Source organism: Beta vulgaris, chromosome 1 (genome assembly GCF_026745355.1).
Source record: "Beta vulgaris subsp. vulgaris cultivar EL10 chromosome 1, EL10.2, whole genome shotgun sequence".
NCBI lineage: Eukaryota > Viridiplantae > Streptophyta > Magnoliopsida > Caryophyllales > Amaranthaceae > Beta > Beta vulgaris.
The window spans coordinates 46,102,598-46,174,686 of NC_079202.1; the positions used below are offsets into that span (position 1 = coordinate 46,102,598).

Below are 72,089 nucleotides of genomic sequence, written 5' to 3' on the forward strand. Positions count from 1 at the left end.
GGGATTACTAGAAACAACTACTCAAACTCCAGTAGTAGTAGTACTTACTACTAGTAGAAGTAGTCCAACTAACTTCACCTAAACAACAACAACAACAAGAATGTCGTCGACTTGCATTCCTACTGCCGCCGTTGTTGTCGCCGAGAAGTCCACTTCCACTACCACTTCTTCACTCTCTCTCCTCCGCCGTCGCCGTTGCACTAATCATTCTCACTCTCTCTCCAATGTCGCTTTTTCTCTCTCCTCCAATCTCAAGCTTCGCGTTTTTACTCAGGTTTTTTTTCTTTTTTACTCTTTGGATCTGCTTCCTTTCGTTTTTGATTGGTTTGTTTTGTTTAAATCAATATTTTATTCTCAATTCTTGAATCCAATGACACAGATCAATTTTTTAAAATTCTCAATTAATGTAGTAGTTTGTTCAGAAAATGTCTATTTTATGGATTTGGTTACTATCACATTCTGGGTAGTTGTTAAACCTTGGAAATGTGAATGGGTTTGTTGTATATTAGTTGGGCCCATTTTCTAGCAATAGTGTTGAAGCTATGATGTATAGCGCATTATCTAAATAGCACATGTTTAACAATTAGCAAAGTCATGCTTTTTTTTTTATAGTGAAAACTATTGCTTAGATTTGTTATTTGAATGAGGAGATATAGTAGGATTGTTAATGGTGCATGTGATACTATACTTGGTTTAAACTTTCTTGCTTCAACTAAGCACTAAATACTAATAACCCCCTTGAAACCCGAGAATCAGATGATAGAGTTTCATGGATGTTTGCTTGTTTGGGAAGATAGCCACTAAGGGTGCGTTCTCTTCCCCTGATCACCAGTACATTGAACTTATTAGACTTGATTGGACCTGATCAACGCTAATTACTATACCTGATCAACCTAGAATGTTTGTTTTTAGGTGAAGAGAACGCACCCTAATAGCACTAGAATGATTCAAACTTATGCTTTTTTTTTTTTCCATTATTTGGGTCTTGATTAGATGAAGGCATTAAGCATCTTTTGCTGGTGTACATTGTAAACACCCTTTACTGTAGTGGTGTATTTGTAAGGCTCTGTTTGGTTGGGTGTAAAACATTTTCAATGTAAAATGATTTTCATAGAAAACAATTTACAATGGAAAATACATTCCAAAATTAGTTTTCCGTTGTTTGGTTCCATGTAAGAAAGATGATGACATGAAAGGGAAAGTAAGGAGGTAGTGAGATGAGTGTACAAGAGAGATAAGGAAAAGGAAGGAAAACAGTTTTCCCTTCATTTGAAAAGGAAAGTGGTTTTCCATCATAGGGAGAGCAATTTTACTATAAGGAAAAATGATTTTACACTCCTTTGCAAACCAAACAATGTAAAATTAAAAATAGAGGAATCCAGTTACCATGAAAATACTTTACGCTCTACCAAACGGACCCCAAGTATCGATGAGTATGCAAGCAAGCTTACAGGTGTAATGATATTTGAGGAGTTCAATCATGCTAGAGATAGGATTACTATTTGCTCCTAATTATCTATGGAAAATGTACTTGATGCTTTTTTAAATAAAGAGATTAGTTGAATATCTACTAAAAGGTTTGTGCGTCTCAAGCTCAATTATTTGGTCATGTAATGCTAAGAGGAAATGAGAAGCCAAAGAGTCCTATGTGATCTTGATTAGCTGTGAGGTCATAGGTCTATCTCAGTCAAACATATAGTTGCGCATTGGCATGTTGCCAATCTTGGCTATTAGGGTGTATCTGGTTTTGACAAAAAAAATTGAAAAGTTTTCTTAGGTTTTCATGTGTTTGATTGCTAAATCTGCGAAGATATTTGCAAAAGCATTTTCTTTACTGACAAATCATATAGTTGAAACAGAAGCTACATATGGTCCAAATCTGCTTTCGTGGCAACAGAAGTTACAGAGTGATATGGATTGTAACAGAAATTTGTTTCTCGATACTAGAAAGATTCATTGAAGGATATAATTTGGGATAGAAAGCTATAGATCTTTGATATGAAGGCAATTTGTTGTAGATTTTTGAAAAATGTGCAGAAACTCTGCAGTGGAAGCTTTGAATCTTTTCCCTTTGCCTTTATTAAATTTCTTTTCTCTCTCTTTGGGATTCAATTTCTCTCTTCAATTCTAAAATGTCTTTCCTTTTCCCCTGAATCTGCTATGTGATAATGCTTTTCTGTGCACAGGTGGCTTTTATAGACAGGAAAGTTATGCAATTGATATACTTCTATATGTTGCATGTTGTGACAGCTTGGGATTGATAATTTTTTTAGCATTCGAAACCTTTGTATGGAAGCTGGCTCCAACCAAAATCTGCAAAATTTTGTGTGAAGATTTTCTTTGAGTAAAAGCTTTCCTCCCAATCAATCTCAGTGTACAATAGTAGTCCTGCAGTGAAAAAGAACATGCTAAGTCATCATTTTTGCCTTTCTTGTCATTGCTCTTTATATGAGGTGTGTGAGCTTGATTGTAATTTCACTTTTAACAATGTGAAGGGCCTGGAAATCAGCAATTAGCCAAAAAAAGACTTAATATATAAGAGAAATTTGTAGGAAAGAGGGATTAAGTGAGAGAATGGTAGGCCTCGTAACTAACTTCTAAGAGCTTTTTATTTGGTGTTCCTTTACAGACTTCACGGCCTGTTTTCACACATGCTGTAGCAGCTAAGGCCCAGCTAAACAATGTAAGATTCTTGTAACTCTGATCTTTGAGCATAGTGCTTCTTAATTTGTAGATATTCTCCATTGGGATTCTTCAAACACATTGCTATATTAAAGGCTGGCTTAGGCGGATCTTCAAGTGGAGCTGCTCAATCTAAATCTGAAGCACCCTCAAAGGAGATAAAGAATGGCAAGCCGTCAAGTGAATCTGTCCCAACACCATTGGCATCAGAGGATTCAATTTCTGAATTCATCTCCCAAGTTGCAAATCTTGTCAAGTAATGGGCTTAATTTATGTTTCTCCTGGCCTCATGTAATCAAGGCACCTAAGTTTGACAAAATATGATTTGCTTTGTAGACTTGTTGATTCGAGAGATATTGTGGAGTTGCAGATGAAGCAATATGATTGTGAGCTTTTGATCCGTAAAAAGGAAGCCATAACACAAGTGTCACCTCCTCCAGTGTATATGATGCAATCACCTTCTGCACCACCACAAGCCAGCCCACCTGCTGTAGCAGCTCCTTCTGCACCTACACCTGCAACATCTCTGGCACCTGCCGCACCAGCTGCCAAACCAAACAAGTCATCAGTTCCACCCCTTAAGAGCCCTATGGCGGGGACATTCTATCGGAGCCCGGCACCAGGGGCTCCAGCATTTGTAAAGGTTAGTCTTTGTTTGTTGTTTCTGTTGTGATGACCTTGAATTTGAATATGTAAGTTCAATATTTTCAACCTTGTTTGCAAACTGCAACTGAAATTGTGCTTTGCTTTTTCCATTATATATGGAAGGTTGGGGACAAAGTGCAGAAAGGACAAGTTGTATGCATTATTGAAGCCATGAAGTTAATGAACGAAATTGAAGTAAGTTTCTTTTTTCATTGGCCGAAAGTAGTTTATGGAGATTTTGTTGGGATTCATTCCTACTTCCTATTGGATCTAATATTAGTTCTTTGCCATGTTTTTGAGCCTGCATGATGACTCATGAGAATTAGTTTCTGAGTTCTTGCTAGGTGGTTAGCTCAAAACTTTGAATAGTTGCACCTATTAAACTGAGCATTGATCCTTGAAGTATTTCAGAATTTTGACCATGTACGTTTTATTTATCTGTCCTTAAGTTTGCAGGTTCTGAAATCAATGGGAAATAGTCTGTCATATATTTTAGGTTGGCTCAATTTCTTTGATGTTGGATCTTATGTAATCTTTTATGACTTTAGGATCAGCCAACTGAATTTTGTTGGCGGATTCAGTATGAAAAAGGTGGTAAGAAAAGAAAGAAAGAATACAACATGCACACTGATCTGATTATGATGCACTACTTCACCTCAGACTTGTACATTTGTGTGGGTAGAACAAGTATTTTCTGTAGCTGGCTTCACCTCAACACTTCCTCACCTTATCAAAAGCTTAAGGTGCCCTTATCTATGTGTAGCTTGGTTTGGTAATAATGCCTTGAAGAAGTTCACCCTAGTTTAACCCAGGTCCCTTTAGTTGGGCATAGCAATTGGGCTAGTTGAGTTGTGGAAAGAGTAAAGACTTATTTATAGTTTCGATCTTGGCTAGGTTACTGCACATTTGCTATCGTTTCATATTCTAAAAGCAGTTTAAAGAATGAAGATCATCAATTCCACACCCACCCAAAAAAACCGTCCACATTCAATCAGATTGCTGCTAACTAAGTACTGCTGATTAAGTAACCTAGGGCTTAATATATTTTACAGTTTGCTCATAATATGCGTTATCACTGCCATTAAGAGATATGATGAGCTTTTACTCTGGATAGTTTGATGGCTGCCAATTCTAGTCAAAGGTCCAATCAAGTTTAACTTTCTGGACTATGATGATGAATTGCTATTGCTTTATGTCTATGGATCTTGCAACCTTGATTTACATGGTAGTATTAGATTTTAGTCTGATCAGAGGAGCTGTTGGTGACTAGGGATATTTCTCTGGGTGTTGCCTCTTTCCTCTTTTCCTAGCTCCCTGAAAGGAGTATGCTGGCATGTGTTGAGCTTATAGCTATTGCTCCTTGTTGTCTGACTTTTCTATTATTGAGCCCTTCACTTGTGGATCTTGTGAAATGGGCATACTCCATTCCAAATTATTGTTGACCTTTCTCTGTTTTCTGACCCATTAGTCTCAAATTTTCAAGATAATCAATTGCCTTGGGCCTTTTTGGTCAAACAGCATGGCATTGGCTCTGACTTGCTGTATTTTCCTTCTATTTTCATGTTATTTTAGAAATGTCTTTTTGCCACTTCACCATAAAGAAATCTTTCCCTGGGTGCATTCGGAGAACAATGATGGTTTTGGACTTTAGGGGCCTATTTCAAACAAAATCATGGCTGACTTAATCAGATTAATATTTTCCGGATATGGTGAGGTTTGGCCAATTATATACATTGTGGACTAGAGTTTAAAATCTTGCCAGATTGGCAAGCTTCTCCTTTTATATTAAACCGCTGATTCTGTGCTGATCAAATCCTGATCTAATTTCGGATTTGAATGAGTAGGCCATTCCTTCTTTAGTTCGTCAACTAAGTTGATGGTTGAAGTTTAAAACTTTTTTTTAAATGATAGAGGAGCCTAACCAGACCTCAACTCTCACGGCTATATATTTCCGTGCCAGGCACTTGGGAGTAAGGGTGAAAAAGTAGGTGATCCTCACCCTCAAGCATTCTTACTTGGCAAGATTTGAACACCTCACCATAGAAGATACTTTTTTTTCTTGGTGATTAATGTTTTGGAAAATGATATACATAGCCCTTAGGGCTATGTATAAAGTACTTAAAATGGAAATAAAATATTGAATCAAGTATTTATTACCTCAGTTGATGTGAAAATGTGTCTTGAATTCTTAAACTGTTTCCATTTAAAGAAATGTATTTAATGCTTATATGTAGCCCTAAAGGGCTACATATAACATTACCCTTAATGTTTATTACTTTTTTCTTCTAGTGGTAAATTGGAAATTTAGATCTTTCTTGATGGTCATCAAAACATGAGTCATTTGGTAGCGTCAGACACTTTTGTATTCATGAAATGAAGTGCTGTACGACATGAGCATCCCTATGCAGGTTGCACTTCTACTTTTTTTGTGTGACTTCATGAACAATTACGTTTATTTGCAATGCCATATTCATTTTAGATGAACATTCTATCATTTTTTTTTCCATCTAAAAAGACATTATAATATCTGGCCTACATACAAATTGTAAATTCTGATTAAAACTTGTTTTGTGTAGGCTGATCAATCAGGCACCGTCGTTGAAGTTGTCGCAGAAGACGGGAAACCCGTCAGCTTAGATTCTGTAAGTTTCCTTCTTGAATGTTGAGAATATCAACTTGGTTTTTGCTAGTAAAATCATCTTTGACTTGCTTTGTTGCTTCTTTGCAGCCGCTGTTTGTCATTCAGCCATAGAAATGATAACTGGCCGGGAGAATGTCTGATATGTTGGTTAAACTCCTTTAAACTTGTAGACAAAGATTATTCTAATTCAGATGAGGTGTTAGATGAAGTCGAAAAAGAATTTCTTATTTATTTATTTATTTTCAACCACTTGGATTTTTACACTGAGGAATAGTCAGTGTTTGTTTTCTCCCTTTTTCTTGTACCCTCTGCAAAAAAAAAAAGGAAAAAAAAAAGAGATTCTTAGTTTTGGTCTGACGTGAACATTTAGTAGGGCAATTTACTCCTATTTTTAGTTGTGCATCTCCATTTGGATCTTGAAATTGGCCTACTTTTACTATATTTTTTGAGTTGATTACCTTTTTCCTTTACCAATTGACATCATCTGTATTAAATCCCTGCATATAGCTTGAATGATGTATTTGGACGTTTTATTAGCAATTGTACTGTTTGTACTACTTCTACTTTTGACTTCTGCAATGCACGAGCTTTCGGTCGAGAAGCAATGACAAAGAGGTTAGTGATGATGGAGTTGGAGGACATGAATCGGAGTTGAATGTGTCATCATATTGATTATATCTTTGAATTTTCTTTTTGATTTGAGAAGGGAAAAGTTATCAAAGAAATAGAATGACATGTATTCTAAAAAGTTCGTATTTTATCGACGTTATTAATAGGAGTATATGCTCTCCCGAAGGTGTATTTTGGAATATTTCAAGATACATTGATGGAACAGTATGATCTCGCATGAGCTAGATCTCATGTTAACATGTTCTTTATTTTTGGTAAGTGGAAGTTAGTTCATTGTTGGTTAATAAGGCATCATAGTTTAGTCTTCAGTTGAGAAATGGTAACCAAATGTTAGGTGAAATATTGATCTACTTGTAGTACATTTCATTTTCAATTAAAATGAAGTGGATGTTGTACGAGCTTCTGTGGTGCTAAATTTGTGCCTAACTTGGGGAAGAATAACAATCACAAAAACCGCAGCACAACTGCTCTGGACAAATGGTTTGTGTATCTTTTGACCTTTCACGAGTGCAAAGATGTTGTCGTACCAAAAGGCTCTTTTGTGGAATAATTTTATGTCTTTTCGAACAATTGAATTCAAAGATGAGAAAACTTAGCAAGTAATCCAATATCCAACTCATCAAGGACCACTTTAGAAAGATTAAGAATTGTCTTAACCATTTTGAATGGCATAGTATGTCCACATTTTAAATATTGTTCATTTAGATATATTGTGAAAAAAGTATCATCTTAGACATTTATGACAAAATTGGAACGGCTACGCTAGAGTATGATCAAATACAAGTCAAATATAATTTCATCATAAAACCAGTTAGTATTAGGTGGCGTAGCTCAATAACTTCCTCATTCTTTTAGGGTGCGTTCTATTCAACTTATTGGCCTTGAACTTATTGGACCTTATCTGAACTGAACTTATTAAACCTGATTGGACCTGATTCAACTTATTGGACCTGATTGAACCTGATTGGAACTTATTGGACCTTATTGGAACTTATTGACCTTATTGAAACTTATTAGACCTTATTGGCCCTGATTGAAACTTATTAGACCTTATTGGACCTGATTGAAACTTATTAGACCTTATTGGACCTGATTGAAACTTATTTGACCTTATTAGACAAAAACATTGACCATGAATGACATAAATATTACCACTAACGTAAATACTACCCCTCAAAATTTTTTATGGAGTAATAATTATTATAATTCGTTCTTTAAAAAATAATGATTATTAATTATCTCTTATGATAATTAATTTAACAAAAAAATTTACTATTTATATATTTGCCTATACATAACTTTCACCACTAATATATCTAATAGTTTTGTTTTGATTTTATAAAACACTAGTACAAAATCAAAAATTAATTAACATTTATTGCTAACAAGTTAAAATTGGCACATATAAAAAATTCTCACTTCACTTTCATTAATGTGAAGGTAAGTAGATAGCATTAACTTCTTCTCCTTTCATTTATGTGAATGTACTAGAAGATAAAAAGAAAACAAAAAGAAAGAGAAAAAAAATGCTCAAAATCACCGTAGCTTTGAGGTTTCACTGTTTTGGAGACATTTTTCGTTTCCGATTGTTTTCTTGTTTGAGGTTTCACTGTTTTGGAGACATTTTTAGTCTCCGATTGTTTTCTTGCTACATAGCTTGCACAGGGATTTGGTTCTGCTTGATAATGAGTTAAACTGAATGAAAAAATTGGAAGTATGTTATGTCAAGAACCTCGTATGTTTTCTTGCAAAGCCAAATTATGAGGATTGTTTCGTTGTGTTGATTATTCATTTAAATCTTATGTTCCTTATTAACGTTTACATGATTTAGGGATTCCAGTTTCGCAAGTAGTTGAAACCATGGAACCAAGAGCTGATTTAAATTTGACTGACAAGACGAGAACAAAGAATATGGAGATAACTCGGGCGAAAATTGCAGATGAAATAGGTTGATGTTAGTAAGAAAACGTATTGATTGAAGAGGGTGATGTAGAAGATGAAGAAAGATACTCCGATGAAGAAAGATACTCCAGTGATGATAATGAAGCAATCGATTGATAACATTTATATCTTTCATTGTTATTAGTAACGAAAACATGTTATCTCTAGTCATTTAAAGACGAATTGCAAAATATTGTAATTATAATAATTATTATTAACCTTAATTATTTGACCATGATTATAATATTATTTAATAAAAATATGAATAATCAAATAATAGACAATAATACAAGTATAATACTATACATTGTGGTACTTTAATAAAAAATTCTAATAATAACTAATCAGCTAATAGTAATATGAATAATAAATAATAGACATAATACAAATAAATAATAAATAATAGACATAATACAAATAAATAATAAAATAATAGACATAATACAAATAAATAATAAAATAATAGACACTAATACAAGTATAATACTATATAATCATTGTGGTACTTTAATTAAAATTCTAATAATAACATAATCAGCTAATAGTGATATGAAATTATGAATAACAAAATAATGGACAATAATACAAATGTTTCTTAAACATTGACTATTTGGACCTTATTAGACCTTATTAGACTTGGTTGGAAATTATTAGACCTTATTAGACCTGATTGGAACTTATTGCACCTGATTGGAACTTATTGCACCTGATTGGAACTTATTGGACCTTATTGGAACTTATTTCCTTTATTAGACCTTATTGCAACTTATCTGAACTAATCTGAATTTATTGGACCTGAAACTTAATTTTTTAAGTTGAACAGAACGCACCCTTAATGTGAAACTCTCGCACGTGAACTGTCCTCTACTTCTCTTAAAAAAACTTAAAATGGGTTGACACCAATTGCAATTGACAATATCAGATTATCAATTAAAGAGAAAAGTTTGTTATCTATGTATTAGTTTAGTTAGAGTTTCTTCCCTGTATCAATTGACAATAATTGCAATATACAAGAAGCTTTGTATTATATCGCATTTAATCCTTCTCCTTTACCATGGGATAATTACATGTATGTACTGCTTCACAAAATATTCTAAGGCTCAATACATTTATTTTCAAAATCTCTGAAGAATAGGAAATCAGGACACTTTGGAGGAACCACCCCCCCCCCCCAAAAAAAAGGTCTACGAAATGTTTAATATATTGATGGTCCAAAACTAGTTGTACTAGACCAACAATGCAACTACTATGAAGTCGAAAAAATTACTTTTTAAGACTCATTATGGCCATGCAACAAAGTCTAAGCTTTAATGTCCTTCCAATTTTTCCTAATATAAATAGGGTATTTCACTTTCAATTTTCTTACTTTGTTTAGGTATTGAAGAAATGTCCTGATCATGTTAGGTGTTTAACAATTAGAAAATAGCAGTAGCTTTGACAAATTCAATTAGGATATAAAGCATAGTATTTGGTGGAGTAAGCTTAAATATAATAGTTAAGGGGTTTTCTATTACTTCGTCCACATCAAACTAAGGGGTATTAAGAGCTTTTTGAGAGAAATGTTTCACTTATTTTAATATGGAGGAAGTATATCAGTTCAACAAAGATAAGTTAAGTTCAACAAGAATAACTTATATAGCAAAAATATATAAGTTCAACAAAGATAGGTCAAGTTCAGCAAAAGTAAGCAAGTAATTTCAGCAAAAATAAGTTGAGGAGAACATAGTCTAAATTCATAATTACTAATGGTACTCAATTTATGTAGCAACCAAGTTTTAATGGCCCATGAGGGGTGTGTTTTACTCTTGTAATTGTGGGTTTATAACCTAGGTTTGAATCATTGCTTTGCAATATTGTTAGTTGCCTAGGGTAGATGGTATCTTTCTATTGTCTATTGCAAATTTGCAATATTTGAGTTGAACTTCGTGCTTGTAACTTTAGTGTTGTTCGATTGATTAGGGTTATTTTAGGTTGTACTTATTACCAACAAAATATTAAAACAGAATGGTTATTATTCTTAAAGCGATTAAATTTAAGGGTCAATTAAAGTGTCAAGGACAATTATATGTTACTTGGTCGAAGTCTAATAATCTACTACATAAGTCTTTTCAGTATTTGTTCTTCCTAATTATTGAGATATGTTAATTAATAAGTTAATTTCATAATGATTAACCCTGAAATAATTTTATAATCTGGTGTCTTGGTGAAACTAGTTTTAAACTTATTTCTTCATTTTCCTTCCTCATGAGACCCACACTCATTTTCCTTTTTTTTTGACATAAGCAAAACAGGAAACCTAACTTTTTGTTAAAGTAAGGTTATAATATTTATTACTATGTTTTAAAGGAAACCGTACATTAGTATATGGTGGTGATTATAAGATTATAAACTCCTATAATGAATTTGGCTATTGAACTTGCATTGGTCCTTTTGAGTTTATGTAATTATTTTTAGGAGAGTGGGAGTTTTTTGAAATTCTATTATAATGTATACGCAACAAAATTATCATCTAAATTTGATATTAAATCTGTTAAGATTATGTAACTAATTTATATATGACGTGTACAAAATTAGTTTATACTGAGCTCCATCTCTTGTAATAATTGATTGATTCATATGCGAATTAACATTAGTGGAAAACACCTAATATGTCATTTAGTAATATATGTGGTATTTGTTAACCGCATCCGAAAAGCAACCAAAAAATAGGAGGAAAAATTTGGCAAAAAAATCTGATACGATTCTGGTAAAACTGCCTCAGATTAAAATAATCGTTGCGGTTTTCGTTAACTTGATGCGCTTCGGGGACCGCATCAGATTTTACCCTTATTAAATTCTAAACTCGCGTCCCAGATCGAGCCCAATTATCTTGTGGCCCATTTCTCCCTAACCCGCGTCCCTCCCTTATAACCAGCGTAGCCCCGCGTCCCTCGCTTATAACCCCAGCCCTTACCCTAAACATCTCAAATTCTCTCTCCTATCTCCCTACTAAACGACGCCTTTTTCTCTTCTCCCTACTCCCTTCTCCTTCCCCAACGAACCACCACCACCATTTGCGTCCACCACGAACCACATCTTCGTCGCCTCTTCGTTGCTTCACCACCATCACTTCGCGAACCACGAAGATGAAGACGAACAGACGAAACAAAGACCATGAACCACCATCGCACAGATGAAGACGAAGAGACGAAACGAAGATGATGAATGTAATTTCGCATGTAATTTAGGGTTTAGATTTTTTATTTTGTTTATTTTATTTATATTTTTTTGATTTTTCAGTTTTAATTTATATTGTTCAACATTTTTAATTATTTAATTATAGTTTAGTATAGTTTATAGTTTTGCTCAATATTTTTCGATTATCAGATTTATTTTTTTATGTATGTATAGATTATGTATGTATAGATCAGTATAATTTATTTATTTAATATTTCGTTTTCAATCTATTTACGTTGCCAATTTTAATTTTTCCTTTTCAATTTGGCGCTGTTGTTATATCGTTTCCACTGTCAAATTTAGGTGTTATATCGTTTCGCTTTTGTAACTTCTTTTTTTTATTTTTCGAAAAACAACACAATATGATGCGGTCATTTTAAGAACCGCATCAGATTCTTACTATACTGATGCGGTTTTTAACCACATCAGATTTTTTTTGGTAGCTGATACGGGCCCATCTGATGCGGACCAAAATCGCATTTGTAAGCCCGATTTTGACCGCATCAGATGGGCTTTTTTCCACTAGTGTACATTTGTCTCTCTAAACTCTTCTTCTTTCTCTCTGGTTAATCATTAATTGATGTAAAACTCATCATGGTATCAGAGCTCATGGAATTCTGATAAATTTTCCGCAAATCTTTTGTTTTCTTCTTCGTTTATTCTTTCTCTATCTGATTGAATTATCTCAATTCAATGACGAATTCTTCTGAAACTCTAGTTAGCTCAGAAAATGTTGTTTCTAGCTATAATGATCCTTATTTCTTGTTGAATGGAAATAATACGCGGAATCATTCGATTACTAGTCATACTTTTACTGGCAACAATTTCATCAATTGGAATCGAGTTGTTCAAGTTGTGCTAATTGCGAGGAACAAACTAGGATTTTTTTATGGAACTTTGAAGAAACCAATGATTAATTCTCCATATTATCAGAAACGGATACGTAGTGATCATATGATTATGTCTTAGTTATCGAATCCAATGGAGAAATCGATTGCTGAGAATTTCTTGTTTGTAGACCCTACACATTAATTATGGACTGAAGTTGTTGAAAGGTATGGTCATACAAATATACCTCAATTATATAATATTCATTGCACTTTGATGAAAATTGAACAAGGAAATCAATCTATTACTGAGTATTATATATTAAAAGGTTTTCCTAATTGTTCTTGTGGTGCAATTACAAAATGTGGCTGTAATTTGCTCAAAAGAATATTAGAGGCTGATTAAAGAATGAAGCTTATTCAATTTGTTTCTGGTTTAAATCACTACAAAAAAGAGTCCATTTAGAGACGGACAAAATCCGTCCCTAAATAGGTCAAATCCGTCGTTATATGGGCTTAGAGACGGATTTAGAGACGGATATTGTCCCTCTCTAAAAACCTTGTCGCTAATTCGAGTTAGAGACGGATTTTGAAAACCGTCTCTAAAGTTTAGAGACGGATTTTGGAAATCCGTCTCTAAGCTTAGAGACGGATTTTGCAAATCCGTCTCTAACCTTAGAGACGGATTTGCAAATCCGTCTCTAACCTTAGAGACGGATTTCCAAAAATCCGTCTCTAAATTCGCTGAAAATATGAAAAATATATAAACGAAATTAATAACACGATAGTTCCTAATATTATCATGATTATATTTAATCACCTAATTACCTACCTAGTTCAAGTTGATCTCATTATCATTTTGGAATATCCCTTAAGTAAACCCGGTTCAGCGGTACAAGGGAAAGGATAAGAAGACTCCACAGTCGCAAGAATCGTTGTTCGTAGGAATCGAACTTGTGACCTCAAAGAAACGAGAAGAAGCTCCAACCAACTACACCAAATACAACTTGTATACTTCTGTACGTAATATTGGTAATATGTAGAAGAAATATCAGAGACGGATTCAAAAATCCGTCCCTAATTTAGAGACGGATTCAAAAATCCGTCCCTAATTTAGAGTCGGATTCAAAAATCCGTCCCTCATTTAGAGACGGATTTTAAATCCGTCCCTAATGTAGAGACGGATTTTCAAAATTCGTCCCTAAATTAAAGATGTGCAATAAAATAATCATATCTAAATTTAGAGACGGATTTTTTAAATCCGTCCCTAAGTTAGAGATGAATTTATAAAATTCGTCTCTAAATTAAAGAACTACAATAAAATATTTATATTTAAATTTAGAGACGGATTTTTTAAATCCATCTCTAAATTTAGAGACGGGTTTTTAAAATCCGTCCCTAAATTAGAGACGGATTTGTAAAATCCGTCTCTAACTTAGAGACGGATTTTTAAAATCCGTCCCTAAATTAAAGAAGCGCAATAAAATATTCATAATTAAATTTAGAGACGGATTTTTAGAATCCGTCTCTAAATTTATTTAGAGACGGATTTTAAAAATCCGTCTCTAATTTAGGGACGGATATTTAAAATCCGTCCCTAAAGTTAGAGACGAATTTTAAAATCCGTCTCTAAAGAAATTTAGAGACGGATTATCAGTATTCCGTCTCTAAATTAGAAACGGATATATATCCGTCGCCAAAAATCCGTTGCTATATGAACTTTTTTTTGTAGTGAATGAAGATTATGATCACGGATATTTAAAATCCGTCCCTAAAGTTAGAGACGGATTTTTAAAATCCGTCACTAAAGAAATTTAGAGACGGATTATCAGTATTCCGTCTCTAAATTAGAAACGGATATATATCCGTCGCCAAAAATCCGTTGCTATATGAACTTTTTTTGTAGTGAATGAAGATTATGATCTTTCTAAGCAAAACATATTAAGTAGTGATCCTTTACCTACTGTCAATCGAGCTTATCATATTCTTCAACAAGTTGAGAGACAAAAAATGAACAATTTGAATGTTGACAAAATCTGGAGAAATGAGTGTTTTGTTAGCAACTAAACCTTATTCTGAAAATTCTGGTCAAAAATCTTCTTCTGACAATAGAGATTTTAAGAGATTGAAGTCTGATATAATGTGTGACCACTATAAAACGAGAGGTCACACAATGGACATTTGCTTCAAACTTGTTGGATATCCTGGGTGGTATTCGAGTTTGAAAATAAAATCTCACACTAAAATGGCAGCACATGTTCAAGAAACTGGAATTTTAGGAAATTCTCCTCTGGATTTTGAGATAGCATTGGGGGAAAAAAAAGGGAGGGCTGCGTTGGAAGGGCTGCGCTTTCTTCATTACGCAGCCCTTCTATACAGTAGGGTTGCGCTTTTAAACAAAACGCAGCCCTTCGTTAAAGTAGGGCTGCGTTTTAATAGAAAAGCGCAGCCCTGCACATAGAAGGGTTGCGCTTGTTTAAAAAGCGCAGCCCTACTGTTACAGAAAGGATGCGCTTTTTTAAAAAGCGCAACCCTTCTATGGGCTTTTTTTTCTCAAAAGAATTAAGCCTCGATCTCTTTCTCTCATGCTTCTCTCTCACCCTCCCTCTTGTCTCTCTTCTCTCTCACCCTCCCTCTTATCTCTCACCCTCCCTCTTGTATCAGTAAAAATAGCGGGCAGCCTCAATGTTCCCTGCTCTGAAAAGAGCGGTAATCTTGGCATTACAATCATAGACATGTTGAGTTGAATACAAGTTACGTTGGTGCAGCGTATGACGAAGGCACGAGACTAGCCGGATTAAGCACTGCATTGCGCTGATAGAAGGTTGTCCAAAAGTGGCAGAAAAATAAGCGTTCATTTCTTAATAGCATTTAGCAACAAAAATGATGGGTTGATTGAACCATCATTTCATAGCATTTAGTAAGAATATTATAATAGTGTTTTCTGAGTCCCTGTAACTCTATATCAATTCTAGCGTTCATTTCTAATACTTCCCCCCCACCAATAATGTTCTTGTATTTTCAGATCTATAATTTTTCAGATCTATAATTTTTCGTTATATAATTTTTCAGATCTAAGTCCTGGCAACGACAACCAGAAGTTATAGATTTTTCGTTTTTCAGATCTATAATTTCTTAATCTTTGTTTTGATTAATGTTCTTGTATTTTCAAATCTATAATTTTTTCTCTTCTGTATTTTAGTTTTTGTTCCGTTTTTTTCATTTTCGTTTTTTTTTTCATTTTCGTTTAGTTTTTGTAGAATTCTTTTTTTTGATTTCGTGTTTTAGTTTTCCCGACCATATTTCCTATTCCCCTTTTGGATTTGGATGGTTTACTTTGAGGTTTAATGCAAATGTTAAAATTCAGAAAATGTGAGATTAATATATGAGTAAAAAAATGTCAAAAAAAATTTTTATTTTTTATTTTTTGTGGTAGGAAGGGTTGTGCTTTTACCTAAAAAGCGCAGCCCTTCGTTGTGAAGGGCTGCGTTTGAAAAGCGCAACCCTACTTAAAAAGCGAAGGGCTGCTATTGAAAGGGCTGCTGTCAAAAAGCGCAGCCCTAAGGACCTTTTTTAGCGCAGCCCTTCCTTATTTTTCCACTAGTATAGGTAGTACACAGGGCCGGTGATGAGGCTGTGCAACCAGCCCCACTGCACAGGGCCCCATTTCAACAGGGCCTCATATATTATTGCTTGCATTTATAAAACAAAGTACTTGCTTTGGCTTGCTGGTAATGCTACATGACTATTTGTTCTATGTCATGAGTTCGAATCCCACTCTATGCAAAATTCACAAAGTTTTTTTTTTCATCATTACTTTTAAAAATTCATTTGGGTTTTGTGGTTGCGTTATTACCTTCTTCTTTCCAATATACTAATTTCATATAAGTCATCTCTCTTCCTTATAAGCATATGTGTTTTCTTTTATGTAACATGTATAAATCATAATTCTACATAAAAGAAGAAAAGAAAATGTATTTGTCCTTCCAATATCCTTATTTCATATAGTTCATATCTCTTCCTTATAAACATATATTTTTTCCCCATACTTTTATGTAACATGCACATATCATAATTTTATATATTCATCTGTTTATTTCCTAAAATTGTTTGATTATTGGAGTTATTGTGATAATAAGTTTTTATTTTTTCACAATATGTATAAATCTATAAGGAAATTAGGGCCTAATTTTAAAATTAGCACAGGGCCCCCAAATTGTTTAGGACGGCCCTGGTAGTACATCTGGTGCTAATTCTTCTTCATCTGCCGATACTTCTGTGGATATTGTTGTTAACAACAATATGTTCAAGTAGTTTATCAGAACGATGCAACATAACTCCTCATCAATTTAGAGATACTACTCAAAATTATATATAACACTCATTTTTGCAGGTATAACTTCAGTATCTCATGTTGATTCTTTTTTAAACACTTTTGATTCTAGTTCCTGAATTATAGACACAAGAGCTACTGATCATATGGCATCTAATATTCTTTTATTTGCACCAATTCACTTACTCAAACATCCAACTAAAGTAGGGTTGACTAATGGTTCTCAAAAAATTGTTAAACATGCTGACACAGTTTATTTAACTCCCAAAATCACTTTGAGTAATGTTTTATACATTCCTGATTTTACACGGAACTTATTATGTGTTGGAAGATTACTTGATCAAAACAAATTAACTGCTCAATTTGATCAAGATAAATGTTTCTTTCAAGACCTTCTCACTAAACAAGTTCAAGGAGCTGGTCTGAGATGTGATTACTCTACAAATTTTATTTTGTGTCCAAGTTTGCTTCACTTTGTTCTATTTCATCTGTTCCTACTATTCTTAATGTTTCTCTTGTAAATACTAGTGTATGCAAAGCTTCTCTACATGTTGTTCATAGTAGATTAGGTCATCCTTCTGTGCATACATTATTCAAACATTTACCTATACCATGTGATGGCAATAAAATGGATAATATTAGTTGTGAATCTTGCATTTTTACTAAGCATCATAAGTTGCCTTTCTACTTGTCTTCTAATCTTTTGACATGTTGCATATTGATCTATGGGGACACTACAAAACTCCTTGTTTGAGTCGAGCTACTTATTTCTTGACCATACTTAATGATCGTACAAGAGTAATATGTACTCGTCTTCTTCATTCTAAGACTCAAGTATCAGGGATTATTTCTGGTTTTCTTGCTTATGTGAACACTCAGTTTGGCAGACTAGTTAAGACCATTAGGAGTGATAATGGCACAGAGATTATACAAGCTTCTTGTCATTCCTTATTTGTTGAAAAAGGAATTGTTCATTAAAGAAGTATCTCTGAAAATCCTCAACAGAATGGCAGGGTTGCACGCAAACATATACACTTATTAGAGACTGCTCAAGCTATTTAGTTTCATGCTCATTTACCAACCAAGTTTTGAGGAGATTGTTTGCTAGTTGCTACTTATTTGATAATTCTACCTAGTTTTGTCCCTAAGTGGAAGACTCTTATGAGATTTTGATGCAAAAATCTGCTTCTTATGAGCATTTAAGAACTATAGGTTGTTTGTGCTACCCAGCAATTAAAACCTCTAACAATTTTGCACCGAGAGCTAAAAGGTATATTTTACTTGATTATCCTTATGCTCATAAGGGTTATAAGCTTTTTGATTTGGGTTCTCACAAGATTATATTGAGCAGAGATGTTATTTCCATGGAAAATGATTTTCCTTTTCGACCTTCTTTTATTCCTACTTCTATACCTACACCTTCTTCATCTTCTCACACTCCTCTTACAATATTAGATGTTCCTTTTGATGGACTTTCCTCATCAATATCTAATTCTGATTCTTCGATCTTCTTCTCAAAACATACCACCTTTGAATCACTCTACTTCTTCTCCTCCTATTTTATCTCCTGCAGCCTCAACTAATGATCATTTTGATCATAATTCTCCTTTCGTATCACCTGATCATTCTGATAATAATTCAGTTCCACTCATAGCAACTAGACATTCCACTAGATCCACTAAACTTCTTGATAAATTTTAAGATTTAATAATCAATCTTCTTGCTCCTTCATCCACTTCTCATGATCAGTCTTCAAGTTCTTTGTCCTATAATGTCTCAACTGAACCATCTTTGGCTCATTTAGATTCTTCTTCTCTTCACAGTTGATCAAACATGCTTGCAACTGTTGAACCTTCTTGTATTAGGATAAGGAAGATCCTCGATGGATTGAGGCCATGGAAAAGAACTCACAGCTCTCGAGACTGATCAAACTTGGGATTTCACTTCTCTCCCTTCTGAGAAAACTGCTATAGGATGTAAGTGGGTTTATAACGTTAAGTTTAAACATGATGGCTCGGTTGAAAGATGTAAAGCTCGTCTAGTTGCTTGAGGTAACAAGCAAATTCATGGGAAATACTTTAAACATACCTTTAGACATGTTGCCATATTTACAATAGTAAGGGTTATTATATCCCTTGTTGCTGCGATGAACAAGCATCTTCAACAACTTGACATCAACAATGCTTTTTTATATGGCTATGTTGATGAAAAATAGTACATGCTTCCTCCTCCTGGTATACTCCAAAGCCTTACCAGGCCAAGTATTTAAATTAAAACGTTCATTATATGGACTTAGACAAGCTAGTAGACAATGGAATATTGAGCTCAGCAGATTTAATTTTTTATTAGTCCTGGATTTTTTCAATCAAAATAAGACTACTCTATGCTCACAAGAAAAGATGGAGATGATTTCACAGTGATAGTTGCTTATGTGGATGATTTGCTTGTTACTGGCAGTAATCTTCAACTAATTATTACGGAAGTTAAATAAGCTTTACACAAGGCATTTACTATCAAGGAACTTGGAAATCTTAAATATTTCCTCGAAATAGAGGTAACTAGATCTTGAACTGGTATTTTACTCAATCAAAGAAAATACAATTTAGATTTGCTTACTTCTACTAAGATGGAATATTGCACAATTGCTCCATTTCCTTTGCCTAAAGGTCTTAAATTAAGCACTGTTGAGGGTTGTTCTATCTGATCATGAGATGTTAGAAGAATATTGTTGGGAAGCTATTGGATCTTAATATGACAAAACCAGACATATCAGGGAGATCACTTACAGGTTATTGTATCTTAAGGGAACTCTTAATCATGGTTTGCTCTATGCTCAAATACTTCTCTTCTCTTAAAAGTGATACAGACTGGAGAACCTGTGCATATCAGGGAGATCACTTACAGGTTATTGTATTTTTCTTGGAGATTCATTGATATCTTGGAAAACCAAGAAGCAAAACGTTGTTTCTAAAAGCTCGACTGAAGAAGAATATAGGTCCATGAGTCAAACAACTAGTGAAGTAGTATGGATTGAAGGTTTATTACAAGATCTATTAGTTCATGTCTCCACTCCTATCACTTTGTTTTATGACAACAATCTAGCTAAGTATATTGCAGAGAACACTGTGTTTCAAGAACGAACAAAGCATATAAAGCTAGATTGTCATTACATCAGAGAACATGTGGATTGGAAGTTCATTTCTCCCAGTCATGTTTAATCTTCATTACAGCTTGCAGACATAATGATTAAACCTTTGTCAGCAAGATCACCACTCTTTCCCTTTCTATCAAGATTGGCTTGGTTACTCAACCTCAACCAAGTCCATCTTGAGAGGGACTGTTGAGATTATGCAACTAATTTATATATAATGTGTATAAAATTAGTTTGTTATATTTGTTAGAAGTTAATTTTAGCTAGTTGATGTATATAATATTAAGCTCCCTCTCTTGTAATAACTGATTGATTCATATGATAATTAAATTTCTCTCTCTAAACTCTTTCTTCTTTCTCTCTGGTTGATCATCAATTCATGATAAAACTCATCAATAATATCAAAAACAATTATTCTAAATTTAAGAAATAATGTATTGCATGTAAGTATTTTAAATATAAGAAGTATTATATCTAGAAATACGATTGATAGATATTTTCGAAATTCCGAAATGGTGAGAGGAGCCGTAAAATCTTGTTAGGTATAACGCAACCTCAATCAAAACAAGTTGAATTTAGTTAAGGAACTGATTAACCAAATTAGGACCCTCAACGTAAGTTCTTAATAAGATAATTGGCCAAATAAAAGTATATATAAATTTCAGCTAGTATATGAAACATGACAAGTAGGTAGAACAGTCAAGTCGTTCAACCAAAATTTTCTAGAATCATGTGAAATATCCATTTCCTTGATGTAATAAGGCGGAGGAAGGTGGCAAGAGATTCTGTCAACCTTTTGCATTTTATATAGATGGATATTACTTGTACTAGTTTTATATGCTATAGTTTTATATGATAATTTCTTAATTTGGTCAAAGCATTTCACCTTTTATATATAAAAAAAGGATTTACGATCCATTATTTATTTTGATGACGCATGGTTGTATATATAATACACTTCTATGCAGCTGAAAAATGACATAGTCCTATCAGAACTAAGAAATGTTGCAAAAGAGGTAAATCACATACCAACCTACCAAATTCATATTGATATTTCCATTAAATCCCGGCATGTGATGTTGAGCACTTACTAAGCAACCTATATATTAAAGCTCTAGCCCCTTCGCCCCTCTTTTTGTACTGCTTTTCTGCATTTAGTGGTGCGAATTTGATATTAGGCTAAGGCACCCATGACCCTGTGATTATATAATTATATATTATATTATCAAAATGCGTGGACAAAAAATATAGTCTATCACGTATCACCTCCCTCTCAAGCATTGACATAGTACGTAGTATATTATTCACACAACAATTTACCTGGTGCCCTTGAGGTTTTGAAAAATACTCGAAATACCCTTTATTACTAACGTTGTCAAACTTCGTTAGTGATTGAACCCAAATTAACCTAATTAAGTCAAATAACTCCTAATTAATCTAATTCACATTAATTAAATTGCAATTAACTCTAAATAAACACTAAATAATCTCCCTCCCTCTCACCCCCTCCCTAGCAACTACCACCTGCGAGCAACTACCCCACCACCCCTCCACCGACCCCTGCGCAAAACTCCCTGCCACCCCTCCCTCCCCCTGTGAACGACCCCCACCCCTCCACCATCTCCTTCTCCTCCCGTCTTCTCCACCGCCTTTTGATTTGCCGTCACCAACTAGACCACCATTGTTGGCCAACCCCCATTTTATCAACAACGCACTGCTGACTGCACCATTAATGTTGATTCGAACACTTTCAAAGCAGATCGCTCCATTTTTCATCTCTCCAATTCTTCATCACTGTAAAAAAAATTGTCCATTAATCAACTATCAACCCCATTGCTTTTTAGCCCATTAAATTCATCCAAACCCAGAAATGAGTTTTCATTAGTTTTAGGGAGATACATCCACGATAACAGACCAAGAAGCCCCCTTTGGAGGGGGAAGAAGTTGATTGGGAAAGAAGCCCTTTTTTTGTCATTTTAGGTGTCAAGAGGTTTAAAGACGATGAAGAAAAGCTTGATAAGTTCATCAAATTTCATGTGTTGAGGCTTACAGTGGATGAAGTGTAATGGTGTGGTTGAGATTTTAGCGGGGTTTGAAAAAAAAAACAGGAAACTGCAGAGGAATTCAGTGGGTGGTGATGGAGAGATAAATGAAATACCAGTGGAAATATTGGCAATTATCGAATCCTAAATTCTCACAAACCAGAGGGGTAAATGGTGAATAAAGTTTGTAACGAAAACTCAACGGTAGGGGCAAGTCATGTATTTTTCAAAACCTCAGGGGCACCAGGTGAATTGTTGAAAACACAAGGGTACCCTGTGAATTTTCGTAAAACTCAGGGGTACTCGGTGAAAATACTGTATTATTTATTTAGAACTTTCTTTTGCTACTCACAAATTAAAATGTATAGAAGTTTTGGAAGAGACCTCGAACCCATGACCACTTAATTACTTTATAAATCATCATCCAACCTAGGGGTGGCAATGAGTCGAGACAACTCGCGAGCTACTCGAGATCGACTCGATCAATACTCGGTGAAAGCTCGACTTGAGCGAGCTCTAATCGAACTCGATCTTGACTCGAGTGACCTCTAATCGAACTCGAGCTCGACTCGAGATGTTGGTCAGTCGAGTTGAGCAACTTAATACTCGACTCAAAAACTTGTGAGAAGCTCGAATATCCATTTATCAATAGCAAAATACCTAATTCAACATTTTTCTACCTTATTGTTGTTTTTTAACATGAGATAATTGCAAGCTACTCAAAATCTACTCGGTCAAAGCTCGACTCAGTTAATGCTCGACTTGGTCAAAGCTCGGAAAAAACTCGATCAAAACTCAACTTGAGTGAGCTCGAGTCAACTCAAACTCGACTCGAAATGATAACGAGCCGAGTCGAGCTAGCTCAAACTCGACTCGCATCATTGCCACCCCTAAATTCCAACCACCAGCTACATCTTCTATGTGTGACAAAATATCAACATTAATTAGTATATGTTTTTGCCTCATTGAGTTACAAATCAAACATAAAGTTCTTAATTACAAACCCTACTTTCAGTTGTGAGCCTTAAATTTCCATTATAAAACCCTAATTGAGAGTATTCAGCCTTAAAATTTCCAATTTTGATAATTTTGACACCATCTTAAATGTCAAAAATCATATGCAATATAGAATAATTTCGTTGGACTTCGACTTTATTCTTCAATTGAGAAAGAAATTTGACAGAGAAGTGAGTTTGTGTACACCATTGATAGTAATTAGTAACGACTAAAATTTCCATGTCATCATACACGTACATACATATATATAGTTTTCTATGCTTAGAATGCGCCCCTTAGAGTATATCCAATGGTTAGACTCTTCAAAGGGTTTATCAAATACTATATTAATTTCTCTCTCCTCCACATCACTCATACCCAATCTACTCAAAAACCTCTATTTTCTTACTCCCAATGGTTAGACCAATTTTTGTGGTCATCAAATTCTCTCTCCTACTATTTACCATACCCCATTATATTTTCTCTCTCCTTATCAATTTGATTCATCTCAATTCTTCACCATATTTATCATTTTGGAGTAATTATAATATTTATAATTTTTTTATTTGTATCATAACTAATTATTTATGTTAATCAAAATTATTTAAAAATCTTCTTCAAATTATATGAATGAAAAATTAAGTACAAGAAAATTATTTCATTTAATCAAACATTAATACATAGATGTTTTACTAGACATTACCGACTTTTCTTAAATAAAGATTGATACACCATATTTAAAAAATATAAATAACACAACACCTTAACTAGTTTGCTCGTTGTTTAGCCCGAATTTAAGCCAAATATTTTCTACGAGATCCAATTTGAGTCGTCTATGCATAGCTTGATCACGGACGCGATCCCTATTGTTCATGAATGTCTGCAAATTTCCGATGCGATTATCACTATTATGATATATAAAAGGTTCATCGGCGTTTTGTCGTCGGCTTGAGGATGGGCGAAAATCTTGGTCATAATCATGTGGATCAAAACGAAGGGAGTACGAATCTCGTTCATCTTCAGTTATCATGTTATGTATTATAATGCAAGCAAACATTATTTTTCCTAGCATATATTTATCACGAGCTAATGCTGGTTGACGAATTATTGCAAAACGAGCTTGTAATACTCCAAATGCACGCTCCACATCCTTTCGTTTGCTCTCTTGCTTTTGGGCAAAAAGGCTTTCCTTCTCATTCAATGGAAGAGATATTGTGGGAATAAACGCGGCCCATTGAGGATATATACCATCTGTTAGGTAATAACCCATGTCGTACTGGTGGCCGTTGATAACATAGTTTACTGGAGGTGCACGACCTTCAAATACATCGTTAAATATTGGAGATCTATCAAGAACATTTATATCATTGCACCTACCTGGTGTTCCAAAGAAAGCATGCCAGATCCACAAATCATATGACGCAATAGCTTCGAGAACTAAAGTTGGCTTACCAGCTCTTCCCGAATAGAGTCCTTTAAATTGTAGTGGACAATTTTTCCATCGCCAATGCATGCAATCAATAGAACCCATCATTCCCGGAAATCCTCTTTCCTCACCTGCATATAACAATCTCGTTAAATCTGTTTCATTAGGTCTTCTTAAGTATTCGTCACCAAACTCGGCAACCACACCCTCAACAAAATGTTGTAGTGAATCTCTAGCAAGAGAGCCACTTATTTTAAGATAATCGTCCACTGAATCTGCTGATGTGGCATATGCTAACAACCTTATAGCCGCAGTGCACTTTAGCAATGCTGATGCACCAAGTCTCCCTGTGGCATCTGGCCTTTGTTGGAAGAACGTGTTCTTATTAATCAGCACGTCTACTATACGAAGGAAAACATGTTTTTGCATGCGAAATCGGCGGCGAAATAATCGTGGGGGTAGAGGGCATTGTCGGCAAAGTAGTCGTTCCATAAGCGAGTGTGTGCATCCACACGATTTCGATCAACTTGTTGCCTAGGTGCCCTAGGAACTTGAGTTACCATTGCATATACTTCAGTTGGATTAGCCAAAATGAAGGGCTCCATCATTTGGTCCATCATACGATTTGCACGTCTACGTCTTCCAAAACGCTGCATGTAGTCATTGTTTTGTTCTTCTGCTATATGATCTGGTGGAATAAAATTGACATCATCGGAACTAGAAGAATTTGAAGATGAAATGAAACTATTATAACTTGATTCAGATGACATTATAGAGAATTTATTTGATGCTACAAGAATAGATATTGTGTGGAAAGCTGAGTATATTGAAGTATAAAGCATTGTGAAGTAAATATATAGAAAAGGTGAGGAGCAATAATACACTGAATATACAAATTGAATTGTCTTTTCATTTCAGAGCAATAATACACTAAATATAGCAATTGAATTGTCACTTCATTTCAGAGCAATAATGCATTGAAGAAAGCAAGTAAAAAGTTATTTCACTACAGTATTTATCAGAGCAATAATGCACTGAAGAAAGCAATTGAATGGTCATTTCACCACAGAGCAATAATGCACTGAAGAAAGCAATTGAATGGTCATTTCACCACAGTATTTATCAGAGCAATAATACACTGAAAAAACAATTGAATGGTCATTTCACCACAGTATTTATCAGAGCAATAATACACTGAAGAAAACAACTAAAAAGACTTCTTATTTGAAATTAACTTTTACTAAATACGTTAATAGAGTTTACATATATTAGAACAACAATTAAAAACACCACTACTAAATTCATAATTCAACAACTAAATAACACACACCTACGAATTTAAAATTACATTAATAAATGAGATCACATCTCATGGAAATAAAACTTTCACTAAATGACTCTTTAAATTTTCCTCTTCTTCAGTTAAGTAGTCCTTTGATGCAAGCACTTTGAATAATTCCAAATTGATCTTCCTTTGTTTCATAGAAACTTTCCTATTTTCCAACAACACCCTCTCATTTTGAGCTTCCCTTTCGAATTTCAACCTCTCAATTTGTGATTCTCTTTCATACTTCAGCCTAGTTAGTTCCATTTCAGTTTCTAAATTTTTTGATAAATTTATTTTCTCAATATTATCCACCCATTGTTGGAATGCTTCTGATGGCATGTTCACAACTTTTCCCTTTCCCTTATTTTTTGTGGACCCATCGCTTGGTGTTTGGACAGAACACCCTATATCACCACTAGTTGGTGTATTTGGGTCAGTTGAAGTGGAGTAATTTCCTGTTTCATTAATCCTCCACCTCTTTGAACCACTTTCTTGAGTTGTTGCCTTCTTCTTGCACTTGTTAACAATATCCCCATAAGGCTTCCATACATCACAACTCTTAAGAATTTCCCAACAATGTCGGTCATTAAAATCCCTATGGTGAGGCTTGTTGTCACTCTTGTAAATAGCATAAGCTGTCTTCATAACATCATCATCGCATTCACCACTTTTTCTCCTTGACTCTGCTTGAGCAAATGCACCAACAAATTTCGATACACTAGCATTTATTCGTTTCCAACGACTTCTTAGAGGATCTAATTCCCTTTCTTTTAATAGATCAGTTTCTCTCATCCCTTCAGCTCTTTCTGCCCACATTTTGTTTCTGTATACTCTAACCTCTCATACATATTTGTAATTCACCCCAAAGGTCTCTCCATTTTGTTTAGTTTTTGAAACTTGTCAGTTACTCACCTGAAGCCAAGACTTTACTAGAACTTCTTCTTCAGCTTCAGACCAAATATTTTCTTTGTCCCTTTTCAACTTGTGACTTCTCCACCTTCAGCATATTTTCATCATTTTCTTCTTCTTCATTAGCGTCGTCTCCCTTCAACAGATGGAGCACGGTATGATATGAACTATTGAAGTTCGGAAGAACGTCCACCTTGTGAATGTTTTGAAAATGTTGGACGTAGGAAAAATTGTTTCATCTACAGAAAATATGATTTGGATAACAAAAATTTTGTTGGAAGGAGGCAATTGGGAGAAAGAACTAGGATTAGAGAAACTTATATTTTGTGACGGATATAGTTGGGAATACTGAGTAGCAGAACTCATATTTTGCATTCCGATAATTTGGATATTGTGGAAAGTTTTGTGAACTGGGTTCAACATAATTATTGAGATCAATTTGAGAATTACAAAAAGATTGCAAATTTGGATTAATTTGGGGTTGTGGAGTGTTTTTGGATTTTTGTTGGTTTTTTTTCCTCCCATTTTTTGGATTCATATCTTAAATAAGTGTTTAATGAAAAAGAGGTGTATGAAAAATATATGGAAATACCTCAATATTAGGCTCTATTTATAGAGAATAGAAAAATAGAGCTGTTGGTAAAGTTTTTTTTTTAAATTTAATTTTTAATTATTAAATATGACCGTTATTGTAAAAAGGGTCAAAAAAAGCATGAACAAATTGGCTCACAATCTCAACCATTCATCACAATCAATTATCAACCTTTAGATCAAATACACAATCCCCATGAACCATTTATACTTTGCCACTTGTCACACCCAATTGATGCTTTTCAGATTTTTTCCTTTGGTAAACCGTTCATATTTGTGAACTGGGCAACGCCCTCTCTCCTCCCTTTTTTTCTCTCTCTTAATTGTTTATTGTTTTTTTAGCATTCTCTCTCCTCATAAACTGTCAGAGGACCAACCATTGGATATACTCTTAGAGTATGTTCAATGGTTAGACTCTTCAAAGGGTTTATCAAATACTATATTAATTTCTCTCTCCTCCACATCACTCATACCCAATCTACTCAAAAACCTCTATTTTCTTACTCCCAATGGTTAGACCAATTTTTGTGGTCATCAAATTCTCTCTCCTACTATTTACCATACCCCATTATATTTTCTCTCTCCTTATTAATTTGATTCATCTCAATTCTTCACCATATTTATCATTTTGGAGTAATTATAATATTTTATAATTTTTTTATTTGTATCATAACTAATTATTTATGTTAATCAAAATTATTTAAAAATCTTCTTCAAATTATATGAATGAAAAATTAAGTACAAGAAAATTATTTCATTTAATCAAACATTAATACATAGATGTTTACTAGACATTACCGACTTTTCTTAAATAAAGATTGATACACCATATTTAAAAAATATAAATAACACAACACCTTAACTAGTTTGCTCGTTGTTTAGCCCGAATTTAAGCCAAATATTTTCTACGAGATCCAATTTGAGTCGTCTATGCATAGCTTGATCACGGACGCGATCCCTATTGTTCATGAATGTCTGCAAATTTCCGATGCGATTATCACTATTATGATATATAAAAGGTTCATCGGCGTTTTGTCGTCGGCTTGAGGATGGGCGAAAATCTTGGTCATAATCATGTGGATCAAAACGAAGGGAGTACGAATCTCGTTCATCTTCAGTTATCATGTTATGTATTATAATGCAAGCAAACATTATTTTTCCTAGCATATATTTATCACGAGCTAATGCTGGTTGACGAATTATTGCAAAACGAGCTTGTAATACTCCAAATGCACGCTCCACATCCTTTCGTTTGCTCTCTTGCTTTTGGGCAAAAAGGCTTTCCTTCTCATTCAATGGAAGAGATATTGTGGGAATAAACGCGGCCCATTGAGGATATATACCATCTGTTAGGTAATAACCCATGTCGTACTGGTGCCGTTGATAACATAGTTTACTGAGGTGCACGACCTTCAAATACATCGTTAAATATTGGAGATCTATCAAGAACATTTATATCATTGCACCTACCTGGTGTTCCAAAGAAAGCATGCCAGATCCACAAATCATATGACGCAATAGCTTCGAGAACTAAAGTTGGCTTACCAGCTCTTCCCGAATAGAGTCCTTTAAATTGTAGTGGACAATTTTTCCATCGCCAATGCATGCAATCAATAGAACCCATCATTCCCGGAAATCCTCTTTCCTCACCTGCATATAACAATCTCGTTAAATCTGTTTCATTAGGTCTTCTTAAGTATTCGTCACCAAACTCGGCAACCACACCATCAACAAAATGTTGTAGTGAATCTCTAGCAAGAGAGCCACTTATTTTAAGATAATCGTCCACTGAATCTGCTGATGTGGCATATGCTAACAACCTTATAGCCGCAGTGCACTTTAGCAATGCTGATGCACCAAGTCTCCCTGTGGCATCTGGCCTTTGTTGGAAGAACGTGTTCTTATTAATCAGCACGTCTACTATACGAAGGAAAACATGTTTTTGCATGCGAAATCGGCGGCGAAATAATCGTGGGGGTAGAGGGCATTGTCGGCAAAGTAGTCGTTCCATAAGCGAGTGTGTGCATCCACACGATTTCGATCAACTTGTTGCCTAGGTGCCCTAGGAACTTGAGTTACCATTGCATATACTTCAGTTGGATTAGCCAAAATGAAGGGCTCCATCATTTGGTCCATCATACGATTTGCACGTCTACGTCTTCCAAAACGCCGCATGTAGTCATTGTTTTGTTCTTCTGCTATATGATCTGGTGGAATAAAATTGACATCATCGGAACTAGAAGAATTTGAAGATGAAATGAAACTATTATAACTTGATTCAGATGACATTATAGAGAATTTATTTGATGCTACAAGAATAGATATTGTGTGGAAAGCTGAGTATATTGAAGTATAAAGCATTGTGAAGTAAATATATAGAAAAGGTGAGGAGCAATAATACACTGAATATACAAATTGAATTGTCTTTTCATTTCAGAGCAATAATACACTAAATATAGCAATTGAATTGTCACTTCATTTCAGAGCAATAATGCATTGAAGAAAGCAAGCAAAAAGTTATTTCACTACAGTATTTATCAGAGCAATAATGCACTGAAGAAAGCAATTGAATGGTCATTTCACCACAGAGCAATAATGCACTGAAGAAAGCAATTGAATGGTCATTTCACCACAGTATTTATCAGAGCAATAATACACTGAAGAAATCAATTGAATGGTCATTTCACCACAGTATTTATCAGAGCAATAATACACTGAAGAAAACAACTAAAAAGACTTCTTATTTGAAATTAACTTTTACTAAATACGTTAATAGAGTTTACATATATTAGAACAACAATTAAAAACACCACTACTAAATTCATAATTCAACAACTAAATAACACACACCTACGAATTTAAAATTACATTAATAAATGAGATCACATCTCATGGAAATAAAACTTTCACTAAATGACTCTTTAAATTTTCCTCTTCTTCAGTTAAGTAGTCCTTTGATGCAAGCACTTTGAATAATTCCAAATTGATCTTCCTTTGTTTCATAGAAACTTCCTATTTTCCAACAACACCCTCTCATTTTGAGCTTCCCTTTCGAATTTCAACCTCTCAATTTGTGATTCTCTTTCATACTTCAGCCTAGTTAGTTCCATTTCAGTTTCTAAATTTTTTGATAAATTTATTTTCTCAATATTATCCACCCATTGTTGGAATGCTTCTGATGGCATGTTCACAACTTTTCCCTTTCCCTTATTTTTTGTGGACCCATCGCTTGGTGTTTGGACAGAACACCCTATATCACCACTAGTTGGTGTATTTGGGTCAGTTGAAGTGGAGTAATTTCCTGTTTCATTAATCCTCCACCTCTTTGAACCACTTTCTTGAGTTGTTGCCTTCTTCTTGCACTTGTTAACAATATCCCCATAAGGCTTCCATACATCACAACTCTTAAGAATTTCCCAACAATGCCGGTCATTAAAATCCCTATGGTGAGGCTTGTTGTCACTCTTGTAAATAGCATAAGCTGTCTTCATAACATCATCATCGCATTCACCACTTTTTCTCCTTGACTCTGCTTGAGCAAATGCACCAACAAATTTCGATACACTAGCATTTATTCGTTTCCAACGACTTCTTAGAGGATCTAATTCCCTTTCTTTTAATAGATCAGTTTCTCTCATCCCTTCAGCTCTTTCTGCCCACATTTTGTTTCTGTATACTCTAACCTGCTCATACATATTTGTAATTCTACCCCAAAAGGTCTCTCCATTTTGTTTAGTATTTTGAAACTTGTCAGTACTCACCTGAAGCCAAGACTTTACTAGAACTTCCTCTTCAGCTTCAGACCAATATTTTCTTTGTCCCTTTTCAACTTGTGACTCTCCACCTTCAGCATTATTTTCATCATTTTCTTCTTCTTCATTAGCGTCGTCACCTTCAACAGATGGAGCACGGGTATGATATGAACTATTGAAGTTCGGAAGTGAACGTCCACCTTGTGATGTTTGAAAATGTTGGGACGTAGGAAAAATTGTTTCATCTACATAAATATGATTTGGGATAACAAAATTTTGTTGTGAAGGAGGCAATTGGGAGAAAGAACTAGGATTAGAGAAACTTATATTTTGTGACGGATATAGTTGGGAATACTGAGTAGCAGAACTCATATTTTGCATTCCGTAATTTGGATATTGTGGAAAGTTTTGTGAACTGGGTTCAACATAATTATTGAGATCAATTTGAGAATTACAAAAAGATTGCAAATTTGGATTAATTTGGGGTTGTGGAGTGTTTTTGGATTTTTGTTGGTTTTTTTTCCTCCCATTTTTTGGATTCATATCTTAAATAAGTGTTTAATGAAAAAGAGGTGTATGAAAAATATATGGAAATACCTCAATATTAGGCTCTATTTATAGAGAATAGAAAAATAGAGCTGTTGGTAAAGTTTTTTTTTTAAAATTTAATTTTTAATTATTAAATATGACCGTTATTGTAAAAAGGGTCAAAAAAAGCATGAACAAATTGGCTCACAATCTCAACCATTCATCACAATCAATTATCAACCTTTAGATTTAAATACACAATCCCCATGAACCATTTATACTTTGCCACTTGTCACACCCAATTGATGCTTTTCAGATTTTTTCCTTTTGTAAACCGTTCATATTTGTGAACTGGGCAACGCCCTCTCTCCTCCCTTTTTTTCTCTCTCTTAATTGTTTATTGTTTTTTTAGCATTCTCTCTCCTCATAAACTGTCAGAGGACCAACCATTGGATATACTCTTAGATTAAGATAGTTTATCAGTGAATTCCACCTCTATAAATAGTAGGGAAGAACAATATATTATTTCTTAAATTGAAAAGGATGATAAGGATTTATGTGTAACTTTTTAGAACTAAATTTGCATATTTTTAGACTAAATATGCATAATATAATTTCTGAATAGTGCACCGCATTTTCTGATCTTAAAGACTAAGACACCACTTATTCGTATAATCCAGTTTTTAAGAAAATATAATAAAATTGATCATTGGTTAGCTCAAGCGAAGTTTAATTTAATTTATTAAGTCCTAAGAGCATCCTTAATGGTGATTGAGAATGAAATAAGATTGTCGATGTAATTTTTTTCAATTGGATAACTAAATGATGATTGAAAAAAAGAGATTGAAGGAACCTAATCGTAGAATGAGAGCATGGGATGATTGGTTTCACGACTAATCATCAGGTGAACTCACTTTGTTTGTCATGTAAAGTAACTTTTTAGGAATCTCGCAGCCAAAACGCTGCATTTTGGCATAGCTCCAACCAAAATGAGGTATTTTGGCTGCCAGATTCCCCAAAAAAATTAGTTGGCAGCTGACACGTGTATCAATGTGCCAGTTGCAGCACGCCAAGTGTCGCGTTCCTATAGTTTTGAAAATATATTTGTTGCAAATATTGCAACGGTTTTATAGTTTAAAAATACAAAGCAAAAAAAATTATCAATGGCTCTATTTTTCCAAACTCTACAAATAAAGATCAATTTTGCAATATTTTGGACAACTTTTTTTTTCTTCTTCTTACTAATTTTCTCTATTTTTGCTTATTTATACTCCCTCCAATTCTTTTTAATGGCTACACTTTGAGTTTCAACACTATTCATAAATTTATGTTTGACTATCATTTGTGATTAATGATAAAGGAAAAATATTGTCACGAGAGATCTTATTTGATTCATTTCGAACTCTCAATATATACTTTTGAAAAATTAACTTTTTATAATTTTTACAAATACAAATTTAGAGATATTAATGTTCAAACATTCACATTGGCAAGCGTGAAAAAGTATAATGTAATTATTAAAAAAAAACGGAGGGAGTATGAAATATCATCCATTTTTTATTTTGATAAAAATCTAAATTAAAATATTTAAAATCTCATTGTGCATTTTTTTTAGTTAAATATTTCTTTAATAATTAAATATCAATTACTAAGGGAAATTTCATGTTATTAAAAAAATAAAAAAAATAGAATGTATGATGGTGTTTGGTTGATAAGGGAGAATTGAGAGTATTTGGGTCGGGTAAAAAAATAAAAGAGAAAGAGAAAGTAGTTGGGGCGATCTCTTTTTTTTTTTGGTTCATTGTTAAGGAGAATGGTTGAAAAAAATATTGTGGTCTGAAATTTTTTAGAGAGAGAAAGTTAGAAAGGGAATAGGATGATCTTTTATATCAATCATCAATAATGGTGCTCTAAGGCATCAAAATCACCACTATTAAGGTCTCTTGTACATAACTTCAAGAACTGGAATACAAAACCAACGTCTTAACTAAGAAACGTATGGCCAAGACACCAATTATAAATAAGTTTCTTAAGGCTATCTTAACCGATTTCTTTGACATAATTTGTAGTAGTGTTGATTGATTAAAAAAATGAGAAAAAATCACTGTCATGCATATGTTGACCTCTTCCTTTTCTCTCATTGCTAGTGATTTTTCGAACTGAATAATCCTTTATTAACAAAAATTACATACATGTACTGTTATTCATTTATAGTTCATCTCATCTTGTTTTTCTCTTGAGCTACCACTTGCGTTTCATCCGAGTGTGTTTTCATGACCAACGTGTCGTGATGATAATTAAGCCTCGTTTAACGTCAAGGAGTAGCAAGCACAAAGCTTAAGTCAAATAAAAAATGTGATGCTTTTGGTTGATCTCATTCATTAATTCATTTGAGAGCGAAAATCAAAGGCTAATTTTTCTAATTGGATTTTTATGGTATCTTCCTATTCCTTTTGACCTACTTTATTCGCCTAAAAAACTATCATATTAGCTTTTACCATTTTCAAATAAGTTAGTTTCTCAAACTTTCGCATGCACGAACAATAACCTTACCCAACGTTACATCAATAATATTTTTCATAAACTAAAAAAGTGTAACATAAAAGGAGGAGAAATGAGAAATGTCTTTTGAAAAAAAAAAAGGATGGGTGCATCAAATAGTAACCATGTTTATAATGGAGGTAAAACCTTGTTTTTCCATTTGAAATAATTATTAGTATCATTAAATTACGTTCACTTTTGGCCTTCTTTACATTTCACTTTTAGGTAAAGGATTGCTTACCCATATTAAACCATAGTAGTTTAATGGCCCTTAACTTTTATCATTTTTCATGTTTGCGTGCTACTAAGCTATTCTCTTTTTAAAATAAACCATGTAATGTGTGCCATTGGCTTCATTGGGCCCTTGTTAATACCATACAAATGAGTAATCGTAGTACATCCTTTTCGTAGTTTTCTTGCTTTCACACTCCACTATCTTCTTTGCCAACCAACCCCCCATCACCCATCTCTCTCCCCCTTTGAGTTTGACTCATTCACCCCCCATTTGGGGCAACTGCTGCTTCTTTATGCAGCTTTTTTCTTTTTGTTGGATTTTTTCTTCAAATCCTCTAATGGAGATCATAGGGAAAAATAAAAAAAAAATATCGATTATCGTTGTAAATCACATATGGTACAATCAAATCCTTCTTGATTAATTTATAATTTTCAAAAATAAACAATTTTATATTCTTATTTTTTATAAAATATGAATCCTTTGATTTTTCCGCTATTATGAAAGGACTGCATCAGCATATGACGTAATAATAGGAAATCTTTTCGAAAACAATGAGAAAAGACAAACTTACCCCACCTATCCCCTTCAATCCCTAAAAGGATCTTCTTCCTAAGTTCAAAAAAAAAACGTAAGCTTCTTCAATGTTTCCTCTTTTTTTTTCCCCTTTTGTTTCTTTTTTAATATTTTCTCTCTTTTTAGCTAAAAGTTCCACATTAAATATCCCCTTCACTCCTTTCTCCCATTTTTCCTTTTCTTCTCCCTCTCTCACACATAAACCCTAATCCTTCAAAATATTCTTCACTAGTTCACATAACTGACCTGGGTAGCTCAGCTACATCTTAGTTTGCCAACCATCATCTCTCTCCTCCTGTAAATCTCCCCTCTTTCTTTTCCTCAATATCTAGTTATTGCACTACACTATTTGTTAAAACAGTAATTCAATCTTCTCCATATCATATCACATAGCCTTTTTTTTCCCCTACTAGATACCTTTATTCATATAGGAGAAGCTTAGAAACAAAAACAATCAATTGATCAGATTGTAACAATCTTCATTGCATATATATTATCCCAACCTTTTTAAGATTTGTCCCCACCTTTTTAAAATCCTCCATATCTTCTCCTCTAGATCTCTCTCTCTCTCTTCTTTTTCTCTCTCCTCATTTTTTTTTGTCCGTACATCATTTTTATCATCTGGAAAAAAATGGAATCAGGGAATAGTAGTAGCATGCAATCTTCAAGTGGTGGAGATGATCAAGACTATGAATCTAGTGGAGCTACTGCAGGTAATTACTTCCTACATAATAATCATAATCATAATCATAATAGTACTGGTGGTAATATTAATAGTAGCAATAATAATAATAATCATAATATTACCACCCCACCTTCTCAATTCAATAATAACAGTACTCATAATAATCCCAATAATATGTTCATGTTATCTTCCTCCCAACTACCTCCACCACCACCTCCACAAAATCTGAATTTCGTTGAACCCTTTGACAACAATTACCAAAACATCATGTTCTGGCAACACCAACAGTTTAACAACAGCAGCGGCGGTGGCGGTGGAGGTGGAGGTGGTGGAGGTAGTGGAGGTGGTGGGAGTAGTGGTGGTGTTGGAGGTGGATTAGTTGATCCTCCGCTTCCGCCACCGCCTCCTGCTATTACAAAGCCTAGTACTACTACTAGTAGTAGTACTAGCAGTGGAGTTGGAGTCGGAGTAGGAGCTGACAAAAACAGTAAGAACCCAAGGAAGAGAACAAGAGCGTCAAGGAGAGCGCCAACAACAGTTTTAACAACAGATACTACAAATTTCCGAGCTATGGTTCAAGAATTTACTGGCATTCCATCATCACCATTTTCTGCTGCTGCTTCTCCTCTTCTATCAAGACGACTAACAGATCTTCTATCAAGTTCAGGTCGCCAAGGGCAAGGACCACCACCTCCGATGGTAGGGAGCAGTTCAAGTTCATTGGAAAGACTCCTTGCTGGATATAATAGTAGCACTAATAATTACCCTTTCAGACCTGCAGCTCAAAAACCAAATATTATGAGCCCACAAAATAGTAATGCATCAACACTGAGTAATAATCTGTCGTTTCAATCTCTACTACAATCATATGCATCAACAGGTGGAGCTGCTGGGACCAGCTTGTTATCACCTCCTACTACTAATGTTGTTGGGAATCATTTCCAAGATTTCACTGGGGTGATCGGGAGTGATCCGATGTTCGGGTTCGAGCCGTCGATGCGATTAGCATCGGACGGCAGTGGCCGTGGTGGTGGTAGTGGTAGTGGTAGTGGTGGTTGGAGAGGTGGAATAGGAGGAGGGACCAGAAGAGTATTGTCAAATGATGATGAAAATGAAAATGATGATGGAAATATTCGAGGTGCAGTGAGTCATCAACACCAAACTACAGGTGCTCAAAAGAATAATAATGATAATGATAATAATAATAATAATAATAATAATGATAATAATGTTAGTAATCAGCAGCAAATGGCGGGGTCAAATAGTGGGGGTGGGACTTCCAATTATAATGTTAATGTCAATTGTTCAAGAGATAAAGGCCAAGGTACGTTGGGTGATTTTCTTGGCTAATTTTTTTTTTTTAATTAGTGTAGTTTTTTTTTTATATATATATATAGAATTGTTTCTGTGTTATACCTAATCCTATGTAGTGTAGGATGAAATTATAGAGCTAGGAATACAATATTTCAAGAATTTTAGGCCAATTCAGCTAAATAGGGGGGGTGAAATGGTCGGATCAGTTATGATATGTTAGTTGTAATGATAGTATTATTAGATGAGACAATCTAAGGTTGAATGAATATCAACCACAAAATTATAATTATATCATCTTTTCTATCTCCCCTTTTTAAATTTATTGATTATGTTAATCAGGCGCAAAATTATTATATGCACTTTTGTATGCTACTTTTTGTTATTCATTTTAGAGCAATCTCTTTTATTAGTGAATCATTATAAATTATAATTGCCAACTTTTTCTAAATTCAAATTTTCGTTGTAATATATACCGTTTTTATTTTATATAGATGTCAATTGACCTAATTGTTTAAAGTGTTGGGAAGTAGTATTCAAAATATTGGATCAAATCTCATCTATGTTATTCGTCTTTGTGGCTCTATTTAAACCAAAAAAAAACAGTCAACAATTTAATTTACAGTATGAACAACTTTTAAAACGTATCAACTAAGTTAGGTGACTTTCACAAGCAATATTATTTTGTAATGTTATACAGAATTGAATTACCATTGAAAATAGAATATGCTTCCCACCCCATCCAAGCAAGTTCCATGTCATTTATTGGGAAGGTTAGCAAAAGATTATGTGTACTTAATAACTATATTAAAGTCGGTGATTTTGTGACACTAAAATATTATTGTTAGATAGTTTTTGTTTCTGTATATTGCTGCTTCGAACTTTCCTTGTGTTAGTGTTATCTTTCATATATATATATATATACTATATATTTTATCATACTATTTCTTTGTCGTTCTTGAAACTTGTAAATCAGGCAGTATAACTATGTTATTGTCCAGATGCAATCCCAATATGAAATAGTGAAGGAATATATAATATACTTCATGATGCAGAGGCAAAACATTGTGAAATGCATGGCTAACTTTATAATAGCTGGAATCTGGATTTATAATAATACTCCAATATTTTCTTTTGATCTGTTTCCACCATATCTAGTGTGTGCATATATGCATTGCATGCAACTATGCAAGTGCAAAATCACAAAAGATATATTATTGCTTTCTCATAGATAAGATATGTAGTAAACTAGTAATGACTTTTATTTCACTGAAAACTATTATCCACCTAATCGAACATGGTATCGGGTATCCATATTCATGTATCTTCGGATTTGATTTAATCTTTTTTAATTGAATTTTTTTAATACCTATGATAGATGTCGTTTGTTCTTTAATTAATGAAATTTTTCTTTTAAAAAAATATTCATGAATTTATTATCATAAATTATAAAGCAAGTTAAAATTTAATTGATTTGAGAGTAAGTTGATATATATTGAGCATTAAAATATTACTCTCTCTGTTTCAAATTATAAGGCATTTTAGCTAAAATTTTTGTTTCAAAATATAAGGCATTTTACATTATCGATGTAAAATTAAATGCAAGTTTATATTATCAAGATAAGATTATAGGTTATTTTCTATTATTAATACAATTTTTAATGCCAATTTTTATTTCCTATGCAAATCTAACTAAAACTAACTAAATTCTTAATATGCGTAAAAGTGGTTTACATGACTTATAATTTGAAACGGAGGGAGCAGTAGTTATTCATAATCAAGTAGTACTTAGATTAGTGGTAAAGGATTAAAAATTATTATAATATCATGTAAGATATTTGGGATAAGTGACATATTTCATTTTTGTCATAAATGGACAACAAAATGTTAGAACATACTACCTCCGTTTCTTTTTAATTGTTACACTTTGACATTTTACACTATTCACAAATTGCACTTTGACCATCGTTTGTGATTTATACGTGAATAAAAACATAGTCATGTGGGATCTTGTTAGATTCATATTAGTATGTATTTTATTAATATGTAGTTTTTATATTTTTTACAAATACAAAATTAGAGATATAAAGGCTCAAAGTAGTGCATCGGCATGCGTAAAAAGTGTAAGTGTAACAATTAAAAAGAAACGGAGGTAGTAAGTTTATAAAGGCGAAACTAGAAGATATATAATGAAGAATGTGATTTGGTCAATATGACCTACTTCACCAATAAGTAATAACAATCTCTTATTAGCTTTCATGGAGAGCATGATCAAGCATTAACAATGGAGGAGATACATCTACCTTTCTCTATTAAACACACTCTCTCTCGATCTCTTAGCGAAGATATAAGACATTGTAATTTGTAACCCTATTTGTCTATCAATACGAAACCTTAAAAATAACTCCCTATGAAAGGAGGCAATAGTTCATCATGCAACAAAAATGAAACCACAAATTGACATGGTCCACCCGCTTGGGCATTAAGCCTGTTTTATTTTCTGTAGGAAAATTTGCCAAACAAAACTTTTTAAAAGTTTAATTTTGCGGAAGAAAATTATATAAAGCATTTTTTTTGCAAAAAGAAACCACAAACTTATATTTTCTTGCAAGAAGAAACCTAATTCCATTTTTCGGTGTGTTTTTCTCAATTTTGGCGCGGGTCCTTCTATCGTTTTTTAACCCTCTATTTCCAGTACTAACTGCAGCACCACCCATATGCATCTCAAAACCACACCGAAAAATGGGATTAGGTTTCTTCTTACAAGAAAAATTAAGTTTGTGGTGTTTTTTTTTTTGCAATGCTTTAAAAGGTTTTTTCTAGTAAAATTGAACATTTAAAAGGTTTCTTTTAACAAATTTTCCTTTTCTATATGATTTTCAGTTTGAATGTTTAAGCTATTATATTTCGCACGTCCGAACAATTTTCGACACTCATACTTCCGCATTCTTATGGGATAGAACTTATACAAGGCACAAATAACCTAACTATGATTAGCAGATCAATTGATCGAACCATCTCCTACTTAAAGAGGATCCAACTTCGTAAGTTTGACTGATAGACACACTTCCATAACTGATTCAGTACAGTCTCTCCTTATGAAAAGGGCAATAAAAGTTTGTGTAAGTGGTAAGTTTTACTGAGTTGTGAAAGATTTCTCATAATTCATCACTACTTATAGTTTATACGAGTAGATTCTCTGCTCAAAATAGAGAATGATGTGCTACAGCCTACATCATTACTACACAAAACAACATGAAGTAGTAGCAGTAATATTATTAATACACCAAGCTGTCAATTTGTAGCAGGTAGATGATTGACTATAGAATATTGGGTAAAGACTATGTTTTCGATACAACCCACATGTTTTAGACTGCAATTCTATACAGACGACTGCCAGTTCATAGCAAAGATGCGAACAAGAAGACGGATTGATATCATTTGATCTACACTCTTTTCTTTCAGTCTCTAACCCAGAATGTAGTCTCTATTTTGCTTTTGACTTGCTTCTAAAATGTAATATTCATGTTTGACCAGTTTAATGCATTTGGAATTTATCTTTGGACCCGAAGAATCAAAAAAATACTTTCTCCATTTTGAAATGAGAAGAACGGTTCTCACTTTTATGTAAAAGCTTTTAGAAATAAGCGTTTCATTTATTTGAAAACGGAGAAAATAACTTATTTTAGAAAACCATGTATGATATGATAATATACATAATTCTTTTTTCAGGTCTTAACTTATCGATCATAGGATTCTATAACATCTCTAATTTGGACATTATCATCTTAACCTGCTAAACAGCATTACCTATGCAGTGCAATTAACTGCGCATAGAGGCCTGAGGCCCTCCTTCAAACTCATGCCACAAACCATAAAACCCAATCATAAAGTGATAAGGAACGAGCTCGATCAAAAATAGTTTTAGAGGGTAATTATTGGTGATTATTTTTTAAAAATTACAAAGAAAATTAAGATTTCTATTTTTTTGGTAGACACTTTTTATTTTAAATAAACATAGAGAGCAATCTAATAAGATTGCGCCTAATAACATAATATACTCCATTCTTCTGAAGATAGATGACAAGTCTACAATGAGTATTGTCTCCAGATTCTTCAACATTATGTTCAATTTTGTATTTGTAAAATAAGAGTGGATATTTAAAATATTTAAATGACTAGCAAGATGGAATGTGATTATATATGTATTTTCTTGTGCGTCGGTTAAAAAAGGTTCAAAATCAATAAATATTGATCAATACTCCCTTTGTTTTTTATCGATTTTTACTCTTAAAATGTTTTTAATAGAATTTTATTTCATAAATCTTTACCACTAAATCAACCTGTACCGGACTACTAGTTGGTGCTATGAACCTTTAACATATTATAGATTTTTACCCTAGAAGAGAAAAGTACATATAACATTTGTTTTGGTGTGCAAATATCCATACCTATATAAAAGATAATTCAGCATGGAATATATATGTACTTTTATGACAGCTAATTAGTTGGTAGATTTTTTTGGAAATAGTATCCATATACTATATATAACTTGAGACCAAAACTCAGTTTGAATCATTTCTTGTTTTAATTTTTTACACAACACCAAACCTCCCTTGGATCCTCTAGAGTTGTAAAATAACTCTACAAGGTAGAGTTTGAGCATTGAACTCTATGTGTTTCTATAAAATCAAAGGAAAAGTTTACATCCTCTATTCTTATTTAATCGTTATATATCTTATGGAAGTTTGCTATTGATTACTACATATTTTAGTAACTCTTGTTTGTACATCCATCTACTTTAAGTTATTACATAGTATCGAAGACCACTTGTCTCCCACATGCCTAGGGATGGCAACGGGTTGGATTTGGACCGAATTATGCATAATCCGACTCCGATCATATAAGAATTCGGATTTTAAATCTGAGTCCGACTCCGATACCCGACTCTGACCCGACTTAAATCCGGACATCCGAATCCGATCCGACTTAAAATCCGAACACACGATTTAAAATCCAAACATTCGACTCTGAATCCGATCCGACTTATTTTTAGCCCATTTTTTTTTATTATAATAGAATAGTCTCCTATAATACAATAATCTAATCATTACAATTTATTCTAATAATCATATGGAAAACTTATATAGTACAAATAATCTAAATACTACTATTATTTTTAACAATCATTTCTTCAATAGGAAAATCATATATAATATAATTGGCTGAGTCGAAGTCAGTTTATACATAAATAATACATTAACATAAATAAGAAAAAAGGATTGATTGACTCAAAGTCGGAGTCGAATTCGGATGTCGGATTATTTTATGAGATGCGACGCTGACCCTCCTCCGACTCGGAGTCGGAGTCGGATTACTTTTTTATCGGAGTTGACTCGGATTTTTTCCTTCGAATCGGAGCAGACTAAGGTCGGATCCGAATTTGATTGTCATCCCTACACATGCCTCTACTTTTCCATGCCCATATATATAAACCATACGTATATGCCTTTAGCTCACATGTAGTGATTAATAAAGAGTCGATGAAATATTTGCCTATAATTTGATAGCACGTGATGGGCATTGGGTAACAAAACAATTGAAAAATGCAAATAAGGTTGTGATCTCTTCACTGAATTGAACTTATTAGATCTATTTAGTTGTGATTTTGCCATATGTTTAAATCTAATTGAACTTTTAATATTATGATTAGATCTAAATGAACCTAAAACATATCTAGTTAAGATGTAATAGTATGCATCTTAGATATCCTGAAAATAAAGAGATGGATTAGTGCAAAGACGAGCTAGGGATGAGTCATCATGATTCATGAGTCATGACTTCATGAGTGTGCTAATTCAGAAGTAGGGCATCAATAGGCCTTTAAGTTTTAACCACTGCGGATAAGTAGCTAATTAAGAAATAAGAATCCAATTATCAACCGTTATCATTAAGCAATCTATATTGATCCTGATAATAATTGTCAAACTAGAATGATTAGTCGGCATATAATTTAAATTCTACAGAATTCACTTATCTACTGCTGCAGATATTGAATTTCAAGGTAATAACTGAGAAAGATACACGCTCCTATTCCTAAGAAAAAATATTTTTGCTCCTGTTCGTGAATCATATTTGGATTGTCTAAAGAAATTTATTTCACTTTGAGTGAAAGTAAGTTCTTTTTTGTGGTCGTTTAATTAGTTGAGAATGTAGCTCCTAAAAGTTTAAGGACTATTCCAAAATTGACATGAATTTGGGATCATTATAAGAATGGGTAAAGTTGAAATTGGATTTATCAATGTTATTTTTTCCAAGATATACAACATATATATACTTTTTCTTTTTTTTAGTTGACCCGTTTTCTCGGACACACTTGTCAATATATTATTTTGAACTTTTATATCTTTAATTATCAATAAGCAAAAAATACAAAAATAAAGTTTATATTTGGAAATATGCATTAAGACGAATCTAACAAGATCTCACATGACTATATTTTTTCTTAAGTACAACTCATGAAATATAGTCAAAGTTATATATGTGAATAGTGTTTAAAGTCAAAACAAGTCATCTAATGAAACAGAGGAAGTAACTCATCGCATTCAACCAAATGATCATTGACGACAATAACATAATCTACGACAATGAAATATGATTTTTCAGGTATTTGATTTATTTGTACGGAAAATATATAATTTCTCTATCTTTCATCGCAACATTTTCGTCCTATCAAGTTCTAAATAAATCAAATACCTGAAAAATCCTTGTTCTCAGTTATTCATCAAATGACACGTACCATGAAACTTTCTATTTTGTCGAGCTTTTACAATTCATGTGACATTACTAGTACTTCTAAAAGGCCATTTATTTCCTCGTAGTTCTCGCCTTACAATTTACATACTTTTTTAACTAATATTATATACAAACAAAATTAACTATATTTTAGATATTTAATCAATTCATCTCAATTTTTTCTAAACTTTAAACTTTTATAATTTTTGTTGAGTGTAATAACTAATATTATCTAAAGTTATAAAATACTAACAAACTTAAAAGTCCAAAGTTACAGCTAAAAAAGTTGGAGCAAGCAGAATTTGTTTTCAGATTAGTGATAAAAGTTAGCACTATCTATGATAGTTGGAGAAACCTTTCATCTTTAGCCACATCAATATGGCAAGGAGCTATGCACAAAATGAATTTCCTTATTAATTGTAACCTATTCATTAATTTTTCCTTCTTGTTTTTCTTATTGGTTTTTACTTATCTTGTTCGTTCTGTCCCTTTTTATTTGTTGATATAAAAATAGAATTGGGGGTACAAAAGAAGAACTAAAAGAGATACCAAGTTGGATCACAAAAAACTTGGTTCATATGCTGCATAGTGCATACTCAGTTGTCATGATTATATGGGGTGATAGGGAGTGAAAGTGTCAAAGTCATACCCAATAGCCAGAAGAAATGATTAGCCATAAGATTTTGCGAGGATACTCTAAGCTAATGTGTCTGTGTCTTCCTCCCTACCGCCCCTACATAGAATGTGAAAATCATAGAGCTATATATAGATAGATTTTGTGTATAGCATTATAATATTCACACAAAATTATGTAAATTTAAGTCTGCATTCTCTTAATTATAAGTTAATTTCATCTTATTCTAATCCAATACATCCCTAAGTATCTTATATTAATCTAGTCATTCCTTCTCTTCTCCTTCTTTTGTTTGCTTTCATTCTCGAACTACAACAGATAATTTCAAAAAATAACTTAACAATCTTACCGGATGAATTAATTAAACAAGTCACTAAACAAATTAAACTATTAAGTGAATGGACTAAAGAATGTGATTATTAAATAGATCAAATTGGTCCCGAAATATATTAAACTAGTCCCTAAATAATTAAACTAGTTACTATATTAAGAAAGGTAGCATGTTCTCTCTTCTTAATCTTTAACTTCAGTTATGTTAATTTTAAATTAAAAATGACGGTTTCTTACAACAACAACTATTGTGTTCTCTAATTTGAAAGAAAGAGGATTGTTAAACATCGCCCATAAAATACTTAAAATCGCCCAAAATATATTTTTATAGCCCAACTTACCCTTTCCTCTTTTCTATACTACCCACCACCCCCCCCCCCCCACCCCCACCCCCACCAACCTTATGCCATTTCACCTTTTCTTTTCCCCACCACCCCACCACCACCTACCTTGCCACTACCACCGTCGACCTCTACCGCCGGAAACAGTTGTCACACTTTTAAATTTCATTCGACCATAATACCTTAACTCTCTTGTTATGTACTCCACTTGGGTTCCATGAACATCTGTGATGGTACTTAACCACCACCTACCTTCCCACCGAAATTTTTTTAAACTATAGAACGTCCTAGCCGGACGTTTACCCCATGGGTTGAACGTCCTGGCGGGACGTTCTACAATTTAAAAAAATTTCTTCTGCTACAACATCAACAACAGCAGCAACAACAACAGTGGATGATGCGACGTCCTGCTAATACTTCTTCTGCTACTTCTGGTTCAACTCAGTCTTCTTCTAATCAAGTTGAGAAGTCTAATCAAACGACTAATGTGGATTATATTCGAGGTAACTTATTTTCGAATTTTAGGGATTTAAGTTGATTTTTGTTTGTTCATGATTTGTGATGTTTGGAAATTATGTGGACTGACATTATTATATCTATATCAGTGATGATCTTTTGATCACTACTATATTTTCTATCAAAGGCAATGGTTTAAACATAGCTAACATAACGGTTCTTTTAATACCATTGCAATAGAAAGGTCTATTGCAACAGCCCCTTGCGAACTACATAATTTACTAGGCTACTGCAACGGGTGAGCTATAACCATTGCATTAGATTGATAAAATGCGCACGGGTTAAATAGCTACTGCAACGGTCTTCGAAAAATGTTAAGCGCCCAAAAAATTGGGTCTTTTCATTTCCCACCTTTTGTTTATGAAATTTAAAAACTCACATATATATCCCTCTTTATCTAAGTGCTGCAGATTACCATTTTCCCTCTCCTCCAACTTCAAAACCCTTATTCTCTGCTCGCTTATCATCACCGCTTCAAAAACTGTATAAAAATGGAGGAAAACAACAACCCACCAATTTAAAGCCAAGAAATCATGGAACCCTCAACCAAAATCAAAAAGCTTCAGCACTATGAAAATAAAAATGGCGTTGATTCTTTCTCCTTCTTCAAAGTTGAACCAATTAGCCATTTTCTCTATCATCTACCTTTGCTTTCTCTCTCCTCTGTACTTTCTGGCAAACCACAACTTCGACGACGATGATCAACGTCGAAGATTTGAAGGCGTTTTTTCGCTACTAAATTCAGAACAATGTTCTTTCGATGAAGTTATGACAGATTTCAACTCTACATTCCCTTCGTATCTCCACTTCAGGGTATGCACTGCTCTCGCTACTCTTATTGAGGTTTCTCTTTCATCTTGATTTTCAAATTTATGCAGTATCGAACTTGATTTGATTGCCTTTTTCAAGTTGTACGTGCACTATGATTTTCGTGTTTTGGTTCTGTTGTTATAATTGTTCAACTTGTTTAGGGTTTCTGGAGTGTAATTTGATTGGAGTCGATTTTTTTTGCGTTTCCAGTGATCTGAGACATGATTTTAGTTAAGATATGATGTGCTTTGGAATTGTTGTGAATTGGATGTGGTTACAAAAATGGTAGAATGCTAGTTTGTGGTGTGACTGTGAACTGATGAGTTGTAAAAAGGTATCACCTTTCATACGAGATTGTAGATACGGTATAGAAATGAGATTTCTTCTGTTCGCAAGAATGGGTGTTGAATTGTTCGTGTTTACACTGGTTTGGGAGTAAAATTGCCAAGTCGGAATAAAATAACTTATGGGGTTCTGTTGGAGTACATCGATGAAGAGTGTGAAGAGGAGATATGGGGGAGTAATACAGGAAGAAAGGGAGAAGCAAGAGAGATAGGATGGGATGGATAGATTGATTTCCTTAAATGTTTTAAGTCAATTAATATAACATGTATCGTCATGTACAGTGGCCATCACTAGCAGAATCATCTTGATTTCTTCTCTGCCATGTTAGGGTTGTTTTAGATAGTTGAGGAAAATAGGGTCACTTGGAGAAAATAACTGTTATACGCGATTACCATAGGTATTTGCTCATCCATTTAAAGGGAACGAGTGTGGGATGAAATTCTTGAATTGTTGAAAACACTGCCTGATATCATGAAAGGCATATAGAAATTTTATGATGATGAATAAAATTCGTGTATGATCTAATATCATTAAGTAGATTGGGATTTTGGAATTTTTGTAAACGGAGAAGCTTGTGTGTGGGTAAAATATAAAAGTCCTAGAGATGTTAGAAGGAGAAGTAAGAGAGTAATAGAGATAAATTATGTCATTTTGCTTGTTTTAGGGTAGTACATTATTTGGAATCTTTGTTATGTTAGTATATAGTAGTATCTCATAACCTCGATGTTGGACAACCTGTATGTTATCAACATATCTGAAAATTAATTAGTGATAATTGACTGCAGTAATGATTAAATAGTAGCTCTTAGTTACACTGAGGAAACAACACTGCTTTATTGTATCTACATTTCAGACGAAAAAGTTGCTACTTGTTGTTACTCTATGAATGGGGTCGAGGTCGAATAATCACATGCACCACAAAAGAATAAGTCCCATAACATGTGAATCATTTTGTACTGACCCTGCAAATTGGTTCATAAACATCCATACTACTTCTTTCTATATAAATAGGTCAGAAACAACATAAAAGATTGCCAAACGTACCAAAGATAAGCCACTACAATGTTATCTACCACTCTTTCAAAGATGTATCTTCCACTCTTCATCCTTTCCCTCCTTATTTCGCTTTACTCGGCTAGCGCAGGGGACTTCTGCGTCGCAGATTTGAGCCTTCCCGACGGACCAGCAGGGTACTCGTGCAAGATCCCTGCTAAGGTCACAGCCGATGATTTTGTTTACCATGGTTTAGCCGCTGCTGGCAATACTAGCAACCTCATCAAAGCTGCCGTGACACCAGCATTCTCTGCTCAATTCCCTGGTGTCCCTCCATTCAATTCATTCATTCTTATCCTATCTCTATTACAGTAAATACCTCACATAAATTATCTTTAGATACTCTTCATGCTAGATTAGGACATAAAAGGAGTACTGTAATTTTGTCTCTTTTTTTCTGTGTTGTTGTCTTGTTGATGGTGTACGTTTACTAACCATTACAATGTTTGAATTTTTAGGTGAATAATGAACCAACGGGAGTAGCTAGGTCAAACGTAGACCTCTGACTATACACACTATCGGCCAGATTTAGCTAGCTATATTATAGTGATGCGGTACTTGGTGGTTATTAGAAGGAAAATGAATATGTACTTATTATAAGTATTTGTGGTACTAAAACAAATATTTATTAGTTGGGTTTGATTAAGTACATTAATTTTTGTTAATTACGATTTGTCATGTATACTCTTAATTTAATTAGTTTTGGAAATTATAATATAGATATGCCAATTATTTTTGGCATTTCAAGAGTATTTTTGCATTTATTGCATCGTTACTAATATATATCTAGGCTGTAATATTATAGGTTTTCGGTAGGTTACAGTAATAATCGTTGCAATATCTCCACAAAAAATGGAAAAAAAATTCCGTCATAGAGGCGTTGCAATAGCTATATGATAGTGTTGCAATATATAGGGAGGCGTTGCTATAGAAGCCAAAATGGGACACAATATGAATATTTGGGTCGTTGCAATAGCTATTGAATGGCGTTGCAATATATATACAGGCGTTGCAATAGACCTCATAGATGATGCAACGACTCTTTACATCTATTGCAACGGCTTTGTGGTAGCCGTTGCAATAGGTCCAAAAGGTCGTTGCCTTAGACCTATAGCAACGCCTTCAAATGCAATGGTTGGAAGTCGTTGCCTTAGGTCTACTGCGACGGTATTTGGCCCTAATGCAACGGATTTTAGGCGTTGCATTAGGCTTTAAATGTAGTAGTGAATGCTTGTTCATGACACTCATCAATTTTGAGGCTAGGGAGAAAGGGGTATTTCGCGCGAGGGTGGCTGCGATGTGCGACGTCACGTGAAGTGGAGGTAAGGGTGGGTGAGGGTGGTACGTTTCGAAAGTGAGATCACACCAGCTTGTTGAAGGAAACTCGTCAAGTAGGTCTCTCGAGCCTTGTTACGAACTAAAGTATCCCCCAAACAAATCTCAATCTAGGTTCGATCCAAGTACAGACCAGAGAATTTGTTGATCTTAATGATGAGAGTATGAAAGTTAGATCGGGTCTATGCTGCGGCTAGAGAGCTTAGAGTGCGTTTAGGGGCTAGCTTAGGAATTCAATATTTGGTTAACGCGGGAAGGCAGGTCCCGCCGACCATCAAATACGAGATTGGGAAGCAAAGCGACCCCATTCTCCCCCCAGCCCAGGGAATTATCCCGTTCCCTGGTCAAAGACTTAGTTGGATGTACGCGTGCTAGCGCGCTACGGCTTAGGCAGTTGATCGGATCAGATAGCCCGAACTGGTGGTGGTACGTAAACAATGAAGGAGAAAGAGAGGGGTAATTTCAATGGAGGTGAGGGTGGTGGAGTGAGGTCCGTGGGTGGTGGTGGAAAGCCAGAGGTGAGGGAGATGGTGGTGGTGGCGGCAGCCAGGCAGGAAGGAGGTGAGGTGGATGGTGTTGATTTAAGAAAAAAATAAAGAAGGTTATAAATGTAATTTCATTGTTTTTTTGGGCGATTTTAAGTAATTGTTGGGCGATGTATAGAAGTTCAGAAAAAGAATGGTAAATTTGAATTTTCAGATAAATTGTTATAACATAAGAATTTTAGTTGTAAGAAAAACTCTAGGTAAGTAAATAACGTGAGATAGAGTTGTAGAGAATCTTACAAACAGCAGATTCATAAAATGTCTCATTAGTGCCTTCAAAGAAAATTGTCTCATTTAGGTTTATGAAACAAAAAATTAGCTAATAACCATCTGTAAATATCTAGAGTCTAGACTCATTTACAAACACGAGGGCTTTGTACATTTCAAAAACCAATATACTTCCTTTTTTTTAATTATATTAGTACATGTAGCTTAGGCACAAATATTAGGGTAATAGAAAAAGGCCCTATTTTTTGGACATAGTTTTAATTTAGTTGTTCTATTTCAGTTCAATTCATTTTAGTTCAACTAGTTTCCTCTTATAATTTCAATTGAGCTTACTTTAATTTCGTTCAGTTCAACCCAAAAGATGAAGACTAGAGTACCGATAACTCGACAAGTAATCTCCAATATCATGTGAAAAAGTAATCATCCCCTCAAAAAAAAAAGTGAAAAAGTAATCATGTAAGAGGAAAAAGTGACTAAAAATGGATATATAGTGATTAATACTAGAGCTGGCAAAAAGTCGTGTTTATGACATATATAAACGGGTTGGAAAACATTATTTCACACTACCCAACCTATTTAATAAATGTGGCGTGTCGTGTTAACTCATTTAATCAGATGTGTTAATTTAGATCAACACTAATCCAATTTTTGGTATTCGATTTCTTTCATTTCATGTTGACATCTCAACACTAGCTACCCCAATCTATTTAGTAAGATGTAATGTGAGGTATTGACCCGTTTAATTGAATGGGCTGGAAACCCTCAAGTTTAGTTACCAAATGAGCATCTTAACTTGTAGCCTCAAGTTTAGTTCCTTTTTATTTTCATCATCGGGAGACGCTTGATGTATTTTTCCTTTTTTTTACATACTTTTCTTTTCATTGTATCTAGTTTTCCTTGTGGTGTAGTTCAAGTTGTTGATTTTCCCCTAAAAATGATGGGCTTGTATTTTTTTTTTGGGAGCTCATTTTGAAAATCTCGTGGTAAGAAGAATTTTCTATGGATTGTACTCGTACATGATCACTCACCCAGAGACCCAACAAGGCTCAATCCCCCTACCCCAATACTTGAAAGTTTAAATAAGGTAATGTATGTCGTGGTATAACAAGTGACTAATTCTTGAGCCTAACCAAATGATGTGTCTATTTTATATAGAGTTTTTAGCCCCATTTTCCTTAGCATTGATCACTTTGAGCTCATTTTTGTCTGATTTGATATATTTGGACTTGTTTTCGTTTGTTATTTGTTATCGTGCAAATTAGGCATCTAAGGCCTTCATTTGAGTCGCGAAAGTAAAGTCCAGCGATAACATATGGCCCATAATGGATTCGAGAAGTCACACAAGAGATTAAGTTTGATTTGTCTACGTGTCTCTTTTGCAAAAATATGTTCAGGTTTTGCATGCTTAGGCCGTAGTATTATTGAATGAGAAACATATATCTCAATATCAGGAACAAGTTAGTCAAGATTTTCTTTTTTGCTACACATGCTAAATGAAGAGAAATTTATTTCATGGTCAGCCATCTATACTTTTCATGTACTGTAGGTGACGACTGAAGGAGTCATTTTTCAAACATGGAGATAAGGACGCACACTTAGATCTTGTTTTAAGGCTATGAACTTCTTTTCATAAAAGAGTAAGAGCGAGCTCCAAGAATTTGCAAATAATAAACTGATGGAAGCCGACTACTAATGGCAAAGCTTAATTAAAGAAGTGGCAATATTCTCCTTGAACATAATAGATTTTTTTTACGATGCAACGACTATATCTAAGTTTTTTCCTCTCCCTCCTCCGGCAAAGAGGATGGTGATGATGAGTATCCTCTTCTCATGACCTTAAAAAGGCTCAGTGAACTTCAGTTGTTGAGATTTGTGCCTATAAACGGCCTATATAATAAGTGCACCTCCATGCATGCTTGAGCATTGTAGCTCAGGAGGTGTGAAGCAAAGCTCAATAAGCATTTTTTAATGAATTCCTTTGCACTTTCTCTTTTATATTGTATTTAAATTACTTTATATTTAACAGCTGACCTCCTTTTGGGTGCTTAACAAGTTTTTTGACATAAACTAATGTCTCTACTATGTTGTACACTAGGTCTTTAGAATATTTGCTAAGCTCTGTTGCTTATTTAGAAGATATATATTATCTTTATGCTGCTGAATGTTCTTTGGACATCTCCCTCGATAGTTTACTCTGTATAAGTCTATGAAATACCGTGAGCAACAACTGTTTTATGAAGTAAGTCTTCCCCCCCCCCCTACAATTTGTCACCACTATCATTGGTTTCATAAATGGCTAATTGGTTCTCATGTCAAATCAGACTATTGGTGATGCATTGAGTGCATTGTTATTGGTGTTCAAATTATAGATAATTAATTATTCGAGCGAAGAATTTGAGGGACGGAGTGTAAGATTATCAAGGAAACAAAAAGTTGGTGGAAAATGGGATCGAAAGCCATCGATGGTGCTATGAGAGCATGTTGACTATCCTATTGTCAAATGGTCATGTAGTAGTTTTTGTTTTTTTGATTATATGAGCCATGAAGGCAGTGCAAAGTACAAACAAATGGAAGGGGATTCGAACGTGTGACCTATCATTCACAGCACCTCAATCTTAAACAGTAGACCAAAACATCTATTTTTTCTTTTTGTTGTTGTTCAATATTCTATTTTTGTTATCTATTTGGGGAAATATAAGAATATAATGTTGGTGGAAGATTGGAGCATTATTGTAGTCATTTTGTTAGCGCATTGTATTAGTATTATGTTAATATCCATATCATGTGATATTCAAACAGATATGAATATAATGTTGACTATACTTTTAGATTATTGATTATAGTTGTTAAATTTTTTGGATTCAAATTGAAACAGAGATTGTAATAGGTTTACAGAAACGCAGATTACTATATCAAGATCAACCCAATAGCATTTTAGGTGTATACTTACAGAATATAATGCCAAGCAAATCACTGTAAAATTTAAATGGTTCAATATTTTCTTATTAATAACAACTTTTAAGCCTGAATTGTACATATAGTAAATTTGTAATTAGTAAAATATTTTTGTATCAATTAAATAGATGGCAGGAAAATAGAAAAATCATACAATTAGCATGTACAGGGAGTATGAAAAGGTACAAGAGTAATTGGGTCATTATTTCTAACTACGACGATCGAGCTGAGCATGATTGAAGGGTGAAAGATAGTGGAAATTGAATGAATAGAGAAGGTCTGTTACGTAGTGTAAAATTAGTAATTAAATATCACAACTCCCAAAGATAGGTTCTAAAACTGGAGACTTGTGCAATAATGATTAGCTCGAATCCCGATGCTAACTCCTGACCAGCAACCTGCAAAAAAGGGACCCACCCTGGAGGTTTGGGTGGTATTTCCCCCTCCGATGCTTAAGTCAGATATCAGGGATGTAAAGGAACTTTTAGAGAGAGAAAGTAGAGAGAGAGAGAGAGAGAGAGAGAGAGAAGAATTTATGGCAGAATAACAGTACTATGCTCTGAAAAACGTACCTTTCACCCTGAAATCAAGGACTATTTATACTGTTTGAAATGACTGTTGTACCTTGATGTCACCCTAATTTGGGAGCATCTGATTGGCTAATCAATAAATGGTGACACGTGGCAGTAATTGATTGGTCAGTACACCTCACTTTCATACAAAGGTGCAGACTACTTTTGCTGGGCCTAAGTACAACTTTTGGGCCAAGAGAGGGACTTTAGTACATTTTCCTCAGGAGAATACTTTTAGCCCTGCAGCTTTCTGGCCCTTTGTACTTTTACCTTTATGAGCACCTGCCACGTGTAGGGCTCCGATGAGGCCACTTGTCATCTTGATAGCCCTTGATTTTTGGGCTACAATATTTGCCCCTTAAAAGAGGGAGTTATTATTTTCTAGGCGCCAAGACGGTTAATCTTCCTCTTTTAACCGACCTGGAACTGCTCTTTTTCCTTTTCAAAAAAGGGGCGCCATTTTGCCGGTCTCCACAGGTCAACTCCTGAGAGCAACGGTTATTTTTTACCGGCTGGGGGGGTCATTTTCACCCCTCTATAAATAGTGACTTAGTCGCTCCTGGAATCATTTTAACGTTGCTGAGAAATTTTCTAGAGAGAGAGACTCCACAATTTTTACTGAGCTTTTAGAGAGAGAAACTACTCCCGTCCAAGCTCTTGCAACTGCTACTTCACTCGTCCGAGAATTCAACTCGTCCTTGACTACTGTCTGAACTTTCGTCTACAAGTATTTCCTTATTCCTTTTTTATATTTTCAAGCATTTTTTAAGAAAATGGATTCGTCCTCTTCATCGAACAATCCCGACCGCTCAAGGGTTGGTACTAGCCCTAGAACAGAGGGCCAATCTTCACCGGCATCTTCTAGAATTGGACCCATCTTGGCCGGTCATGCATTCTTTTTCTTTTCTCATGGCCGGCAAAGTCAGACGACCCAGTCTTTATCTGTGCAGGGTAATCTGGTGCGCGTCAAGCAAACAGCTCGTGTCAGACGAGGAGTTAACCTGCCGACCTCCAGTTCAGAAATGGAGGATCACTGGACGGATTCCCAGAGAAGTCCGAGCGCTCGTCCAGCAACCCGAGTCCTTCCCCTGAATACGTCCAGGAGGAACAAGAAATTAGAGGCTCCCCAGATCCCAGCCCGTCCATATGTAGGACGGTCTCGGATGAGCCAAAGACGGCCAGCTCTTCCAATCCTGCTAGCGATTCAGAGGAGCCGTCGACAACTTCGTCTGAAATAAGACGGCGGCTAGGTCCTCTTTTTGACCCTAGATTTATCTTGGCCGATAACACTTGGCTGGGACGATTAGGCTCGGACCTTAGACCTTTTTCAATGGCTATGCCCATGCCGGGCTACCAATTCGTCCTCCCTGGCCGAGAGGATACCATATTTAGTGCCCCCTCGGGCCATTTTGCTGTTTATCGCCTGGCATTAGATGCCGGCCTGCGCTTTCCTCTTCACCCTTTCATCAGCCAGCTTCTTCATTACTACGGCATAGGACATAATCAACTTGCCCCAAACTCCTGGCAAAACATCCTTACTTTCCTGGCCGTTTGTAATTTAAAAGGAAAGGACCCTTCTCTGGCCGCCTTTACCCACATTCATTACGTTGCCAAGTTTCCTAGAACCGTTGAGGGAAGTTGGCTAAGTGTATGCAACCGTCAAGGATTCTTGACGTCTTGGGATAAGACATCCAAAATGCACTCTTGGAAGGGTGAGTTCCTATTCGTCCAAGCGCCCAGTAAAGCGGTTGCTAATCGGCTTCGGTATTTTAGCCGATCCAACACTAACACTGGACGGATGGCTTCGTATCTGGAGCAGAGAGTAACTCTGCCGAGGAGATGGTGGAGTACTTCCGGATTTCGGAGTATTCCATGGAAGACGTCTCCTTCAAGGGTCCGTCCAATTGGATCCCTTTAAAGAGATTTCTATCACGATAACTTCTTAGTCGCTGCCGGTTTGCGGCAGGACGAGGACAGAGGTATAATTACTAAAAATTTTCTAAGTAGAATTCCCGGCCTAATTATCGTTTGTCTAACATCTGCTTCTTTATTTCCTTTTTGCAGATTCGGCCAGAAGTAAACTGAGAAAATCTTGGATAGGAGACATGAGCTCGTCCAGATTTGCAGATACTCTCTGGAAGGAATACAGTAAATCTGGTGCCGAAAAGAGGGCCGACACCCTAGTAAGATTACCTCTTTTTTTTTTTTTTATGAGCAAAACGTCCAAGCAATAGCTGGACGAGCTGCTTCTTTTGAAGAGCAGTACGTCCAGATGAAGGCTGGACGAGCTGTCTCTTTGAGGAGCAACTCGTCCAGTTTGATTGCTGGACGGGCTGCCTCTTCGAGGAGCAACACGTCCAGATAAAGGATGGACGAGCTGTCTCTTTGAGGAGCAACTCGTCCAGTTTGATTGCTTGACGGGCTGCCTCTTCGAGGAGCAACACGTCCAGACGATGGCTGGACGAGCTGCCTCCATGATGAGCAGGACGTCCGGATTCATCCGGACGATTTCCCTCTTTGAAGGGCCTCTAAGTTATTACATATTTCCAATCTTTCAGAAAAATGCCCCAACATCCAAAGCCTTGGCTGAGAAGGCGGCAGCGAAGAAGCAACCGGCTGGAACCAGTGAAGCTCCTCCTTCTAAGAAGGCAAAGGGATTCACTGCCAAGAAGAAGAAATCGACATGGCCGGTTCCTAAGGTCGTGATCGATATTCCGGCCAAAGAAGAGGCCAAGGAGGAACCGGCCGAGATTGGCTCTCTGGCCCTGGTGACCTACGCCGGCCCTGCCGAGCAGCCTGCAGCCTCACAACCTGACGAGGTTGTCGTTTTGGACGATGCAGGACAATCTTCTCAGCCGGACGCGGCTGCAGACGGGTCCGCTTTCTCTGGACCAGTGGCCAAGCTGGTAGGCCAGATGCCTACTGCCTATAGGACGGCGTCCCGTTCTTCTGGTGAGTCTTATTATTCAAACGTAGTTAGAACACTATGGGTTGGCGGGCGTCCGATGAGTCCGTCCAACAAACAGGCCGTGGTTATTCCCATCAGATGTACTGACGAGTCTAATCTTTCAGATAAAGGGAAGGGTCCAGCTGTTGACGGCTCTCCTATTCTTTCTGACGATGAATCTTCTCCGGCTTTTGGAAAGATGTCATCGTCCGACGCGAGAAGCTCAAGCTGGAGCTTTTCAAGTGCTTTCCTGAACCCTACATTAAGGGGTTGAGGGGAGCATCATCAGGGCATGTAGGATACATGTCTCAACTTGCTGCCGAGGTACATCTTTCTTTCTTTAGACGTTTATTTTCTTTACTTAGATATATATTTTCTCTATGTTGCATTCGTCCTGACTCTTTTGTCCTCCTATTTTCAGCTCTTTGCTCGCAGCATAATAACTGAAGATTGGGCAAAGGAGCTTAGAAAAGAAAATAAAAGGCTCGTCCAAGATGTGACCGCGGCTGCGGACCTAGCTCAGTTCAAAATGGCCGAGCAGGAAGTGCTGCACCAGCAGTCCAAGCTGGCCTGAGAGATACGGTCAGCCGATATTGAGTCTCAAAACAAGAGTTATCTACTTCGGCTGACCGAAATGTTGGACGAGAGAGCGTCTCTGGAACGCTACCTTTTGGACGAGAGGAACTCAGTCATGACCATGGCTGCCGAGTTTTACAAAGAAAACCTCGTCCTGAAGGTTAAAAATCAAACTCTCCGAGCTGAGGTCGCGGCCACGGTTGAAGCGGCCAAGGAGGCTATGAACACCGTCATAGATACCTCAAAAGAATGGGTGTGCAGGCCTTTGGTATGATGGTGAAGAAGAGGATATTCCAAGATATGCTCGTCGGCTGGAGTTCCAAGAAAGCTTGCACAAAGCCACAATATCAGGGGCAGAACTTCCCGTCTTCGAAGAATCTTCTGAGGATGAAGAAGGAGAAGAAGATATGGAGGCTCAGGACGAAGATGACAATGGTCCTCCTGCCGCTTAATTTTCCCTTTGTTGTATCTTGGCCGTGAGCCACTTGTACCTTTTTTTTTCTTTTAGACTAGCTTGTAAACTTCTCTTGATTTATGGAAAATTATCTTTCTCAATTTCAGACTTGTTATACTTTACTTGTTTAAGACGCCTTGCATTACAATTCCATATTTATGCCAAGTACAAAAGCAACTCGTCATAACATACTTCAGACGATCCTCTCAGCTCTTTTGGCCGGTTGTTTTAAAGCCTTTATTTATGTCCCAGGCTTAGATGGATAAGTATGAAATCAATTCATCAACATTTTCTAGCTGACCCATTAGTTCTTTTCTGGACGTTCATCACTAGATGCCCAAGCAAAAACTTGTTTTAAATTTTGAGTTTTAAAATCTGCTAAGTTAATAGTTTGCTCGGCCAGAACTTGGGTAATCATTCGTCATTGGACAAAGACTTAGTCATTTATAAATTATGCCCCTATATGCCCCCCTTCTTGGACGAGGAGTTTTTATAACTTTCCTCTGTGCAAGAAGGAGTTAAGACCATAATTTTTAAATAACTTGGACGTTTTTCTAAGAGTGAGTGCAACTCGTCCATCTTTGTTAAATTATGAAATAACTTGTTCCTTTACTAAGGTTGTTATTTCTAAGTTTTTTGGCTTTTGGGACGGAAAGTAGGATACCTTTACTAAGGCGTCCTAATTCCAGCCGACCTTGTTTAGGAGATGTTTAACTCTTTAAGTAAACAACCGGCCAAGACTATGTATTTATCCATTTTTGACGATAACATGTTCAGCCATCCTCCTAATGAAAGGTGCATTGTCTTTTTGCTCTGTTAAATTAGTTAGCTTTGGACGATAGTATATAACTTAAGCAAACAAATCAAACAAAGTCATAGAGAAGTAGAGCTGTATTATATGAAGTTTGCTTGACGAATAGTCAAGTACATGTATACATTCTACTTTTTTCATTGTAATGCATTAGTAAAAGATTACAACTTTGTAGGATGCCCTAAACAAAGTATTTTTTCAAAGTGTCAGAATTCCACGTCCTAGGAATGGAACGTCCGTCCATCCTTCAGACGAAAGGTGCCATTCTGAACTACTTCGTTATTTTGTAGGGTCCTTCCCAGTTAGGGGTAAGCTTGCCTAACTCTTTGGCTCGGCCGACCGTTCCATTTTCCTTAAGACGAGGTCTCCCAGCTTTAACGGACGCCTTGCAACTCTTTGTTGAACTCCCTTGCCATTCTCAACTTGTAAGTTGCATTCTCAGCAAAGCATTGCCCCTGACTTGGGAACTAAGTCCAAAGCCGTCCTAAGAGCTGCCCAGTTAGCATCTTCTGAGTACATCATTACCCTTAAGGTGGGTTCTTCAACCTCAATAGGAAGGACGGCCTCAGAGCCATAGACCATCATGAAAGGAGTCTCTCCTGTGGAATTCTTGGCCGTTGTCCTTATTGACCATAAGACCAGCTGCAATTCTTCTACCCAAGCCCCTTTGCATTGTCCAACTTCTTTTTATCCCGGCCGAAGAGATCTTGTTAAAAGCCTCAACTTGCCCATTAGCCTGTGGATGAGCACTGCGGCAAAGTGAGCCTTGATTCCTTGGTCAGCCAACCATTGACGGAGCTTGGTGTTTCAAATTGCGGCCCATTATCAAAGACGATCGACTGGGGCATCCAAACCTTGTAATCAGTTCTTCCAGATGAACCCTTTGACGTCATTGTGGTGATGCCTCTTAATGCTTCAGCTTCAACCCATTTTGTAAAGTAGTCCACAGCTACTATTACAAATTCTTCTGGCCGGCAGCAATAGGAAAAGGCCCAAGAATGTCCATCCCCATTTAGCAAAGGGAAGGGAAAGAGAATTGGAGTAAGTAATTGGACGGCTTTTGATAGATTTTACCATGCTTTGGCAACTATCACATTTCTTGGCTATAACAAGGCATCTTCTTTAAGGACGGCCAAAAGTAGCCCGTCCTAGAGCCTTTTCTGCCAAAGCTCTTCCTCCAATGTGAGAAGCACAAGCTCCCTCATGCAACTCCTTTAAAACGTCCAACCTTCCTTTCGGCTGATGCATTTGAGAAGAGGCCGATTGTAGGATTTCTTGTATAGAGTCTCATTCCACAACTCAAACCACTTGTCCCTTGCTTTCACATACTTAGCTTCAATTGGATCAAGAGGCAACGGCCAGTCTTCTTAAATTCAATGATTAGGTCATCCACTCATCTCTCGGCTGAGAAACAGAACTTCTCCGGCCTCAATGCTCTTGGCCGCTTTACCTCCCAGAAGACGTTCTAGGAAGTCTCCTTCAGCCGAGCTGGCCAGCTTAGAAAGGGCATCAGCCTGATGATTCTTGATCTGGGCACTTGATCAGGACGAACCTCTTCAAAGACTTGATCTCTTCTTTGACTAAATTCATATTTGCTCATGGACGCTTCCTTGCATTCAAATCACCATTACTTGACTGACGACCAGCAGAGAGTCAGTTTTAGCTTCAATTTCCAAGGCTCCAGCCGCTTTGCACATTTTATGCCGGCTAAGAGAGCTTCATACTCTGCCTCATTGGACGCCTGGAACTTGAACTTCATTGCATATCAAACTTGCTCCTTCTGGGATTGAAAGATGATCCCTGCCCACATCCATTCGCAGTTGAGGATCCATCCACCATAGGGTCCAATGACGCTTTCCCTCTGCTGGATCTTGGACGGTTCTACAGTAGGCCGGGTAAGCTCTACAATGAAATCAGCTAAAGCTTGCTCTTTGATTGCCTTTCGAGGCTCAAATGTCAAGTCAAACATGTTGAGCTCAACGGCCCATTTTAACATCCGGCCAGATGCGTCCATCTTATGCAACACTTGCCTCAGCGGCTGATCAGTATAAACAAGAATGATGTGGGCTAAGAAGTAAGGCCTTAACTTCCGGCTGGCCATCAACAAAGCCAGCCGAATTTTCAATGGACGAATATCTGCTCTCCGCATCCTTCAATACATGGCTCACAAATAGACGGGTATTGCACTGAGCTCTCTCAGCCAAGAGAACATCGACTTACCGCGAATAGGAGACACGCCAGGTAAACAACAATTTTTCTCCCTCGGCGGACTGATCAATCTGGCAACTGCCGAAGATGATCTTTAACTTGCTGAAGCGCACCTCAGCCTCTTCCGTCCATTCAAACTTGGCATTCTTTTTAATAGTTGCAAAGAAATGGTGACATTTGTCCCTGATTTCGAAAGAAACCGTCCAAGAGCAGCCAAACAGCCCGTCAATCGCTGAACTTCTTTGACTTTGGACGGCGAAATCATATTCATAATAGCTTGAATTTTATCGGGATTTGCCTCAATCCCTCTCTGATCAACCAAAAACCCCAGAAATTTCCCAGCAACTACGCCGAACACCATTTCTGTGGATTGAGCTTCAACTTAAACTTCCTCAAAGTGAGGAAAGTTTCCCTCAAATCGTCCAGATGATCTTTTTCTTCTTTACTCTTGACGATCATGTCGTCGATATAGGCTTCCATATTTCTCCCAAGCTGCGGCTGAAACCGTGTTGATAAGCCTTGAAATGTGGCTGGCGCATTTCTTAGGCCGAAGGGCATTCTGAGCCATCCATACAATCCTTTCTCAGTAATGAAGGAAGTTTTATCTTGGTCATCCGGCCACATGGTTGGAAGCCAGAATAGGCGTCCATGAAACTCAGCAGCATGGCCGGCGTTGAATCCACCAGACGATCATTTTAGGCAACGGAAAGCTGTCCTTAGGACAAGCCTTGTTCAGTCCGTATAATCAACGCACATTCTCCAGTGCCATTCGGCTTTGGAACCATCACAACATTTGCTACCCAATCTGGGTAATATGTTTCCCGGATGAACTTAGACTTGAGCAGCTTTTGAACTTCTTCATCAACGGCCTTATTTCTGGCCGGCCCAAAGTGCCTCTTTTTCTGCCAAATAGGCTTTTGCCCGGCTCAATGTTGAGCTTATGGACGGCCACCTCAGGATCTATCCCAGGCACTCCTCTACAGCATAGGCAAACACATCTTCAAATTCTCGCAGCAACGCAACTAAGGCGTCCTATTTCTGATCTCAAAACTGATCATATTTTCAATGTTCTTTCTGGACGCTCTGTATTTAAGCAAATTTCCACCGGACTTTCTACCGGCTCTGGACGTTCTAGTCCCAGACTCATTATAGCCATGACTCTCAGAGAATGCTTTTCTTCCTTGATTGCCAAACATTTCTCTTCTTGCTGGCAAAAGCATGGACGGCTTGCTCTCGGAGAGGTGCTCTGAACTTCTCAATCTTGCTTTAAGCTCAACAATTGGCCTTTACTTTCTCGGCCGGATCATCCTCCGACCTTTGGACGCTCTGCCTCTCTTTCCAGATGATGGTTTAAGAGTGGTGAGGTAGCATTCTCTAGCAGCTTGCTGATCTCCATAGAGAGATCCAATCTTTCCCCCATCACACTCAAACTTCATTAACATTAGTGGGTCACAATGACAGCCTTGATGTGATTTAAGGTAGGTCGTCCGAGAATGACATTATAAGCGGTCAAGTCTCGTACTACCAAAAATTTCACAAAAAGCGTCCTGGCAGCATCTTTTTCCCCAACCCTGACGGGCAGTGTGACAGTTCCCATGGATGGATGACCCCTCCGCCAAAACCGATTATAGGATGATTTACCGGCATCAAATCGCTTTTATCAAACTTCAAGCGAGACAAACAATCAGCACTGATTATATCAGTGGAGCTTCCAGTATCAATCAGAATTCGCCTAACCCTAAGGTTGGCAATCTTCATTTCTAGAACTAGCGGATCGTAATGTGGCGTCCTTATCTTCCCTCGGTCCAGCTCGCTGACTACTATTTTTTGGAAAGGATCAGACTTGGCCTGGTTAGTGAGCATAACCTGACTGAGCTCCCTTAAATAGTTTTTGTGCGCCCGATTTGTTGGACCTCCGCCGCAAATCCTCCTGAGATGACCATTACACATCATCATCGTGCTATCTCCGTCCATCTTTCTTCCTTGACGGTTATCTCTTTTCTGGAACTTCCTTCCTGACGAAGGTAGGTAATTGTTCATTACCCTTTTCGAGCCAACTCTTCTAGTGCTCTCTTAAAGTGCTTGCATTCATTGGTTTCATGCCCACAATCTTTGTGGAAGTGACAATACTTCTTTTGTCTCTGTTACGATAGGCGTCTTCATTTCGCCGGCGCCTTTAGCTCATGCTGATCTTTATTTCCATCAAAATGGAATATTGATCTTTGTTGAACTCTATTGGTTCACTGAGGCCGCCGGCTCGACCGCCTACTTCTTTTGGACAGGTGGTCAAGAAGTCATTGCCCAAGTCTCAGCCTTTCTTGGGCGGATTCTTCTTTGGCTGAACAGCTCTTCCACTTTCTTCACTCTGGCTTTTGCCTCAGCACAAACCTCGTGGCATGAATGAATGCTCAGCCTCCTTCAAAGCTTCCGTCAAAGTAGTGATTTTCTTCTTACCAAATCAAACTTAAAACTTCCTGGTCTTAAACCTCTGATGAAGGCGTCAAACGCCACCCGCATTTAGATCTTGGATCTGCAATGCCTCTAGATTGAATCTCTTCACATAACCTCTCAAGCCTCCTTAGGACCTTGGATGACTTTACCCAGTGCATGCTTGTTTTTGTTCCTGACGATTAGCCACAAAGTGACTGGTGAATAGAATGCTAAGTTCAGTAAAATTGTTCACTGAGTTAGGCGGCAAGTTGTTAAACCATTTTTGCGCTACCCCCTTCAAAGTAGCTGGGAAATTCTTACACCAAGTAGCATCGTCCACCCCTTGGACATACATCTGATGCTTGTAAGCTGATAGGTGATCGTCGGATCAGTAGTTCCGTCGAAAGGTTCAATGGTCGGGAGCTTAACCTTTGGGAAAGGAGGGGACTCCATATCCTGACCGAGAAAGGAGTTGGCCAATTGATCTGGAGTGCCGCAACCTGACCCTCAATGGGTATGTGCTCCTGACGGTACTCTTTAGTACCGGATTAGATGAGGTGTTAGCTAAGGCTTGACGCCTGTACACCATTAGGCTGCAAAACTGTCTTTCCTGCCTTGGCTGAAAAGCTGAGGTCCACGGCTTCGTGCCACTGTTCTGGACGGAGTCTTAAGGACGGATCCTTCATATAGGAGTGGACCAGAGGCTGAACGCTGCTGAGCTGCTGCCCTCTTGGCTTCCAAATATCCCTGGCATCAGTCTCCATCTGTGCCAGTAGGAGGGATATTGTCGCTGGACGGACTACCACCTCCAGTCCATCTTCCTCCTAGATCACTAACAGCTGGCCCTTTCCCTTTGGAAAGCGGCCTGTCAATTCTGGCCGAGGTGGCCGACTAGGTCCTGGACGACCCTCTTGGGATCTCCCTTTGAGCGCGCTACTGCCTCTCCTTCTGGACTCAGCTGAAAGAATAACATATTGTTCTTAATCTGCTCTTCCATAACAGCGGTCATTCTTGCCTGGAAGTCATTCAACACATTCTCCAAATGACCAGCTGTCACTGGACGGTCAAGATTCTCCTGAATGACTGGAGTCACAGTCCTACCCTCAGATGGACGGCAGCATGGCCATGATCTCGTCCACGAGGTGGCCTCTCGTCATCCACAGTGTCTTCACCTGAACTCTAAAACTTCTGTTCCTTGCGACATTCGATGAATGACAGTCCGTCATTGCTGCGTCTCCCCACAGACGGCGCCAAATGTTACGTAGTGTAAAACTAGTAATTAATATCACAACTCCCAAAGATAGGTTCTAAAACTGGAGACTTGTGCAACAATGATTGGCTCGAATCCCGATGCTAACTCCTGACCAGCAACCTGCAAAAAGGGACCCACCCTGGAGGTTTGGGTGGTATTTCCCCCTCCGATGCTTAAGTCAGATATCAGGGATGTAAAGGAACTTTTAGAGAGAGAAAGTAGAGAGAGAGAGAAGAATTTATGGTAGAATAACAGTACTATGCTCTGAAAATCGTACCTTTCACCTGAAATCAAGGACTATTTATACTGTTTGAAATGACTGATGTACCTTGATGTCACCCTAATTTGGGAGCATCTGATTGGCTAATCAATAAAATGGTGACACGTGGCAATAATTGATTGGTCAGTACTTCTCACTTTCATACAAAGGTGCAGACTACTTTTGCTGGGCCTAAGTACAACTTTTGGGCCAAGAGAGGGACTTTAGTACATTTTCCTTCAGGAGATATACTTTTAGCCCTGCAGCTTTCTGGCCCTTTGTACTTTTACCCTTATGAGCACCTGCCAGGTGTAGGGCTCCGATGAGGCCACTTGTCAACTTGATAGCCCTTGATTTTTGGGCTACAACAAGGTCAGTTGCGAAAATGCTAGCAATAAGATCTTTTATAATTATTATATTGCTTGCTTCCTCCGTTATAAAATAAATGAAACATTTCTCTCTTTATGTGAGAACTTTTTTTAGAGAAGTGAGTTACTTATTTTAGAACGGATGAATTATTAGACTTGAGAGCTTCTAGCATCTTGGGGATTTGTTTCTTATAGCTAGACCAACTGCCAACTTTCGCGTTGGTGATGTGAACCCGCTCACCTATTTTCATGATTATTCATATCAGCAAAGCTTTGTTCTCTAAGTCGAAGAACATGCGCGAACCATTATGACAAGTTATTGACAACTCAGACATGTGAAAATATGGTATGTGAGATTACATTATCAAGATTTTTACGCCATTAGAATAGTGCTAATTAAATTTTGTCCTCTTGAGGAACCACACTTACCACCGAAGATGCTACGAGGCCTAGAAATTAAGCTACTACATCACCCATCCAAGAGACTCTTTCGCTTATTGTTTTGCTATAAAATCTAATGGTACATGTTAACAACGTGGCCCTTATAGTTAATCATCGCCTATTATGAACTAATCTCTTTTGCTAATAGGCATGATTGAGTTCTTGTAACAAACATAACAACGATTGAAGGATATTTTAGAGCAATCCTATACGTGTTTTATAACCCAAAAATAGTTTGCACTAACAAGGGTGATATGCATATATGCTATGCTATCTAATTACTTTATCTTCTTAACTACCAAGTTCACATGCTTTAGTTTTGCTTAAATCAATTATGCTAATACTTGCATTTAGTTACTCACCACCATTTTCGCTACCTTGGGAGGCTTGCACTAACAAGGGTTATATGCATATATGTAATTATGTATGTGGAATCGCTACATATTGCAATTATTAAAGAACATATGAAGTATTACATTAACCAGTAATAATTAAGATACTTTGTTCAAAATAATAATACTATAAATTTTAATTTCTAAATTTTGCTATCTTGATATTGCGCACGGGCCAACAACTAGTTAAGAAAAACAAGTAGTCTAGTATTTGGGTCTTGAGAGAAGACTTTGTCTCAAGTCTCAAGTCTCAAGTCTCAAGTCTCAAGTCTCAACATCATCGTTCTTTCGGTTCCTCAATGTCATTCCAGACTCACCGCTAAAACCTCTGTATTCTTGATTGATCAACGAGAGCTCTCTTGCTGAGTACACTACATGATGGAGAAGGAGAGCGAAAGAACCCTTTATAGTTCGAGGAATTCTATTCCTCAGAAGGTAAACACACGATTTTGTCATTTTGATTGTTTACTGTAAATTTCGATTCTTTCACTGACATTTTCCTGCAAATTGTCCCATCTAAATCATCTTATTTAGATGCTGAATCGTTGGTTGATTGTGTTGTTCATGGTGTTTTCGTGCTTTGCTGGGGTATCCTACGGCAGTGCTGGTGATGCTGATCCACTTTACAGGTACCCTTGATCTTAATTATATCTTTAATTGGTCTGTTAATCTAAATTTTTCTGGGTAGTTTCAGTTCAATTCAGTGCATTATAAAGATAATAAGTGTGCTTATATATTTTATTTGAGTTGTATGATGTTTTTGATGGAGGTGAGAGAATGATTTATTTTTGAAACTGTTAGATTATGAGTGCTAATTGCTGGCCTATTTATTTTAGGCATTGGTTGTATCGATTTAGGTCTTTGTTGTTTCAGTTTTGTGGTTTGTTTGATGATTAGTTTAAATTTTCTGACTATATGTGATGTGGGTTTTGAGTGTTGGTGAGGGTGATTGGGATTATTGTTTAAGTGGGTCAGGAGATCGTGAAGGTGATAATGTTGGTAGATTGGATGGTATTAGGGAGATAGTAGTTCGGGATTGTGAGGTTGAGTGAGGTGGTATCTTGCAGAAGTTTTCTAGGGTTTCTGAATCCTCATGCTACCACCCTTCGGGAAGCAAGGGAGGTTATCGGTGAGGTTGGATATATGGTGCATGCTGTGTATCAGGTGACATATGAATAGACACTTGAAGATGTGATGTGATGTGATGTGATGGCACATGAGTTCTGTGACTCTGACCACAGTGCGATTCAAGATCCATCAAAAGGCTCTCTCGATGGTCATTGATGAAGTCTGAATTCTGTTATTTGATTTTTATAATAATATGGTATCAAGAGGGTTCATATTTTATCCTCAAATAAGGATACTGAGGTAGTAGTGTCTCAGAATGTGAATCTTCACTGACAGGTTTCTCCTTTTGACAACTCTAGTACTAGACTTGAGTAAAAGGTTAGAGGGGAGCAACATATTATCCAGCTGCTTGTTCTAGCAATTCTGGTAACTTTAATATAGAGGAGTACTGATGGTTCCTCTGCTGAAATAGAGCCATGAACTCAATTCAAGCAAGTGTTATGCTTAAGAACAATGTTCATGACATCTAGGGATTAATTCTCATTTTGATTGTGGTCATTGCTCTTTGTGTGAAGAAGATGATTGCTTGCTGTTGAAAAGACTTCCCAATGTCCACGACACAAATTAGTTCATCAACACTCTTCCAATACCCTTCAAGCCCTTAAGTAGGCTTTACTCTTTTTGGTTTTTAGAGTTTGCCTCGATTCGGTACCGCTCTCGCAGCCCACACCAAAACAGTACTTTACCCTCAGACGTCCAATCCAGGACTTTCTGATGTTTATGGAACACAATCAATGGACTTATAGGATGTTCAAAATTTTCAATGAGGCTACTTTTTAGGACCAACTGTGGAGCAAAGTTTTGATATTATTTCTCCATATTTTTTTTCTGTTAACATGGACTCTAATAGACATATGTTTACTTCTAACTTGTGGGTGTTTGTGAGTGTGTGTGTGTGTGTGTGTGTGAGACAAGTGTGAGTAATCAGAAATCCAGTTTAAAAACAAAGGAAGTATGCTTTTCCACCCGAAGAGGTGACCATTATCTTGTAATCAGGGATCATTGTGTAATTATCTTTGTTTTTCTTCTTTTTTTTTTTTTTTGAGGGGAATCTTTTTTTTTCTTCTTGTTGTTTAGGATTTCTAAGGAATTTCCTTGTTTATTTATAATGTTGTATATACATTGAAGAGTTTCTTCATCCAAGTTTCCTTTTGGGCTTATTTTCAGGTCTTGTGTGAATAATTGCATAAGCAATGGATGTATTGGTGAGAAGTGCTTTCCACATTGCAATATTACTTTGAATGGTGATTCACTCCACAGTCCGTGGTACATGCAAGAAGCCCTTTACTTGAAGTGGAAACAATCGGATTGCCTCGGCGATTGCCGCTACTATTGCATGATCGATAGAGAACAAAAAAGGCAATCACTTGGTCATGGCCCGGTTAAATATCATGGAAAGTGGCCTTTCAAACGTGTTTTTGGACTTCAGGTTTGTCATATTGTTAATGTGTGACTATTACTTCTATCAATTGTGCAATCATCACATCAGCATCACCAACAAAAGTATTGATTGGAAACATGCATTCACTCATATGTTTCTGGCTTACCTACTGCATGCAGTTTATATATGCAGGAACCTGTTTCTGTGGCTCTATCTATTTTCAACCTCTTAATGCATCTCCGTGGTTGGTTGTCCTTTTACCTTCTGCTCCGATATAAGCTTCCACAAAAGCAAAATAAGACTTATTATGAATACACGACTTTGTGGCATATCTATGGATTGCTCTCCATTAATTCTTGGGTCTGGAGTGCTGTTTTCCACAGTCGGTAAGCTCTTTTGTAAATTAATTTAGGCTTTTTTTCTTGAATTTATTCATTGAATATCGGTTTATAGACACCATAGACAATAATAAGTGTGAAACAAAAGCCTTGTGTTCTTCGTCGTATCCAAGATCAGGTTACTTCCTTTTTTCTTTCTTTCTTTCTTTCTCTCTTTTTTTCTTGAAAAATATGTGCTCAGCGCAGAGAATAATCTCACTGTGCAATGCCTTCAAACTCATTTAGCTCTTGAGCTGTTTTTTGTTTTATCAGTTTGAAATGATTGAATTAATATATTCACTTCTGTTCTGATAAAACTGCCACGATACCTCACGGATACGGCAATACTTCACACCCTTTATCCTTCCACACAACCAAGGTTTGTATCTTCAAGGGGTTAGGAGTGAGAATTTTGGGTAGTGAGGTAGAATAAGGTTCTAGGAGGGTTAGGAAGGAGTTTGATACCCTTAGGTATTGGAATGAACTCCATGCCATTTTATTGCAAATAGCTCAACGAAGTTAAATGTATGCAAGTCATGCATCACATTGACCCTATATATTATTTTGATGATTGTTTTGATATGCATCCTCTTTATTAGTAGAAGCTCAAAACTCGAGGGCCTTTTCTTGTAGTACAAATGGAGTCACTTCACAAACCTACTCACTTATTCCCAACTGAACCATCTAAGATAGGTTGTATTCAGGTATATCCCTTTGAAAGTCTGTTTGCCAAGTCCATTTGAAGCGACTTCTTTTATTGAAGTCACACTGCCTAAGTAGTTTCTTCAATGAAAATCAAATGCACTTTAGACTTATCATTTTCTCGACTTTCAAAACATTGGGAAATACTGTAGAATATATCGTTAGTTTGTTCATTGTTGGATTTGCTCTTGAGGACTAAATGACTACTATTTTCCTTCATGGTGAAGTTTTCATGGTTTGGGGGAAGGATACTAACTTTGAAAAGCTCTGCATGGTGTCTTTGCGTTTTTGAAATTTCTATATGGTGGAAGTTTCAATTATTAATTATTTTACATGATGCGATTGTATTAGTGACATGATGCGATTGTATTAGTGACATGATGCGATTGTATTAGTGACATGGATACTACCTTAGCCATATAGAAACTTGTGTCTTTACTCAATTGACAAGCATTCTCCAGGGGCATTTTAGGCATCAAAATGACACCACCTTTCCTTCCCTTTAAATTTTATTTAATTCCCTCCTTCCCATAACCCCACGTCATTGCCCCCTCCCTCGTTGAATTCTGATATTTATATAGTTGCAACCCTAAATTGTTTTGTTAAGAGTTTGGAGAATGGAAAGAAAGAGGAAGTGCCACAAAATTCGCTATGTAAAGCTACTACTTAAGAAACTTTATCTTTCTCAGAAAATCTCCTAATCTCCTGTGAATTTCTCCCTCATTATTCACATTATATTTTTGTTCTATTGGAGTATTATGGGAACGGCCTTAGGGAGTTTTGGGAGGGGCCTTCGAATGGAATTCTATCAAAGTCCTTTCTTGTAAATGTATGACATCCCCCTGGGCTCCTTTTTATAGAATGTTTTATTGCTCATGAGGGAAAATATGTAAAAGAGCATGCATACTGCTGTTGATTGTAGTAAGCTGTGTGGGCAAGACATATGTATTATCATTTACTTTGTTGATGATAAGATCAATTAAGGCTGAAGAAAAGTTCATTAGATAATTAAAATGCTCTTAACATATGATAAGTGCGTTAAACAACTAGAATCGAACTGTAATTGGATTGACATTTGAGAATAAAGGTTAGGAAGGCTTGTACATGGTATTATAAGAGTAGGAACGAAGATGGGGAAAACATTGTTTTGCATTTAAGGAAATATGGTAATAATGGAAGTGATCAACATTGGAAGGAGGGATTTGGTGTATCACTTATCTTCTTACAAGAGTGGAATGAAGTGGATTGGTCAAATGACTTGTCGTGTTCTGGTTTATGGTCATAGAGAGAGTTTTTTAAGTTTAAAGAAAAGATTGGAAAAGAAAAAAAAGGAAAAGTAATGGGAAGAGCAGGAACAAGAAAAAACAGGAGAGAACTAGCACTTATTTGTGTGGTGTTTGATTGTGGGGGATGGCATGGAGTCTTTTGTTTGGTTACTTTACTTATAGAGGATTGGGAAAAAAAAAAGTGAAGGGATCTTAGGTTATTAACCTTCTCTTGAAAAGGTGTTTTTCCTGTCACTTCTTTTTTATTCCTACGAATTCCATTATTATAATCAAAACCAAACATGGGTAACTTAACTATTTACTTTTCTTTCTCTTGCATCCATTTTCTACTAAATCATTGGTAGACATGATTTGCTCTTGTGTTGGTGTTAATTGCTAACCAATTAATGGTGGAACCTCGACACCAATTTTTTCCTTCGACGCCTTCTTTTTATATGTTTTACCATTGAATGCAATTTATGATCCATGCTTTCTATTTAAAAGATTTTCATTTTATTGTAGCGGGCAAACACTCAAAATTCTGCTGAGTTGTCTGGGTGAAAAGACAGCTTAACTTCTTTAAGGGGGGGGGGGAGGCTGTTGTTATTTGGCTGTTTGCTATAAGAAGCTTGAGATTGATGGCTCTCGAAAGATTCAATTTGGGATGATATGTATCCAGTTAGATCTGAATTTGTGAGATGTATTCCAGTAGATCTAGAATCTAGATTTGTGCTGTACAGGATGTTGACTGTCAACTCTTCTTTGCTTGTATTTCTGTAGACAAGTTTCGACTGGATTTATGGAAAGACTGCAGGTCAAAGTAAGGGCTTAGAGTTAGAATGCTTCATTATAGCAGTTCTGCTGGGTCATTAGAGGCAGGGAAGCTAGACTCAGAATAGTTACCAACTTACCAAACTGCTTGGTGCTACTATGTGCAGTTCTTTTGACTCTGCCTCTTCATTTAATATGCAACACTCGTGAAAGCACAACTTTACATGTGTTAAAAATCACAATTTGTTAACGAATCATCACCTGCACGTTTTGTTTTGTACTAATAATCCAGGACAATTTTTGTCAAGAACATTCAGTTAAGGGTCAATGGTGAGTTCCTATCAAGTTAATGTATCCTTGAAGAAAGTATCGACATTTACAAACAGAGGTGCAGTAGTACCTTTCTCTCCTGCATAGCACATAAATCTTCCAGGCCAGGGGCAGCACTTTGTTACTAGTTTTTAGAAGGAAACTCTAGCTTGAGTTAAACAGATAAAAGAACCTCATCTCTGTCTCTCTTTCTCTCTCTCGTACATGCTTGTGCCTGCAATGATATCCAACAATCTCCTTGAAGGTGTGTTATGATTTATAGAGGTATGAATAAATGAGTCTCTACTCGAACTTTATCAGCCTAATATTCTTCTCCTGCCATAACTTGTCAACTGTAGCAAGTACTTTCAGGTGTATGTAGAATTGCATTTACCTGTTTCCTCTTCTGTTCTTGAGCGCATTCACGGTCATATGGTTGAATATGTGCCTCTCTTCTTTCTCCTTTGATAAAGATCTAGATCATATTCTAACTTATTTTAGGATTTTACTCCAGAGATTTTATTATAAACCAACCTTTGTAGAAGCTTTATTGTAAAAACCACCTTAAACTTGAAAT

The 72,089-nt window shown here is 36.1% G+C and overlaps 8 protein-coding genes and 1 long non-coding RNA gene across 10 annotated transcripts in view; 4 read left to right on the forward strand and 5 right to left on the reverse strand.

Annotated features, from left to right (window-relative positions):
- Positions 1-6,446, forward strand: part of LOC104892559 (biotin carboxyl carrier protein of acetyl-CoA carboxylase 1, chloroplastic) — a 6,601-nt gene extending 155 nt beyond the window's left edge. The window contains exons 1-7 of the mRNA XM_010678525.4: positions 1-274; positions 2,630-2,683; positions 2,778-2,938; positions 3,019-3,325; positions 3,451-3,522; positions 5,904-5,969; positions 6,056-6,446. The exon at positions 1-274 is cut by the window's left edge and continues 155 nt beyond it. Of these exons, the coding sequence (XP_010676827.2) occupies positions 101-274; positions 2,630-2,683; positions 2,778-2,938; positions 3,019-3,325; positions 3,451-3,522; positions 5,904-5,969; positions 6,056-6,079 (858 nt within the window). The 5' untranslated portion in view covers positions 1-100 and the 3' untranslated portion in view covers positions 6,080-6,446. The remainder of the gene's footprint in view (positions 275-2,629; positions 2,684-2,777; positions 2,939-3,018; positions 3,326-3,450; positions 3,523-5,903; positions 5,970-6,055) is intronic.
- A 17,301-nt stretch (positions 6,447-23,747) lies between these two features.
- LOC104889758 (protein ALP1-like) lies at positions 23,748-25,592 on the reverse strand. The gene has a single exon (XM_010675057.3). The coding sequence runs from the start codon at positions 25,020-25,022 to the stop codon at positions 23,868-23,870; it is 1,155 nt and encodes a 384-aa protein (XP_010673359.3). The 5' UTR covers positions 25,023-25,592; the 3' UTR covers positions 23,748-23,867.
- A 307-nt stretch (positions 25,593-25,899) lies between these two features.
- LOC125492378 (glutathione S-transferase T2-like) lies at positions 25,900-26,673 on the reverse strand. The gene has a single exon (XM_048634781.2). The coding sequence runs from the start codon at positions 26,671-26,673 to the stop codon at positions 25,900-25,902; it is 774 nt and encodes a 257-aa protein (XP_048490738.2).
- Positions 26,674-28,157: 1,484 nt separating this feature from the next.
- Positions 28,158-28,726, reverse strand: LOC130592212 (uncharacterized). The gene has a single exon (XM_057396402.1). It carries the CDS (start codon positions 28,720-28,722, stop codon positions 28,216-28,218), a length of 507 nt encoding a protein of 168 aa, XP_057252385.1. The 5' UTR covers positions 28,723-28,726; the 3' UTR covers positions 28,158-28,215.
- A 24-nt stretch (positions 28,727-28,750) lies between these two features.
- On the reverse strand, positions 28,751-29,777 carry LOC125492376 (uncharacterized). The gene has a single exon (XM_048634778.2). The coding sequence runs from the start codon at positions 29,366-29,368 to the stop codon at positions 28,751-28,753; it is 618 nt and encodes a 205-aa protein (XP_048490735.2). The 5' UTR covers positions 29,369-29,777.
- A 579-nt stretch (positions 29,778-30,356) lies between these two features.
- Positions 30,357-31,481, reverse strand: LOC125492374 (glutathione S-transferase T2-like). Its single transcript, XM_048634775.2, has one exon. It carries the CDS (start codon positions 31,479-31,481, stop codon positions 30,357-30,359), a length of 1,125 nt encoding a protein of 374 aa, XP_048490732.2.
- A 4,136-nt stretch (positions 31,482-35,617) lies between these two features.
- Positions 35,618-37,395, forward strand: LOC104892548 (uncharacterized). Its single transcript, XM_057392195.1, has 2 exons — positions 35,618-36,814; positions 37,378-37,395. Exons 1-2 carry the CDS (start codon positions 35,618-35,620, stop codon positions 37,393-37,395), a joined length of 1,215 nt encoding a protein of 404 aa, XP_057248178.1.
- Positions 37,396-46,440: 9,045 nt separating this feature from the next.
- LOC125496807 (uncharacterized) lies at positions 46,441-48,558 on the forward strand. The gene is made up of 2 exons (XR_007273108.2): positions 46,441-48,117; positions 48,265-48,558. It is a non-coding gene; the product is annotated as an uncharacterized LOC125496807 (long non-coding RNA).
- A 17,275-nt stretch (positions 48,559-65,833) lies between these two features.
- LOC104892538 (uncharacterized) overlaps positions 65,834-72,089 on the forward strand; it is a 16,623-nt gene continuing 10,367 nt past the window's right edge. For both annotated transcript variants that reach the window (XR_007273107.2, XM_010678504.4), the window contains exons 1-4: positions 65,834-66,014; positions 66,114-66,208; positions 67,875-68,136; positions 68,281-68,474. Coding sequence is in view for 1 of the 2 variants with exons in the window: in XM_010678504.4 (XP_010676806.2) it covers positions 65,955-66,014; positions 66,114-66,208; positions 67,875-68,136; positions 68,281-68,474 (611 nt within the window). In the remaining variant the exon portion in view is untranslated. The remainder of the gene's footprint in view (positions 66,015-66,113; positions 66,209-67,874; positions 68,137-68,280; positions 68,475-72,089) is intronic.

Coding starts and splice junctions, on each gene's coding strand:
- LOC104889758 (XM_010675057.3), bottom strand. CDS start 25,022: ATGGAACGACTACTTTGCCGACAATGCCCTCTACCCCCACGATTATTT.
- LOC125492376 (XM_048634778.2), bottom strand. CDS start 29,368: ATGGAACGACTACTTTGCCGACAATGCCCTCTACCCCCACGATTATTT.
- LOC125492378 (XM_048634781.2), bottom strand. CDS start 26,673: ATGTGGGCAGAAAGAGCTGAAGGGATGAGAGAAACTGATCTATTAAAA.
- LOC125492374 (XM_048634775.2), bottom strand. CDS start 31,481: ATGAGTTCTGCTACTCAGTATTCCCAACTATATCCGTCACAAAATATA.
- LOC104892548 (XM_057392195.1), top strand. CDS start 35,618: ATGGAATCAGGGAATAGTAGTAGCATGCAATCTTCAAGTGGTGGAGAT.
- LOC130592212 (XM_057396402.1), bottom strand. CDS start 28,722: ATGGGTTATTACCTAACAGATGGTATATATCCTCAATGGGCCGCGTTT.